The following is a 61,447-nucleotide window of genomic DNA, read 5'->3' as shown; positions in this document are numbered from 1 at the left end:
AGGACTGCAAGTGCCACTCTAATTAGGTAGATATAGAATGGAAATGCTTGTAAACAGTCTTCTGGTTTAAAAAAAAAAAACAACTGATTAAAAGATCTTAACCATCCACATATTAATTTGAAATGTATACAAAGCAAAAGGAAGGTGAAAGTAATTTACTTACTTCGACTGAGAATATTTTCTTTACTCTATGCAATAGTCTCAAACTGTATATCATAATTTACTGCTGTATACACCCTATGCTGTTAGTTATAATTAAGCTCATTTTAAAAACTCAAGTCATTTAAAGACGAGAATATGCAACCAGGGGAAAGCACTCCTGCCACACCTGATATTCTTAACATCAGAAACTATATAGAAGAAAGGCATTGTCTTCTATACATTCTACAAAAGACATTAAAAAAAATAAAATTAAAGCCTACTGGCAGAAATTATTTATAGTAAGTCACTTTGAGAGACAATAGTTGAAGTGATCTTCTATCTTGTCTAGCACCATAAAGAAAAGCTGCTGGTGAAGTGAAATAGAATGGTACTCTTCTGTTTACCTAGCACAGAATGCAGTCACTGGTTATGCAGGGTGGGCAGGGAACCAATACACGATAGACCAAAAAATGTCATTTGCTCCCACTGTCACTGGTTTCAAAGCTGGTATGTCATTTCTCTGCAAGCACAGATTTGATTGGAAAGTGAACTCTATCCTAGCCATCCCCAGTTTTGTAGGTGCTTCAGTAGGAACAGATATAAACTCCCAAGTGAGAAACATCTGTCAAGATTAGCCCCTGCCCGTCATAACTGAGATAATGTACTCCTTAAGACTATGTTCATCAAACTCGTCAAACTTCAGTCTTACTTTTGGCAGTCACTCTGGAATTGCAGTTTTATCTTCCTAGAAGGCCCTAGGACTTCCAGGATTATCTAAGGAAAAGAAGAAAATGCACTGAAAACTGCATGTCAAATAGCTTGTCAGGGAAGTGATTCTATCCCAGTTTTGCAGTGTATTTATCTAATTTCATAATTAGAGCTGCTATTGTAACTTGCTGTCTGGATACAGCAAGATGGACTGAAGAAAGGAAGCATTTTGTATTTTTTTCCGACTTGGCAAGACCCCATGTAGTCTTGTAAAAATACACGTACAGTTTACTTAAAAAGCATGGGATTCATCATCTGTGAAGTAAACTGACAGTCAATATGGAGGCTGTCATCCAATTCTCAGTTTGCACGGCCACCTTATGATAATGTTTACAGACAGCCTGGCACCAGCTTATATTATTTAATGCTCAAAACCAAAAAGCTAGTTAATTGTGGGTTGTAAGGTTTTGAGAGTACAGTTTGTCTATACACTAAGCACAACCAGACTCCCTTTGTGACTGGCATCTCTGGACTCCAAATTGATAAGGAAAACAAGAGCATTGTATTTGCTATTATGAAAAATATTTTAGAAGTCATAAAATCCGAGCAGAAGACCTATTAATTATATTTATATAATTACTATAGAATTACTTTGTAGATCCCTAAAGCGTTCTCTCTGATTGCCCTATATTTTGATTGCAGAGAAAACAGTTGCTTGGTTTGTTCAGTGACTCCTGATCATGTCCCACCACTCAACTGGATAGGGTTGGAGTAGGTTTGGATTGCTTTTGCCTAAATTTGAGCCCCTTTTCTAATGAAGTGTAAAGTTTCCAATTGCCATAATTTGTGAGTGGAAATCTTACCAGGGAACCACTGTAATGTCTGCATAATTTGTTTTGAAGATCTTGCTACGTCTTCAGGTTAAATTGTTTCTTTTATAAATGCAATTAAAAACCCCACATATTTTTAATGTGGTTTTGTGGTCCAACTATCTCTTAACCATTATCATACAAATTGTTTTTTGTAGTATGAAGGAGGCGTTTACTAGTGCAACTTACTGACCAACTTGGATCAGATTTGCTATGCATCTAGTTAAGACTCCTTTGTTAGTCTTGACCAAACATCAAATACTTCTGACAAAATATAAGAAAAATCATTAAGAAGGTTTCCTTTAGTAATTAAAACCCCTCCTAGCTCTGAAGCAAGAGCAATACAGTCTTTCCTAGTCTTTTTTTATTGAAAACTACTAGGTACAATAATATCTAGACTCTTAAAAAACCAAATAACTAGGTGTAGGAAAGCTACTAAACTTTCTTATATGGAAGATATATCAGAGAGTGTCTCTGATGACCTCTAGAAGAAATGTTAGGAACTAGGGGAGCTTTTCACCCTTCCTCCATTTTAAGAGGTTAACTTTATTACAGTCCTGGTGCAAGTTCTTTTTGTGACTTGTGAGCTGTCTAATTCTTGAAGATACTAAAAAGCTTAAAACATTAATCATCAATAGTTCTGAACACCTCAGACACCAAAAAAAAAAAAAAAGCTGATAAACTGGCTGTTCTTAGAATTGTTTTTTCTTGTCATAGTCTTTCATACTGCCCACCGCTGTAGTACTCAAGTGTCATTTCCTTCCCTCGTCCCCAAAAGAAATAACCACAACAGACCCCTCAGAGTTTGGCATTTCTGACCCAGTGAAGAAATGGTTGGCACAAGCTTACTGAGTGGGGAGCCAGGGAAGATTTACTTCCTGGTTCTAGTCCTTAGTCAGGAGCACTTTCCAGTTGCCAATCTTCTCCAGCAGCACCAGATCCAGACTTGAAGCAGGAGAATGCATATACCATTCCAGAACATAACTGCACATTATTACATCCACAATTTAAAGCCAGAGAGAACCAAGAGAGAATTGAGCCTAAGTATCCAGGCACATAATGTCAATCGAGTGAGCTGAGCCTCCAACCTCCAACAATATAGTAAGGCTAGGCTGGCTACCTGCATTGGTATTTACGACCTTATCTCAGTTTTAGTCACATAGTATGTTACCTTTGCTTTTCAATACATGTATGTGTGGGTGGGAAGATGAAGAAAGGGGAGGCACCTCCATCATCCAGCTAGTTCTCAGCCCATCTTTCAGTATGCAAAGAACAGCCATTAAGCTCTTAAGCTTGTACTCAGTAACGATGAAGCTCTAAGAACATTGCATAGGCAGAATTTTTTTAATTAAGTGGGCATCTCCTTACAGTATCTTTCTAGGTAAACAGTCTTGGCAACATCTGCTTGGTTGACAGTTCCATTCATGTTCCATCACTGTGTAACAGCTACATACCAGGATCAGACAGTTCCTGTCACTTTTAAAAAATAATTGCCTCTGTGACCCTTATTAGAAGAGTCTCTCATGGAATCTACATGATATAAACACTCCAACCAAACTGAAATAAATATAAACAAATGAGTACATAGTAAACATCATTATAGGGCTGATCCACCTTCTCAGCCATACAGGGGCTAGCTGTAGAAATCCATCTAAATACTTCCTTATTGTTCTTAGCTTCCTCTCAATAATTGAAAAGAGCAGCCCCAGGCTGATCAGGAAGCTAAAGCAGGCTTAACACTGTTTTAATTGCATATGTGAGAATTACCCCAATAGGTAAGCTATTTCCCCTGGGATAAACAATAATGCTCCCAAGTGCCTGGTACTGGTGATTTTTTTTATAGCAAAATACAATGCTATGCATACCTCCCTCAGGTGTACAAAGCAGCACAACTGCTTTATATGGTCTATTTTATCTAAGTGCAACAAGCAGGTTAGAATCCTTGCATAACCCTTTTGGCAAAACTTGAAGATGGATGTTACTGAGAAATATTCCAAACTGTGTACCCTGCCTTCACTTCATGAAGAGTAAGGGGGGTGCGGGGGGAGAGAATCAATCTATTCACTTATTTGAAGGATCTTGGAATACTCAGTGGTCATCCTAAAAGAAGGAAAAGTATTTTCTCTGAAAAGACTCATCATTAGATATTCCCGGGAGACAGATATGTAAGTTATCTTTGTCCACGCTTCTTACAACAGTTGATGAGATAAAAGATCACACTTCAAAGATAATGATCAGGAATCATTTTTATGAGGCAGGTTTAGTAAAGGATGTTGGTGGGACAAGAAGCCACTGCCAACACAGTGTGCACTGAGAACAACCCTGCTGAAAATAAGTGTGTGTACACAGTAGGTGTAAGCACGCCAGATTGTTGTCAGAAGGATGGCATTTAGTATGACTGTTCTAGGCATCTTCTGTCTACTAATCACACTGAAAGTAGTCACTAAGACTGGTACAAACTTTTTTAGGTATGCCCAAGAGTTCAAGGGGAAGGTTAAGTTTTCAGGCTCCAAAGTATAAGGAGACAGACCAAGAAGTGGAATAATACCAGCATTTTGCTAGTTCCATGCACATTTTCTTCCTCAGCCATGAACAGACAGAAGATGTGAGGAAATGAGTAGGCCTTTTTGCACACTGTAAGGTGCTTAGTTAACATTCAAGACACAGCAGATTTGGCAGCACTGGTCACTGAGATCTAAAACGCTGCACTTGCTGTGCAGCTGCTTCTAGAAGGGCCAGGGGGAAGTGCACCATAAAGGAACACACAACATCTGGAGAAGGATCAGAAGAAACTAATAAGGTGTTAGGGGAAGTCAGTGAATCAATTAGATGGTCAAGGTTATCTCTGAAGCTCTAACAGAAGTGTGGCAGGCATTAGCCTCTTAAAACCAGTCCTGCAGAAACAGAAGTAGGAGAGAAGGCTAAGGAGTTCAGTTATAACCTGCACACAGGCCATAGCTAAAAGACACAGCAGCTGGAGCGTGCCTTCTAGGATACAGACTTGGGGGGACAGAGGTGACAACTTTTACCCTTAAACTTGAATTGACCAATCCAGTTCATACACCAGCTTCACAAAGATCGTAAATTAAAAGAAGATCCTGTATTTCTCGACAGGGACCAGAATGGGCAGTTGGGGAAGAACAAGCATTCCTAAACTACTGTTTTGCACTGTCTCATCAAACTATATCCTAGTTGGACAAGTGGAGAAAAGACATGCTGATTCAGGGCTCTAACCGTCATTCGTCCATTGTTTTTCATAAAGTCTGGGAAAACATCATATTGCAGGATTCTCTTTATGCCAAATTTGACTGAAAGTGGCCAGGCAGAGTCAATGGTTATGACAGAGGAGTGACATATGCAGTTATATAAGCCTGATTTTGGGAGGGAAGGAAGGAGGGAGGGAAGGAAATCAGTTTTGCCCTGATTAAACCAAATTAACATTTTACCAAAATAGTTACATACTTTGTTTTGGTAGTTTCTACTTCTAGGTATAACAATTCAATTCCTTTGTTTAACAAAACACTGGAGAATGCGGGCATCGATCCCGCTACCTCTCGCATGCTAAGCGAGCGCTCTACCATTTGAGCTAATTCCCCCTCCTCTTATTGTTAATAGGGATCACAAAACTCTGATCTTCAAGGTGGATTTAAAACCTGCAGTTCCATACATGTAATACAGTTTTCTCTCTTGCACTGGTCTATCTACTCACAAATGAAAACACATTCAACTGCGATTCCAAAACAGGTGTCAAATAATAAATTTGTAATATTTCATTTAGCATTTCCAAATGAAGTAGTAAGAAACAAAACAAACCAGAAAAGGTATGTTTTCTAGGTGTATAAAATTTAAAAAAAAAGTTTATTACTTGCAATTCCTGAGAGGAAGTACTTTCCAGCATTTGGTTTTCTCCCCAGAAAAGTCAGTTTCTATGTATTTTTATTTTAATTTATTCTAGTCAAAGGTATGGCAGCACTTAAGAAATGAACTATATACATCTAAAAAATAAGAACTTATTTCACTTCAAAATTCCAGTTCAGTACATGAAAACATCTTTCGCAGTTAGCTGTTTTTTCTCCCACCACAAAAAACCTGACAGTGGAGAATGCGGGCATCGATCCCGCTACCTCTCGCATGCTAAGCGAGCGCTCTACCATTTGAGCTAATTCCCCCCACAATACTCAGTTTTTTCCTGTAACCATAGATTTCAATAACCACAAATGCAAACTGCCTTCCAGGTACTGACTCTGCTCCTTTACCATGGGTAGTAACCCCAGGGCAGCTGTTCAGAACACTTACTAGCATTTGACCTTGAGCTTGTCTATTTTTTTGCCCAAGATGACAAACTCCCTGAGTAATGTGATAAGGCACTTCATGCTAACTTAAATGACAAACTCACAACCTGCAGCCTTTTAGTGCCACCGAACTCGCACTAGATTTATCCTTCTTTGAAGAGGGCAGCTGTTTCTTCTGTGTTGAAGGAAGTCACATCCAGACAACGAGTGGAGCAGCTTGAAGATAATACAAAAACTCGCATTTGCCCTGACATCCCCTAAGACCATCTCAGAAAGCAAAAGTCAAACCTGATTAAATTAGCTTATATCAGTTTACATTAGTGTTGCCAAAGAGATGCATCAAAGTGATCTGTGTTAAATGCAAGGATGTGGATGCAAAGCCTTCACAGCTGAAATACCCTAGACAAATGAAAAAATGCAATTAAGAAGGTCAGGTTATTTTCAGCTATGTAGGTAAGGAAGTTCTCCCAATCAAGTGGAGAAATTAGAAGGTTTTACTCACTATCTTACATTAAAACTTAGCAATCACAACCAATTCAAGATCACAAAATAATGGGCTGCCAATTATATGAAATACACATTTTAATCACTGAAAACAGTACTATTGCTGAGGTCTTTCCTCACCTTTATCTGACTTTAGCATCAAATCAACTGTTTTTCTGTGAGCTGAACTGTCCAAGCTTTAGGCCTTTTCAGTAGCAGCAGAGTGAGATTTGGGGGTGAAAAACAGGGAGAGGTAATCACCATTTTCATACTGACTCAGACTGCACAGGGTAAATAAAGAAAACTGTACATAGAGCTGAACCTTGTGAAATACAATATGGGAAAGACCCCAGCTGCAGACATGCAGTGGGCCATCACTGAGCCTAAGATGTGTGCCTGTGAGAAGGACTGAAGTCACTTTTGCTTATTTGTTTTTCCCCTCCAGTTTACTCCAGTGAGGTAGATAAAGTCAGTTACAGTATACTGCAAGAAATAGTAAGGACAAATCTTTATTTAATGTTGTGCAGAGACTGAGGTAAGGCAGGAGAAATACTTAAATTCTAGGAGAATATTTGCAGCGATACTGCAGTTTTAGTTTCACATCTTGGCCTGAATCTGGATTGTGCTAGATTTGAAGTACTACCTTATTTTAGACAAGTTGTAACTAGCTGATGCTTAATTTTGTAATCTGTTTTCTTTTGACTAGATGCTCTAATCCAGTGAAATCCATTAGAGAAAACCACTAGCACGTGTCTTTTTGGATTACTGCACATGTTTTACCTTACTAGCAGAACTTACTTTTCTGCATTTAAAAAACAAGTGAGAAATCTTTCATTATATCATTTTCATTGCCTTTGTGTTTCATAGTGTATCAGTGCAACCATTCTCACTGTAAACTACATTTTTGTTCTTTAAATCCAGAAAGCATTCCTTGATTTAATAACCTGCAAATAGAACTTTGCCAATGTGCTTCTCACTGCAAAGTTAGTTAGTATGACTACACTTGAATTTCTATATTTCTGAAATGTTTTTAGTAACCCCATATATTTCCGATGCAATACTATTTTAACTGAATCAACAAAGTCAATACAAAAAGGTAGACGTACCTAGAATATAACTTAGGAAGATATACATGAATACTTTATGTACATACAGATAATTAGAAAAGAAAGTTGGAAAAGAAAATAAAAAGACTTGAAAAATAAGGCAAAGAAAAATCTCATTGCCCTTCAGTGACTTCGAACAGTATATTTTCTAGGTTTACAAGTCTTTTGGTATCTGCCTTGTAAGAGAGGTAAAAAAATAGTTCTTCTTCCTTTCTGAATAAACACTAGAGGAGGCTTTGTTCAGGAAAGTAAGTATTGTTTTATCAAAGGAACATAGCAGAAAATGCATCAGTACTACTGCTTCTCATGTCAGGTGAGTATTCTGACTTTCCGCTAACAGGCCTTCCACATAAATACAGTGATGATTCAGTGTTATTAAATAAGCAGACTGACTCAACAAAGTTGTTATAAATACAGCAGCCAAGCTATGATTCAGCAGAAGTAAATCTGCCCTTCATGTTATCAAGCAAGGGGAATTAGCTCAAATGGTAGAGCGCTCGCTTAGCATGCGAGAGGTAGCGGGATCGATGCCCGCATTCTCCAGTGTTTTGAGAGACTGAGTATCGATGGTAGCATAAGATTTTCTTCCATAAATTGTTCAGGTTTGTGAAAGAAAATATATAGCTAGTAATATATGCCATTTCCTACAGCAAATAAAACAGGAAAAAAAATATCAATTAGCAGACTACACTTGTGAACTCTCTGAAAAATTATTTCTTCACAAAAGCATCTAATACTAATGTTGTTATTCTGTAATACAGGAAATAAAACTCACTTCTGTCCCTTACAAGTGCACTGAATTTTAATGTGAGCATTTTTGTTTGTTTGTTTTTATATGAAAAGTTAGTGAAACTGTCTATAAGAAGATGTAAAAGTATGTAGTTGTTCCAAATGTTCCTAACCTGAGCTTCAACTGCCATTCAGTCTCTCACAATTTCACTCAGTTTCTTCCTCAACCCAATGTAAGAAAATAATTTGCACTTTTAAAAAAATGCTCATCTTTGATCAACATTAACAACTTAAATCATTCATATTGTGCATGTGCTTCTTAAAATTGATTAATTTTAATCCTTACAGGACTGCTACAGAAAAACGCATCTAAATTTTAAAAAGCAACATAAGGTAGTATATACAGGGCACTAAAACCATATCACAGACAAAAATCAGAAGAAATAGTGGTATCTGTCAGTGTGCTTTTGCTTCATTCTTTAAAACCCATCAACAGGAATTTCCTTCTTTTTTGTGCAGGCAGTTACCCTGATTTTAGACAAAACAGAAGTTTACAAGCTGTTCTTTTCCAAAACAGCAAAAAAATTACAACTGATAACTGAAAAAATGAAGTTGCGATAAAAGTTCACAGTGGCAATAAAAGGCAACACTTGTAAGTAGCAAATGGAGAATGCGGGCATCGATCCCGCTACCTCTCGCATGCTAAGCGAGCGCTCTACCATTTGAGCTAATTCCCCCTGTGAAATAAACTCTCTGTTTACTGTCCCTTCCTACTTTTGCGTTTCTCACTGACAGAACAGCTTTCTACAAATTATATTGAAATTTGATCTGCTGTTTCAAGCACAAACAAAACTTTCTACCAAAAATCAAATTGTTTTTCTACCCAAGTATCACAGTGGTAGCTGGGCAGTCAGAGCAAACTGCTTGTGTTCTAATCCCCTACCGAAGTTTCTGGTAGGCAGTAACAGAACACAACTTTCCAGTGAAATACAGAAACAATTACGTCTTTCTTAAAGTACACTGCTTTTGACAACCTTAGTGGGAATTTTGCTTAACATGAAATCTGGACTCCTTGATGTAACAACATGTTTTATTCAGCTGACTTGCATCTGGATAACAGAAGGTCTGTGCTTCCAAGCAACTGTAGATTTATGTTCACACCAAACAATTATGACTGTTTAGAGAAATCTGGATATATTTAAAGATTATGTTTTTCTAAAACAGATTTTTCCTATTTATAATCCCTAGGTGGAAAAGCATCAGCTAAATGTCTTTACCCATTTCCACATTTTACAATGTAATAGATGTGACTGAATAGACAGACTTCTTCCAGTTCTTTCTCTTGTGGCAATGGAGTTCTGGGCCCAAGTTATACAAAGGGGAAAAAAAAAAAAGGCACCCAGGCGAATGGAACAATGGGAAATAAAGTAATAGTTCACATTATCTATCAATATATCTCAGGAATTTTTAAGGTGTGACTATGTCACCAGATAGACACACATACTCATACATACATATAAAAATCAAGAATACATAATTAAAATATAAAAAAAAATCATGGCTATGATGAAATTGCAATATGTACTAGTCTTCTCCCTTTCAAAGTGGCATTTAGAGAAAAAAAAAGTAACTCTACGATTTCACACTATCATAAAATACAAACAAAGCAAGCAAAAGAGATCTACTTTGCTAGAACTAGAACATGCAGATTTGTTGACCTAATGTGACTGACATATCACAATAAACAAGTATCAACACGCTTCATATGTTTCAGTTTCTTACTTCCTCAATCTCTACATATTGTCGTTTAACTTGGAGGATCGAGGCCATACCCAGCCATAGTTAGATTTGTGCAAATAGCTGCTGATTCAAAGTGCTGGAAACAATCATAGTTTGTGTGTGTTATTAATCAGTGGTCAACTAACTGTTAATTAGTCAGAAAATAATGCTGAAATGGATAAAAAGAAGAAATGGGAGGCAGTAATGGAAAGACATGCAACTGACTTTGTTAAAACCCTAAGAAAAGGAACCATGGGGAATCGTTTCTTTTCCCTGTAAAAAGAGAAAGGGGAATTTGAGTGAACCCTTCAGAAATCTTGTAATAGTCTGGGACTTTCTTTTGCTTTGATTCTGAAAAAAAAAAAAAAGGCAAGAGAGAATTGTGAACTTTTATTTAATATTGTAAATGTACTACCTCTTTGCCTTTCTGGAAAAAGAATATCTGAAATTAAATTTATTAAATAACTTTAAAAACAACTCTCTTGCAGTTTCTTCCTTGATTTGCCCGAGATCCTTTAAGACACACGAATCACACTGACATATAAAGATCTTTCAATTCTCTCCTCTCCAAGGACTCAGTGATTTCAGGAAGTACCATAACCAAATTCCAGTCTTTGCAGGACATCTAGGTTAATATCTGAATAATAGATATGTGATTTTTTATAACTGGGATCATATTTGTGTCCATGAAATAAACCAGAGTATCAAATTTTAGAAGATTTTGCTGAGACAGATATTAAAAAAATACATCCGAAGTAATCCTCTGTATACAGTTTTTGCCGTGCCATATATAATTCAACAAGGACGCCTGTGGAAGTCCTCTGCAGTCAACAACTCAGTACTTAGCCATAACCAAAAGTTACAGATTCAGAGACAGTGGAGGTTTAGTACACAGTACCAAATCCCTTGAAGTCAATCTGTATGTAATCATGCTTTAAAAATACTTGACCATCCTAACTTTAACACAGAAACAACTATTTGTATGGCATTTCCTCCAGACTTTCTGACCTGTTCAACCCTGAGAATTAAGCTTCTTGCTGTTCTGCTCTTCCAACTTAGATCTGACTTTCAAATGCATTACTGAAACTTTTTTTTTTTTTGGCTCTGGAAGATCCCAGAGAGCATGGTACTGTGGCATTAGGACTAGCAGAATCTCCAAAAGGGAGGAAAAAAGGTGTTAGCAGAAAAACATTTAAAGCAGAACATCTCAAGTTTACATTTGTACACGTATGAATGGTGTACATGAATGGTTTACTACTGTAGAAAGTTCTAACTGTAGAAAGGATGGGGATACTCTGTGAAGATACTTCTGGCTTTCTAATGCAACACCACTCTCATTACTTTTCTTGCAAGTTCCATTCACAGCATAAGACAATTTCTGAACTTGTGTTTTTTTCTGAACCTTTGGCTTGCTTGTCTAAGCAACCTACATCATCCTTTAGCAATACATGTCCCTTCCTTCTTCTTTTTCCTTTGCCCATCATGGTATCTGTAATTTCTGAACACCATGTGCACAGAACTCTTAAACATTGACAACAGAGTTCATGAACCTCACAGCACGATGTGGCTCAGAATATGCAGTGCTTCAAAAGACAGCACAGAAAGCCCCTAAACAGCTTAACTAAGGGAAGCCCAACTAGGACTGCAGTTGCAAATTCACTTTTAAGATAAAACAACAGCAGCAGTTTTAAGACAAATCCATTTTTTAAAATCCAAAGGTACTCTGGGAATGTTATTATTTTAGGAAGAGTAAAACAATTATCATAACAAAAGGAACAGAGAACAGAATCTTCCAGAGATGGTAGGAGAACCAAAGAGGTGAAGGAGAAGAAGTAAGATGCTAATTCTCATTGACCAGAGAAAGAAGAGATACAATTCACAAGCTAGCAATCCCATTAGTTATAAATCACTAAGGCTAACTGCACTTTCTGAAATTGTCAAATGCTGCTGCAGCACCCAAGATGCCAATTCCCTCACTACTTGATGAGGACCACTGGTCTAATCCCAAATTCCCATACCAAAAGTGCTGTACACACTCTCCCATTAACAAACTCCAGTACCTTGTTACCTGCTCCCTCACTCTGAAACAGCTGGCTTTGGGAAAAAATGTTTCTCCCTCTCGTATTAAAACCTAGTCAATGTGGAAAGAAGCATCTGAAATTAATTTGCAGAAGATAATTAAGTTCTTACAGCAGGAATTATTCTGCAGATACCATAGACATTTCAGCAACTCGCTGACTGAAAGCCCCACTAGTCAATATGTCTGGCAAAGTAAGCCAGCTTGCTACTACTCCTACTCTGTGATGTCTTCACATGACCAGTTGGATTTTTGCACCAAGATCTTTGAAACATCCAGAAGTTCATTTGCTTAGTCATACAGTAACTAGAAACACAGCACTTAGTTATGATGAAAACATTCCAGAGCACCAGAGTGACTAAATCCCACTTTCAAAAGTGACTCAGAGTTATGCTACAGTTACGGCACTATACATTTCAGTACACTACAGAAACAAACTAGCTTTAAATGACTTGGCTTGATTACTAAAAATTCCACTCAATATTTTACCTTGTTTTAGTCAGAATGCCTTCTGCTCTCTGTACGATTGACAAAAATAGGTGATCTAAAATCACTCACAGACAAAAAGCATGATTTTCCTCCAAACAGGAATACGTAACTCCAAGCTTTGTCTTTCAAAGCAATTTAAAAAACAAAAAAAACGAAACCAACTATAGATTTTCATTTGTGGTTGGTTGGTTGTTGTTTTTTTCCTAGTAATTCTTGCAGAATAAAATACACCTAAGTCTTAAAAACACCTACGTTGTAAAACAAACAAACAGAACCCTTCTAATTGTGTTTGCGTTAGGCTTGTATGAACACAGCCCAGACGGGAACCGGGTTTCATCATGCCAGGTTTTGAATGGTAAAGCACATCTACAGGGCTTAATTAAGGGAAGCCCCAAGCAGGCTTACAACTGCACACAAACTCGCAAGTACTGTTGCCTATGAAACTTTTTAATTTGTTGCTAAGTGCTGGTAGTCTTAAGGCTTTAACACAGCGAATAGGGGAAAATGTACTTAAAATCAAACAAAACCCAGAACTAACTATAAATTAAGCAGTGACAAAATAACCTAAGGACAGCTACAGTATGTTCAATTCATTCTTTTAAATAGCCTAACCTTCAAGCCGATAGATTTAACATTAAAATTAAACAAATAAACATGTCTCCAGTTCTGTATCCAGATCTGTATTTAAAGCATTGAAGGAAATGTGTTCTGGACCTCAGAAATAATTTCATGGAAAATCAGTATCAAATTGGGCAACAAAATCAACAACCTCCTTTGGGCAAAACAAAACAAAATAAAACAAAAAACCAGTACTGTAAATCACACAAAGAGCCACACAGCAGGTCTGTCATGAGTCAGAAGAAAACCTCCTCCCACAACTATTTCTGTTCTTAATGGCCACAACAAGAGTAAAACTTTATTTGTTAATGAAGCTTTTATTGATTGCTCACAAAATTTTGCCTCCATTTTACCACCATTCATCATTTTGTACTCAAACCACAAGACAAAAACATGCTAAAAAAACCCCAAACAACTAATGAACCAAAAAAACCCAACAAAAAAAAACCTAGAAAGATTTGCTGCTTTTAGTAATATTTGCCACTGCTATTATCTTGTTTAAGGAAAATCAATAGAGTCCATCTGGGAGGTAACGTATCAGTACAAAATGCTGTAATATTGATCAGAGAATCAATGTTGGAAACAGCTTAGCCAGGCAACCTAAGTAACTTCAGTTAGCATTAGCAGCCATAACAGAAGCTTGCAAGGGCCCGAATAATTTATATTAAATATACTGCTTTTGTAAGAAGTACAAAACCTAATATTTTTTGTGTGTATTTACCAGATTGGCATTTAAGTTAATGTAGTGCTAAGGAGGCAGTGAGCTCAGATTTCAGCTCAGAAGGAGATCAGACTACTCTTTTACGCTACTCTTTGGGATGTCTACCTGGACCACACAAAAACCACCACCATGATTTGAACCCGTAACATGCCAAACTTGAGAGGAAAGTTGAAGTACTGAGGAAGACATCTGAGTTATTCTCTTTCTCTAAAAGCATCAATGGGTTTTAAATTTCTGTCCAGATAATCATAAGGCTTCCAGATTGGCAAAGATTTCATTCTCTTTCCAGATGGGGAAACAGTAAGTCATATATTAAGACGAATATGCATTTTTGTTTATTTTTTAGGAAAATGGCCATATTCACATCACAACTTCCTTCTCTGATTTTTTTTGGAAGACGTGACATCTCTACCAACTTCATGAAGGTTTCAAAAAAGTTTCAACATCATAGGGCTCGTGCACAATGCCCTCCTTGAACTAACTAAGATGGCAATATAGAAAAACTGTACTATTCATTTTACATACTATCTAGCTTCAGATACACCTTCCAAACAAACTGTTTAATAATAGTCAAAAAAAGGTTGTTACAAAAGCAGTGAGAATGACTATTCCTGAATCCAAATGGATTTGCAACCTTTGTCTTCTAAATCACCACTGTAACAATCCAAATTTTCTCCACATTCCCTGTAACTCCAGAAAGGAGAGAATGTGTGCTGGTTACGCTCTGAGCTCTGTGCAGGCCAGCTGGCTAATCAGCTATCACTAAACAGCACATACCGTATTTTCCTCATGTTCCTTTAGAGGCTCTGCAGAGCCATCGATTCCCACAAAACACTGGGCCATTTATTTATCTTTCAGATTTTTATCCATCTTTCACTTTTGGTGACGAATATTTCCCTAGTTTAGAAGAAGACTGAAGAAGATTAAGATTCCTACATCGTGTGGATTTTACTAAGGAAGAGAACTATCTACTCACTAAATGAGAATTTCTCCAGAATAATACAGTAGTTTTAAGAACAATAATCTCATCCAAATAAACAAAACAGAAAAAGACCTGAGGAACTGCTTATATAGAATGATCTGAAAAATATGTTTGGCCGCAATGTTCAAAAATTAGCGGTTTAAGGTACACAGAACTCACTGAAATTCAGTGTATGTTTAGCACCTGATTACTTAGGTCCGTATGAAAATCTGAGCACTTGTCTTTTTTTAATTCATACACCACCATAGCAAACAGTCATTTTAGAATTAGAACAGGGAAACCAGACCTATCAGTAGAAGAGCTGCATTCACTGATGAAGCTACCTGCTTACAAGCGTACTCAAAGCACAGGTATAGCACAAAGGCATCACAACCAAGCTGAATTAAAAACACAGAAAGTTTAAGTTAGCACCCACTTCAACAAGTTCTTCAACGCATGTTATCCTCCGATTTGATTCTTCCACTTCCTTCTTGGTCTCAATGATACACTCGGAGTGAACTCTGGCTTAACAGCATCAGAAGAGAAAGAAAACAACACCTATTACATTTTTACTAATACAATGTAAGATTGGTGTTGTAGCAGGTATTGAGAGTGATCGAAGGAAAGCTAGAGCCTGAATCATGGTAGCACAGTACAGTAGTAGGAAGTGCCCCAGAAGAACCCACAAAACCACTCCCTCTCCTGAGGAACAGCACCACCCGCTGCACCTCCTCCTTCAAGCAAGCACCCCCATGACCTCAAAACTTGATTTCGTGAGACCCACTAAGACCACCATCACGACCAGAAAACCCCTGACTAAAAGACTGCAAACAAACCTCCTCCGCCAGCTTTGTCTTTCGATGCTCTCAGCCCGGACTCGCTCAGGTTGACAGCAACCTCCACACAGTTGCCCCCGGCCCGCAGGTTCCCGCCTTCCCGCCCCCTCAGGCCTGGCCTTCACTCTGCGCTTCCCGGGCGCGGCACCGCCCCGCTCCCCGCCCAGTGCTAGAACCTTCTGCGGCGGCGTGTGCTTCCACCTCCCCCCCCGCCTTTTTTTTCTTCAAATATAGGTGGCGCGGTAAAGAGACTGGCTTGGGCGGTTTTCTGTTGTGTGAGTATGGAAATGTTGTAGCTCGGTCCCCTCCTAGTTCTTGAGGCTGTCATTGGGATGGCAGGTAAGTCTTCAAAAGAAAAGCCTGTGCGGTGAGCCTGCCTGGTGGCCAGCTCTGGTGTTCCCTCCTGAGCCACCCGGTGCTAAAATTAGCTTCTGTATCATTGAGGGGAGAAGGCAAGGTTGAAAGAGTGGATTTTGTCCTAGGTTTCCCAGATGCAGTGGCTGTAAGTTGCAGGAATAACAGCTGAGTGTGTATGCCTTTAAATGAACCTAAATGGTTTTTTTTTTCAGGATGTGGATTAATAATTAGGTTTATGCTCATGCATTTTCCTAGGTATTGCTTTGAGGGTGGAGGTTGGAAAAAGTAATTAAAAATGTGTATATTGATCTGTGTTTAAGGAGGACAGAATTCTTACCTTGCAACCACATTCTTGGTATCTTCTAGTACTTCAGAGTATGACTCTTAACTTGAATATACAATATATCCTAATCTGTTATTTTCTTTTTTCTTAAAAACTTCAGACTGGTTTGCAACTGTAAAAGCTTCTCCTGTTGTACAAAAAAAATCTTGGACTTTGAACCTTCAACACCAAACATCAGGTTAACTGCTAGCAAGAAAAGATAGTTTCACTAGAGGATGAGAAAACCCACTTTTAATCTGTCCTGCTGGCAGGTTTGGTGAAGTTGTGTAGGATCAGCTGCTCCAGCTTGCTCCCTTCTTTGTCAGTACCTTGGAGTCTCTGAATGCTTTGGGGATAGCTCATTTCCTGTACATCAGTAAGTTTGTTATCTTTACATATTGCTAAATATTTTTCCTGAAAAAAGTAAAAAATGAAAAACAGGAATTCAAAAATCTCTTTCAGCAAGAGCTGAGCTGATTTTCTCATGATAAAGCTAATGCCTTTCTGTAGCTCATGATTGCTCCTTTTGCTAAGTGTTGCTAGTAAAATTACAGCTACTGCAACACTTCTCAACTGAATAAAAGGTTAAGAAAAGATGTTAATGGCATTAACCTGAAACAAGATCAGTGCAGACTTTGAATTGTTTACCAGTCATTTAAGATTATTGTAGCATTTGAATTGATAGTAGCCATCTCTAGACAACTTTATGTGAGGAAACCTTTATCTTTTCTGAAGATAAAGACAAATATAAGGTGACTTTTAAAATCCCTTTATTTTAGAATAACAGTACCCAACCAGGAAGTTACTCAGGAATGCCTGGTCTAAATATGCTCTTTGTCATTGCTGCTAAAAGTGATTGACCTTTACCATGGAATACTTAGTGTTTGTTGGCTACCTTACTCCAAATTCCTACAGATGATCAAGGAAGCAGGTGCTGTTAGGCCCAAATGAGAGTCCAAAGGTGGTTGATACTGCATAAACAAGACCACATGAAAAACACATGTACCTTACTTCAGTTGGATTTTGTATCACAGTTTCTGCTACAAATGGAATGCTTGAGATAAAGCTTCCCCAAGTGAGAAATATGGTTGAAGCTTTTGTAGCTTTCCTTGTAACTATCCAAAGATTTCACTTCTGGGTTTAATTTTTTTAATGTAAGTCTGATTTGAGAGTTACATGCAGCTGACACCACCTTTCAAAGGTCTCCTTAAGTTTTGTGTTACCAGTAGTTGTTCAGTTGTTTCAGTTAACTTTTTCTGAAGGAGTTTTTGAGATACAGAAAGCTGTAATGTTCTCCATGATGTTTTCGACATGGAAAACATGCTGAATATTCTGTGTATGTTCTGGTAGCTGCCATAGAAATTGATGCATTTGTAACACTTAAGTGAGGAAAGATCTTTGCCGTATAAAAAAATTCAATTTCATGCTGGTTTTAATCTTTAAAATATTCTACAAACATTAGGAAACAGTATACAATAATTCACTCCCCCTAAAAACAATTTATTTATTTTAACTGGCAGGACTAGCTTTAGTATAAAAAAAAAGCAACTAACATGGCTTAAACTTAGAGATGGCCATAAATCCACAGCAGCTTTATTTCTGATTACTACTCTTACTTGTCCTGGTCATGCTTTTAGAGAGCAGACAACTAACTATGTTTGTTTCTGAATACCATTATTCTTTCTTCCGCTGCCTTCCTACTTTCTTGTGGCTGGCATGGTCAGGAAATCTGTAGCAAATCAACATGCATGTCAAGCAGTGGGTGAATACTGCCTTGCAGAGTAAAGACAGTGGGTTACTTTCAGTTACTCCTACTTTGTGTTGCCACCTGCCAAAGCAGCCAGCTCCAGGAAAAACTGAATGTCTACGTACAGTAGCTCCAAGCCATCCATTACATGTCAGGGCTGATGTACATAAACCAGCAGATTCAGTGTCACCAGAAGCCAGTAAGATGATGTGAAAACAAGCCAGGCCAGTTAGAAACCAGTCAGGTGGCAATCTTACCTCCACTCACACTCTGGTTTGATTTCCCCTTGGCCTGATGTGGGCTTGATGGATGAGTAACACCTCCTGTTCTGCTGTGGAATGAGAAATGTGGCTTAACTTAGGAAAGAGTCAGTCTGGTGTAGTGCTGACACAGCACAAGAACAAACTACTACTACGAGTGCACACTGCAGTGTCAAATCAGAGTTTGTAAACTTCTCACCCTGCAGAGAACCAGAGTCCCAATTCTCTTGCTGGGCATATCACTTCATACATGGTAGCAAGTTTATGTTTCAAAGAGATACCTGAGAGACTTATATTGTTAAAATAATAAGTAGGGGGAAGTTGTAAAGTGGAACTCAGCCTGGGTTTGGTTGAGCCTGAAAAACCTACATGCATGTGCAAGTTGTTACGAACTCCTTCATGTCATGGTTGAGCTAAAGTTTGAGGCTGTCTGCTGAGAGCATTCCAATTCCTCCCCTGACTCCTGATCACACTTCTCTCATCTGTGCTTCAGGTTGTGTGCTCATCAGGGGAAGAAGCAGCAGCAAGGAGGCTCGGGGAAGGAGGGGACGGAAGACAGGGGTGGATGGCAGGGAGATTTGGGAATACGGAGGGCGAGGGTTTGTGGAGGAGGAGGGGGCTGTTGGAGGAACTGGGGAAGCAGGCAGAGCGCGGCGGAAGACGAGGCCCGGGGACGGGTCCGTGAGGGAGCCCAGCTGCGGGACTGGGGCGGGGAGGCCGCCTCCCGGCCGAGCCCCGCTGCTCCCCGGGCCGGCGGTGGGCGGGACGGCCTCGCCCTCGCCGCCCCCTGGCGGCAGCGGCCGGCCTGGCCGCGGCGGGGCAGCGCCGCTTCCCGGGGCGAGCGCGCTGCGCATGCGCCAGCCCTCCTGCTCGTAGCGGCGGGAGACGGCCGGTGGGGGGGGGGGGGGGGCGGGCCGGGGCCCTGCTGGTTCTGTTGGTGTAATTTTTCCAACTTTCTGACAGATACCGGAAGGAGAACTTGTGCGATAGGAAGCTCTTTACAAATATACCAATTGAGCTAGTAGTAGTAATAGATAACCATCTCTCTAGATCTGCATTTTGAGTTGAATACTTGTTGTAGGCAAGTGCAGGTGAAAATTAAAATGTTAAAAGATGCCTTATTACCATACGTTATTATGTTCCTTGTCTATGATGTAGGTTTTATGCTCTGTGTCAAGTCATGCAAGCATTTGTCATGCTTCTATGTGTTCATTTTCCAAGAAGTCAATGTTTTAAGGCTGTTAAAAGTAGCGTATTAATTATAGGGAAGTGCATTTGGTGAGGTAGTCAATAAGGAAAAATAAGGTCATAAATAAGGAAAATACAGATGTTTTCATTTTGCTTGACTCTGTCACCCCAGAGAAGTCAGACACCTTCCAAAAGGATGTGTGTGTGTATATATACACACATATATATGTACAAGCTTTGACTATAAAACTCTCTTTCAGTCAGGCATATAATATTTTTCACTCATTAAACATTTCCTGGACCAGGTTCTTCATGTGTGTGCCTTGAAAATGGGGAAGAACATGGGTTTCCTTGTTGAATTTGGAACAATTGTTCAATAAAAGTTGGGGGTTTTTTTCAGTAACACATTTGATTTCTTGTAAATAACTTGATCTTTTGGAGAGCTTCTTGTATGAAAACAGCTAAATAATAGACTTGTGTTGCAAAAGAGATGAATAAGGGTATTCTGGTAGTGTACATGCTGAAAGATGTATCGCATGATTCCAGCTGTTAGTCAGTTATTGGCGAGTGGAAGGAATGACTCGGCAAGAAACAATGAATTTATAATCAAAAGTGATTGTGTTGTAGTACTCAGTAAGTCTAGAGTGTGTAACTCTAAGTTTCACTTTTTTTTTTTCAGGTGGGGAATTAGCTCAAATGGTAGAGCGCTCGCTTAGCATGCGAGAGGTAGCGGGATCGATGCCCGCATTCTCCAGTGTATGTTTTCAACATTTATTTCATTATAAACTGAACAGCGTAATTTAAAAATATTTCCTATTTATACACTTAATTTTTCTTGTATAATGGTGTAAAGAAACCTGAAAGAATTGTAATCTAAAAAAAGTTAACACATTGTTTTAAACATTTCATTTTTTCTTTTCAGAATCATATGTTTGTTCTTTTGCATACAGGGAGAAAGAATATAATCTTTGCATGAAATAAAAAAAACTTAGTGACGTTTTAATACAACAATAAACAACATGAACAACTTACAGAGAAAAATGAGGGATTTTTTTAATGTGCCCTTAAATCTTTGGTTTATGATTTCATTAATTAGTTAAATTTATATTTGATATTATAGTTTAGTGTATAACGAACAAAATTTTGTATTTCTGCTGTGAGTAATACTCATTATTTTTGTTCTGTTTTGGTTGTGTAGGCTATTTATGAGAAACAATAGAATATTGGCTGGAATATTCTTTAACTCTCTTACTCCTGGTAACAAGATTATGTCCTTTGCGTGTGAATTCTCACAGATGTGAAAAATCATGGAAATATTCTCTGTAAATCTATGCTTGCATGTTTTAAGTCTTCATGAGATTTTTTTTTTTAATTATTCTGATTTGATTTTCTTACTAGCTCATTCAGGTATTTAGCTGCTTGTACTTCCAGGTTGAGGCAGCATGAGGAAACAAGCAAAATGTACTTCCTATACACACAGTGAATTTGTGCAATCAGGATCTTGGGAGTACACATATTAAAACAAACTGAAATCAGAAAACAAAAATTATGAATTGGGTTTCAAGTTAAGGAAGGAGGAGATACTGTGCTGCATGGATCTGCAAGTAGCACCTGTGGAGAAAATAAGGGAGCTTGGAGATCCTCCCATGACATGACAAGAAAGGAGCTAACCTCTGGATGGATGGGATAGAAATTGAATTTGCTTATTTCTCTTGTGTTTTCCACATACTGGAGAGAGAAGAAGTATTGTACCTTTAAGACTGCTAGATGCTTGTTGTTAAAATGAAGCCTATTGGGAGACAAAAGTGTTATGGTCTTCAGGAGTCCTCTCTGGGCTCAGGTAATGATTTAACTGTCCATTTTCTTGGAATGAGACTCTATAGTAGTTTTCTATGTGATTATCATTGCTTCTGTGTTTTCTGTGTTTCTGTTATTACTTAATACCTGTAATTTTCTGTGCTTTTAAAGAGGATGAGTAATGTTGCTCTTCTCGGCTAATCAGATGCCAGTTGGGCACTGCTGAAATGAGATAATTCAGTGGGGCTCTGTACAGGTGCAGACTGCAATCACTTGCAGAACTATGGCTTCTGACTGTAAGCTCTCTAGACTAATGACTGTTGGTTACCTTTATGCCCAGCTTCCTATAATGGGGCTCTTCTGTCTGTTAGGGCTTGTAAACACACCATGATATAAATAGAAGTAAGAGCTTTCTCTCATCCCATGTGGTGCTTTGTCTCTGCTGTTTAGGTAGACTATCTTGTGAAGAATTTACTGGATTGAGAGAGGCAAGGGTCCTAGCCCCCAGAAGCACTACTTGTGGGAGGAAATTACCTGATGATGGGTAATTAGTTTCCAGAGCCCCATGTCAAAGGGAGTGACTACTCTGGGTCTGTCTGTGCTTTCTGAGTCAGAAGTTGCATAGAGATATCCTGTGTAAAGAACCATGAGGGAATTCAGCTTTGATTGACTTTTATTATTATTGCCATTCACACAGACTTACGCCCTCTGTAGTATCATGCTTAAATGAGTTACACAAGTCAGTTATTCCTTCTGTGAAAAATAATTTCTTTGTACTAAACTTGCTGGAAGATGTTGTTACCCTATGTCTGTGTTTGTTGTAGTCTGAGAAAGGGGAATAATTATTCCTTACTTGTCTTTTATCAATACTTTGTTCCAAATATTACTTAGGGTGAGATGGAGCTTGGGAACCATCATTCTGGCAACTCTGGAGACAGCGTTTTACAGCAAGAGGGCCGTCTGTAGAATCTGCGCTCAAAAATCTCAACTCTGTGAAATGCTTCTTTTAAATAAATTTATTCCACAATGTGATTATAGTACATTGATTTTCTGAGCTGAGCACACTGCAATTCTAAGTTTTCTCATAAGGGATGCTGTGTAATGTTTGACAATAAAGTTTATAAAAGGTTTTCATTGTAATGATTACTATTACCTTATTTTGACCAAATTGTAGAGCAGAAGTTGTATTTCAAAGAACTATTTTCTTTTTGAAGAGTGAGAGTTGATTTCATTACCATGTGTAAAGTCTTGATAGCTTGGAAGAAAAGGAACTCACACCTTTGAATTTGTTCAGCTTCTAGTTGTCAGGTATTTTTTTGCAAAAAAAATACATCTTATCCCAGTAAATTTCCCACAACATCAGAAGAATGAAACAAAATAGCTGTTAGTCATTCAGCACAAGGTTCCTCACCTAGGCCAGTGACCTTATGCTTTTTTTTCCCTTTTGGCCCATTTTATTTTTATTTCCTGTGGTTGCAATTAATATTGTAATAATTTGTTGCTGCTAACCATGAGATGGGACCTACATCTAGTGGGCGGGTGTAGACACAGATGGAGTCCGCTGTGTGCTTTCAGAGACTCACAGAATACAAGTTGGCTTTGGGTTGGTAAGCCTACAGCTGTATTTGTATTGTGTCTCAGGAGATAGGCAGGTGTGCTATTCATCGTTAGCATAGGATCACCCAAAAAAGACAGATGAATCCTTCTGAAAAAGTAAGCGCACAGGCATTGGGTGGCCGTAGTGCTCCTTGCTGGCTCTTGGTCACAAAGAATAGGAAAAAGGGGGCAACTCAGGGCATTTCCTTCTGTTTGAGTCTGCAATATTTTCTCCAGTGATGTGATGTTAGTTAGAGGAGAAGAATCTTTAGATACTGTGACTTTTTTTTTTCAGTATCTTTACTGTTTCCACTAAAAGAAATACAGAGGAGAATCCCTATGATCAACTTGTTGCGACAACAGAAAGCTCCACAGATTATTGAAATGCAGGTTAAGAAATGGTTTTACTGTACTTGAAAAGCTTGCTTCTAATTCTGTTGGTGTTAATATTGAAACTCCTGTTTATTCCTGTTACAGAAATCTGGTCAAAACTAGTAACTTCAAAAAAGGAAATAGAAATCAATGGAAGAACTAAAAGCTATGGTAGATTTATCATTTTTGTGTATGCGCAGATGGCAACTGCAGTGCTTGCTCTGTAATGAGCTAACCCAGGAGAAATGAAGGGAGGCAGGCTGTTGCACCTGCAAGGATGGTAGCAACTCCTCGTCAGTGAAGGCGTGTCAGCTTAGCTGGAGGAAAAATGTGCATCCTTGCTTTTTGATCTCTACCAGAAGGATCTGTACATGACCGTCATACTCTCTCTTTACAAACTGTAAAGCAAAGACTTAAGCATATTTCTAAAATAGGATAGGATGTTAAGAAGGGCATAGGGGTGTTGTCACTTGTTAGCGAGGTACGCGCGGGACAGTCATGTTTGTGAGAAATGGCTGCTCGCAGCGGCTCAGCGAGGTTCCATGAGATCCTTCCACGCGATCCTGTGCTCGGGCTGCGCCGGGACCCCGAGCCCGCGCCGGGACCCCGAGCCGTCGCCGGAACGATCTCACGGAACCTGCAGCGGCGGCCCCTGCCCGCGCCTGTAACCCCGGCGCAGCTTTCAAAGCGTGTCCTGGCTGAGGTGCGTTCGCCCTCCGCGCGTCTTCTGGTAGCTTTGGGGCCAGCGTTGCCCTCGCATCCGTGTGAAGGCTGACAGGGCGCCCCTCACGGGCCTCGCTCCGCCGGCTTTCTGCAAGGGAAGCTGCCTTCTCGTATCCGCCGACAAGACCCAGACGCGCTGCCGGCCTGCGGTTGCGGTTCCCGGGCAGGAGGCGCAAGGTGCTACCGGCAGCGGACGCCTTCGGCAGAGCTCAGCCTTGGCTCCCGGGGGCGGCGGGGCCGGCCCGGGCAGACCCAGGCTCGGCGGTGCCCGCGAACGGGGCCCGCTCGGGCTCGGACCCCGCCCCCTCCCCTCTGCCCCGCCCCCGCCGCTCGCTCGCGCGCGCCCCCGCCCCGTGCCTTTCCCGCGCGCGCTTCCGCGCTCCGGCGCTGCCGTTGCCCTGTGGGAAGTGACGCGCTGCGTCAAGCGGAAGTGACGCGCATCGCGTGCAAGCCCGGACCGGTGGGGGGGGTTTGGACAAGATGGCTGGATCCACAGGTCTGTGAGGGGGCTCGGTGGGCCTGGGGCTGGTGCGGGAGAGCGGGCGTTGGGCTCGTGCTCGGGAGGCGCCCCCGCACGGGCCGGAGGGGTCTCCTTCCTCGGGGAGCGGGGGGGTGGGGGCGAGCCGCCTCTGACGGGAGCGACCGGAGTGGGGAGGAGGTGTCTTCTGACAGGGGAGAGGGAGGCCACAGGGGCGCCGGGCCAGGTTATGCTCCAGGCTCGATGCCTCCCCTCTGTAGGGCAGCGACAATCCTGTGAGAGCCTGGCCTAGGGCGTGAGTGGTGGGAGAAAGGGCTCCGGTTTCTGTAATGAACGTAGTGGGATGCTGGAGAAGACTTTGTCTGCTGAGAGGCAGGAATGAATAGATGTGTGTGCGTATAGGGAAGGGAGGAGATGTCGCTAGCCTGGTAAAAATGCTGGAGGAAAAAGATTTGTACTAAAGGTTTGTACCAGTGTATCATCTGGTGAGTACAGAAGTCGTGGTATAGTAGTATCTAAAGTAAAGCATTGGCTCTTTCCCCTCTTGATGCAGGAGAAAAGGGGTCAGGCCTGTGTTGTGGTTTGGGGCAAAGGTACTTAAGTTTGGTTGTGACTACAGCATGGTAGGGAAAAGGAGTGAAGCATCTTGCTGTCTTTCACTAGACAGCCATTGGAGCCAAAGGGTCTCTCTTATAGACAAATGGAAGGGCAGAGAGCTGCAAGTCATCCCAGGAATCCCATATCAGTAACCAGTATAGCATGTGTTGAGCATTTGCATGGCAGAATATTGTGGAAGCTGGTGGCAAAGAAAGGGACAAGAATATTGCTTCAAGTACTAAATGCAGAAGTTTAAGAAGCACAATCATACTGTCTCAGTTTCATTTCATGAGACGCTTGAAATATAAAAAGACCTTTCCCCAGTACAAAAAGCTGAAGTCTTCAGGGCCTCATTTCCCCTTCTCTCACCCCTGAGACTTTATAAGTGGGATTGACAGAGCTTAGGACAGAGGGATTAATTGACCTCAGTGGTCAGTCCAGGCTGAACGTTGGCCACTAATTTATTTCTGTTACCAATCCACTGGATCATGGAGGGATTGAGATTATAACAAAACAGAAGAAACTTCTGTGTGTTGAAACTGGTCTTGGTACCTTACTGTTGATTCTGTGAGGAGAGCTCGGGCAGATTTTTTGGGGGAGGAGAGTCCTCTCCACTTGGTAGTGTGACTTTGGGGATGTGGGATTTAAGGAGTGGAATTCGGAGAGGTTACAACAAATTGGGGCATAGAGCAGCTCTTGCAACTCTGTGAAAGAGCAGTCCAAAAAGATACATTATTGCCTATGATAAACTGAGCTAGTTTAAAAAAAGCGGAGTTGTAGAAAACTATTTATACATGTATCTGCTCCAGTCAATGTAAAGTGCTAGTAGTGCATTGTTGAAGATGTGAAATCGTTTTAGTAAAATGAAGCGAGCAGACTGAATCATTAACAGAACTGCTGTAAAAATTAGTCAGGACTTCTAAAGCAAAATACTTATTCCTGTGGAGAAAATACTGTTGGCTTTTTATTGGTATATGCATGGATTTGGGGGGGGCAGGGAGAGTGAATGTTTATTTTGTTCTTTCTGCGTAGTAAGCAGAAATTTAGATTTTTTAAGACTTCACCCAAAAGAACTGCTCTTGCCAGGAAGCTGTGTTATACTTATTTGTGGAGGAGTGAAGGGGATGATGTGCTATAGACATAAGATTTAACTGTGCCTAGCTCTGTGAATTTAATCTGCTCTTGCTATAAACTTCAACGTAATGCTTATTTATTTCAGAAAAAATGAATGTTTTGGTTGCATGAAGTCCAGGAATTAAATTCTAGCCCCGAGGAAGTTAACAGCAAAACTTTTACTCAGGTCAACTGTCTTAGTTTTATCCCAGAAATTCCTTTCCTGGGCTCATTAGTTCTTTGAAGAATCACCTAAAAAATTACATGCCTTTAACAACAGATAATTTAGTTTGAAAATAGCTGTTCTTTAACGTGTGCTAAAGAAACTGTGTTTGTCAGCTGTTGAATTGTATCTTATATTGCTGTTGAATAAGTATCTTACCTGCTTTCTAAAATCACCTATATTGACTAATTTTACATGTAGATATTGGATGTCCTAGAAATGGACATTCATAAGCTGCAGTTTGATTAATCTGGCGATACTGCAACTCCTGCTTGAAGCTGGACCCAGGTTGTTTGTGTGAGTATTGCTGGAGGTCTGGGGAAAAACAAGTCAATTTTTTAAAGAAGAGACAGCTGCTGTTGATATAATCAGCCAATTTCATATTGGTTAGCTGGAGATTCATTCTGTTAATCTCTTCAGAAATACAGAGCAGAAGATGTAATTAAACATAGTTTGAGGTTAAAAGAAATAATTTACCAAAGCATACCATTTAAAATCTCTTATGTAACTTGAGAAAAAGAAACCAATCAATAACATCATTAAAAGGAGTTAATTCAGGAGTTAATTTCTGCATTTCCATAATCTGGGTTTTACTTAAGATTGCCTTACGTGTATAGGGTATAGATATATCTATCTAAAACGTGAATGTTTCCTAAAAGCAGTGATCATGTCTCTAAGTGGTTAGAAACTTATATGTGAAAAGGTAAGAATTAAGGCAGCAGTGTCTAATGCTGTATTCTAACTATGGGCTGTTAAAGGCTTTTGTCTCCTTCCTCTTCAACCGAGGGCTTCAGTAGCTTGGGGGAGGGTGCATAGGGCTGTTAATGAAAATTCCCCTTGGTTTGCTGAAACTGCACTGTTTCACAAAACAGTTTCAAAAAATCAACTGATCTACAGTCAGCAATTATATGTGAGATTCCAGATTTACTTCTAGTATGTAGTCAAAACAACCTTTTTTGAAAGTGTGCTTAATTTCTTTGAAGGAGCACAGCAAGATCCCAAACAAGTATTTTTTTCTGTAAAATCCATACTTCTCATTTCCAGATATTCTAATCTTCAAGGATGAATTGGCTTCTTTGTGTGACTTATGTTGCCCATGCAAAAATATCTTTCCTTTGAATTTATATATGATTAATTCTTTGAATAGAAATGGCACAATGCTCAATGTCAGTGCCTTGTTTTCTTACCTTTGGTTTTTACTTCTATTAGCAAACATCTAGTGGTGGTGAAAGCAGTTCTAAGTGTGCATGACTGCAGCTGTAAGGAAGCTGATATTAAAAATGAAGGGCTGGAACTGGTCATGAGTGCATTCAGTCTAACTCCATGAGCTGTGAAGCAAGGACTGACTGTATCTTTCCTGGTGACTGGGGTTTTTGTTGTTGTTTTTGTTTTGGTTTTAAAGCTTTTTTTTTTTCTCCTAAAATCCTCCATTGAAAAAGATTCCATAATGTGAGATAGGGTTTTGTAATACCTTCCCTTAAATCCTTGCAACTCTTCTCCATTCCAAATCAAGCTGATGTCTGTCTGTTCTGTGCTTAGTGGAATAGAGATTGATGGATCACCATACCTTGTGTAGAGACTCCTAGATATTAAGAGCCATTCAGAGGAGTAATAAAGGAATTTATTCCTAAGTGGGATGTAGAAGTAATGTTTTAAAGACTATATTTTCCATATAGGAGATGGTATAATTTAAGCTTTGTATCTAGAAAACTTGTGTGTAAACTTGGCACGGGTAGGCTTCTCTTTTCCTCTGACCTATTGGATGTCCATTTCCTCCCTCTTTTTTTCCTTGTGGAGGAAATAGTTGTCTATTTTTTATCTAGTGTGTTTTACCTTCAAGGATGTATTACCCCCTCCCCTCCCCTTTTCTCTATTATGCCTCCATCACATTGTTCACTTGTCCAGAACCTGTCCAAGAAGTCAGTTTAAAAGCTGTTTAGAATTTTACAGTCCTCGAAGTTTGTTCTGTGTATTTAGAATGTTAGCTCTGTAAGCACAGACTTCTTGAAGCTGCAAGTAATCAGACAAAACAAAAGAACTAAAATACTGTATTCTGTGATGCAGCAAGCACTCTGTGTTGGGGCATTTTTCCATCCCATCCTATGCACAAGGAATTGCAACTGTGATTGTTCTGCCTGCTTAAAAACATCTTGGCAAGCCACAAATAATTTAGATGTGCTTCAGCTGGGTTGAGAACAATCTAGCTTACAAATGACTTTTAAACTATATATAGACCATCAGTTCTTTCCAATTTTGTGGCATATATAGGCAAGATACTCTGTTTCTTCTCGGAGCTTTGCCTGTACCATTTTCCTGTCTTTGTTGCTGGTATGTTACAACTCTGTCTTTAAATACAAGCCCCAACCTATGTCTTTCTGCCACAATAGCTCTGTAAGAGTATGCTCCCAGGCTAAACACCTTACTTCTGAGATAAAAAAAGTGGCCTACTTTGTAGCCTTCTATTTGTTTAAGAGTCTATTTGAAATTCAAGGATGTTATCAGACATAGTATTAAAGCCCGTTATCTAAACTTTTCTGTACAATCCTGAAAAATTTTAGCCTGGATGAAGATACAACATACACAGTGTCAGGAAGATACGCCTTTCAGCAGTTGGAGGCAGATGGTCCATACTATAAAGCTAAGCACGGATGAGAAGGCTTCTCATGTGTGAGAATTAGATTTCCAAGTCTTATGAGTAGTTGGTGGAGTTGAATTACATACAGATTTGTTAGTGTTTGTGTTTTGCCTTATGGAAGATTTTTGCAAAGGCAGTGCTAAGTACATGCTGTGAAACTCTTCAGCCTCATTTTGTTGACAGACCCTTCAGTCTCTCTCTCCCTACTATTACATGTTTTTTCCTAGTCTATAGCTTGTACTTCATCCTGACCAAACTTTATGTAAAGTACTAGATCAGCTTCAGCTGCTCATGTCACTTAGGTTTTGTTGCCTTGCTGTCTCAACTAGCCTGTGGGAACCTCAGCGCGGATTGTGGGAAGACAAGAAGGTGCTATTGGGAAAGCGTTCAAAATAGTCTTTATTTAAGCTGTACTCAGAAGGGTTTTGCTGTATGCTGTCCTGCCCACAAGAGTGTTTTTTGTTGTATTTGTCATTTGGAAGACACTAATGAGATACAATTCAAACAGTATTTTGAATAAAATCTGTACATCAGTGCAAAAACTTATGATTGTGAAGCTGTCAGACTGGTTCTGAATAACACGAGCTTCTGTTTTACGGCCTTTTCAAAAATGTGTGGTGCTTTAAGTACGTGACTCTAAATCATTTCTAGTTAGCATTTTGAAACAAATGGAACCTTCAACACTTAGAACTTCAGAGCTCTAAATTAATCCTTTATTTCAGAAGGATCAGACGCTTCAACTAGATTAAAAAAAATTGTCAGAAAAATTATTTCTAACATCTAGATGGACTCAGTATCGCCTTTTTAAAAAATTGTTGTATTAGACATATTTAAACTGTACAAAGAAAATCACTTCCTTTCATTGCGTTTGTGACTATTCATAACTGGATAGTTAAGTACATTTGAAATTCGCTTAAGTAAATCAAAAACATTTTTCCCAATACAGGTAAAAATAGTGTCCTTTACTCAAGATACCAATACAGTCTTAGTAAAGTGTCCCATTTTATTCATATAACTTAAAACTTTTTTAAGGAAGAAATTGTAAGCCTGCTTTCTTCTCACTGAAGTGGAATATATGATCATGTAAATATTAAGTAATTTGAACTTTTGAGACACGGCATCTATAAAATCGCAGGCTGAAATATGACTGTCACAAAAACAATGTAGGAAAACAATTTAATGGCAGTTCTTGTTACTAAATAGGTGGTGATTGGTACATTTGCTGATTATATCCCTAAGTGTATGCTTATGTGTATAACTGAAAGAATAGCAATGGACGACATTATTTGTTGTACATCGATAAAGGATCTTTATGTTTTGGACTGTGGGTGGGTGCTGAGTCATGTTGGAAAGGACCTTCATGCAAGTCTTAGAACAACTGTTTGCTAATCAATGACTTGTAACCCGTTTTAGACAGCTTTACAGCTTTGCTAAACTAAATCCTCGATGCTACTCTTGTTATCTGGGTCACACATTGTATTCTCACTATTAAAGCAGACCCTGTGAAAGCCATTTCGTGACAAGAGGAGTTGGCCTTTGCTGGGTTCCTCTAGTCTCCCACTTTTCCTGTCCCTTTATCTGAAAGATTTTTTTTTTTTAATGTCATCATACTTTAAAAGATAGCTTTAAAAGTATGTATTCAAAATCCTTTTTCCTCTCTGCCAACACAATCTCAGGTTAAAAATGAAACTTTCAGAGATTGAGCCTATTTGCCATTATACCTTTCCTTTAGCCTCTCATGCCTTTATATAGCTTTGTTTTTAATAGTGAGCTTAATTTGTACTAAACAAGGGGGGTTTTTTTAGCTTCTGAGGAGAGAAATTGGGAAGATTTATTTGTCTGATAAAATCTTGGTTCTTTAGAAAATTAAATCACAATTAATATTGCTGGTGGTTTTCGAAGTGACTTTTCTAAACTCTCTTTACTGGCTTCCTGCCTTACATTGTTTTGTACAAGATTGAAATAGTAATAAAATTCTGAATCTGATAAGCATCACGATGTGTCATTTTTTATAATCTATCACTTCATATACTAAAACATATGGGAAGATAGTCGAACCTTTTAATATCTTATCTGTGTTTCATTCAGTGGTTGCCTATAAAGAGTTAACTTTTAAACCGTAGTCAGCCTATGCCTTTCCACCCTTCACCAGAACAACTTGGATGTCAATTGATGAGCTATTTAGTGACTTAACTGTTTAATTCCTGTATGATTTTTTTTTTACTGTTAGGCACAACTGGACATGCAGTGTCTGACGTAACTAAACTCTGAGTTAACAATGGTTTTGTTTATAACAAAAAGCTTGCACTTAGATATAATGTAAACTGATAAATTTATGCCATTAATATTGATGCAAATTTGTAAAATTAGTTTTAAGCATATACACCAATTTTCTGTTAGGACTGCAACCTAGTTTAGTGGGTTTTATACTGTAGTTTTCTATTGGTGTGATAACTATTTTTTGAGGTTTTTTTGGATGAGCTGTTTTAATTATTTAAAACTTGTATGAGAGCTTTTCAAGGTTTTTGAGTTTTTTTTACGAAGAGCTTGCTTGTGCCTTTGTTGTTTTGTAGTCTAACAATGTTTGTATCTGTAGTGGAGCAAGCTTCTTCATTAGTGCAATTTATATGAGCACCATTAGTAATTCTATGCCAGCAACTGTACTCAAGATGATTGTATTTGCATGAAAATGCAAAGGTAGACTGAAACAAACTGTAACTGTTGTTGCATCCTTGCTAACAAAGTTGAGTCCAATTGGAGTTTCTCCCAGATCTGGACTATATTCTCTGTGTGCATGTATCCAGTCTTACCTACTCTGTATGCTTCTGCTCACTGACATACATATGATGGCTCTTATGCTTCTTTACTGTTGTACCTTGTACAACTTTAGGACGTTTAGGGTATTGTTGCTACAAAAAAAATCAGGAGAGTGAAGAGGGCATTTGGAAGTTGGCTGCAGGGCATGGGGAATGGAGGTTTTCAGTGAGCCATGAACGTTGGTAAGGAGAGATGGTGCAGAATGGAAAGAACTTGCTGGGATTTGTGAGAAATGGCTTCTCCATGGATGCTGGTCAGAGGGTGGAGCAGCTTTGATGAATCAGATCGTTAATGGCAGCCACATCACCCTGTCTGCTGCTCTTCTGAGAAAGGTGAGTAAGGGGAGAGGGGTGACAGTGGGGAGTGGGGAAAGAGGGGAGAGAGGAGTGGCCGTGAGCATGGTTAGAAGTGAATAAAAACTAAACAGATATATTTTCCTGGAGGATGTTGACCATTACAGGAAGAGTCCTGTCCACAAGGCTGCCTTCAGTAAATAATCTGATGAATTATGCAACAGAATTGGTGGAACTCAGAATTACTGGGAGCAGTTAGCTCACTTCCTTCTGGTTACCTAAGAGGCAGGATAAGAGAAAAGAAGGGAGAACTTCTTAGGTGAAGATGCCTTGATAATGGAGCTATTTGTTCTGCTAGTAATTTCTCACACTTAAAAACATAATTAATAAAGCCTAAAATTGTACAGACTTTTTTCTGTGAAGTTATATGTTTGGAATGCTCACTCTGCTGGAAAAGTCAAGTTCGAGGTCTCGTCATTCTTACTGTGAAACCAACAGCAACTGAAACACATTGAATAAACTGATGTTGCTTTTGCAGTTTTGATATGCTGAGATCTCTTACTCCAGCATCAAGATTTGTGGTTTAAGCCATTTTAACATGTGTTTGTAAATCGGATATGTGTTTATGACGTCCCAACTACTAATACCTAGATCTATAGAAATTAATTTCTTCCCTTCCCACCCCCCAAACTGAATAAACTTTAATATTGTTCATATATTGAAAGATTTATTATGAATTTCTGGTGTCTAAATACACTTTTTAAAAAAAAATTAAATGTAAGCTGGGGTGTTGTAAGGCAAACTGGTATTACCACCTCTCCTTCCTTGTGAGGCTGTCCATCGCTATATACTACGTTCTCTATTTTGTGAATGCGGCTGGTAAAATGTATATGAAAGGTAAATGAGAGAATTGGGTACCACCAAATGCTTCTGAGGTGGGCTCAGCCTTGAAAGTGGGAGCTGACAGGCAGTGGACCGTACTTGTGCTTATGGCCTTTCCTTTCCGAGTTAGTAGTCTGCCTGCCCCTAAATGTGCAAGTATAAAGTAAGTTCTGTTTTCCTTTGAAGACCTGTTGTACTGTATTTGGCAGCTGAACCCAAAGTATGAGATAGAGCAGCTTAAGTTGTATTAAATGCAAATTTTAACACAGTGCAACTAGAACTACTACTGAAAAACCAGGTCAACATGCAAATATTCTGTTTAGAATTTATAATTTTCAATTATTATTGCTAGTAGGTAACTGACAGTGTCTTAATGTTATGAATATGCATAATGGAATTGAAAGTAAGGGGAAAAAAGTCTGCTTCTGTAAATCTGTGTTCTGTCTTCAGTGCAATTACTGTTTTTTTTTAAACAGTAGTGTTTGTGCCCTACCCTATAGATAGAAATACCGCTATGCCCCTCCAGACCTTTTCCCCTCAGCCAAAATGTGTATGCTGGGTTGCAGTAAATGATCAAGGCTTCTCCTGTATTAATACAGTTTCTCATTAGCTGCCTTCTTAACATAATCTATAGACAGAATGTTTATGTCTGTGGCTAGACTCAAATATAAAGGAAATTCCTATGGAAGTTGTTTTCATGCAGCCTGAAAGCATTCCTGGCAATTCTGAACTGTGTCTGTTAAGATACCAAGAAATGTAAGATTTCACTTAAGTGAAAAAAATAGAAATTATCACCAATGTAATTCTAAAAAGGAATATTACTTTAGTTAGCTTTAACCAAAAGGTAGGTTTTAAGATGAAGGTTCATAACTTTTACACTGCTGTGACTGTTTCTTGCTTGTGCTTGGAAATGTTCCTTGGCAAGTGATGTATCTTCATAAGAAAAAAAAACCCCAAAACCTGATGAAACGCATACTTAACTTCAACGTAGTTCCTAGAATTGCACCTCTTCCTTGAAGTCTTCCAAGCTGGGTGCTTTCAAATTTTTTTAAAATTTTTAAATATTGTAAAAGGCAAAAGAATTTAACCAGTTACAGAGCTCCTACATGGTCAAATATATCATGTTTTAAATTATATATATATATATATATTTATATTAGTCCTGCAAAGAAGTGGAATAGCCCATTCAGTTCTTACCAGCTCTGTTGAGTACAGGCGATTTCTTTAATTCTTGCGAGATAGCAATTTTCTAATGTTTAGAATTGTAGCAAAATTGGCTCTAAATTATGATAAATATTGAACACATTGAATAAATGCCCATTTGCTCTATGCGTTCGTTGATGTACATTTCTTTACTTGAGCTGTGACAACTTACCTGGTATTCATATCTTTTCTTATTAATTCCTAAAGTTAGTAATTTTGTTTGTTTGTTTCTTTTGGGACGAATAATTTCATTTTACATGGAAATGGATTTTTTCCTGATTATGTCAGACTTATTTTTCTTCTTGAACTTCTATTCCTAGAAATTTTCCACAGGTAAGCTTAGTTAGGTTAGTCTTTGTGCGTCTGCAGATCTAAACTGCTGTTGCTTACAGCTTTGCCAGTTGCAGGCAGTAATGACACGACACTGTTCAATTGATGTGGCACAATGCATACTTTAGACACTAGCAAAATGGAGAAGAAAGCATTCAAGATCGCTGTTGTTTTTGAGGGGTTCCCCATGATTAATTTTGGAAGCACGGAGTGCTCTGGGGTCTCTCTTATCTGTTGTCTTTTTATGTCATCTATCTGTACTGAGTGGCTTTAATAAAGTCATTCTGTATTCTGTTATCATTGATAGAAATACATCTATTTGGTTTTATGTGACAAAATCAGTGATGACTGGAATGTTCCTGTGGAAAATACTATACTTGCATTATATGGATGTTTCACCCATACGTGCTTGAATTGCTTAGTACCTTATTCACCATCCTGATCAATGTGTACAGGCCACATATTGCTGCTAAATACCTTCATTCCACTATTTAAGTTAACATAGTACTTTCCCAATTTAAACTCAAAACTGTTAACGCAGAATATTCTGTGGCCCAAATTTCATTGCTTTGGGACATACTTGCTGAAGGAAAATAGAGAAAAATAGTGTATAGTAAATGTAGCTTTATGAATACTACTGATATACAGAATTATGAATTTGAATTTTACTGAAGTATATCAAAACTTGGTTGGAAAGCAGTTCAGAAAAGTGGGATGTACCCGTAATTCTAAGAAAGCAGAAGTTTAAATTAACAGAAATAGATGTATCAAAGCCATTTAATGAAAGTACAGTTTCCTCAGTGCAGGCTCACTGTACTTTTGCTAGCGCATGGTTGGGTTGATTCACAGATTGAGTTCCGCAGCAGCAACTGCATGCTTTTGTACTTACTGGAAAAAAAAGTATTGCTTTTCACTGAAAATGTTTATGTGCCTTGAACAAGAATCATGTTGTTTTCTTGGGCATTGGAAACAGTGCTTTTACTATGTGTGTAGTAACATTCTTGATTTAAAACAAAAAAAAAATACTCACTATTGAACTGCTGCATTCCACTACCAACAGTAGTGATGGAGTTCTTTTGTAGACAAAACTCCCATGTCCAACTTCGTTAATAGGCAAGTTACTAGAAATACTTTCCATTTTTGGAGCCAAGTTACTGTGATCAACCTCAGATAATTACAATGTAATACAGTAAACCTAGTAATACTTCTTGATAGTAGGTTCCTGATAGTAAGTCAGCCATGTTTTTTGTGTGTATTCACAGAATATTTTACTAGGCAAAAGAGTATGTGATGTGAGCAGGGTAACTGGCAAACAAAAATATAGATCATGTTTTTTTAAAAATATTTTTTTTCGGAGCACAGTGTCTTCCAAAAATTTAATTCCACAGGAATATTTTTTGCAGCCAGAGTAGAATATGTTAGCATTTCACATGCCCTAGCCCTCTTTCCTCTCTTTTTTGTGTATTGCCTATTTCAGGGCCTATTTAAGGCTTTGGTTGTTTTATGTTCTTTTTGTGGGTATCTGGTATGGTGGTGGTGTTAGTACAATATTTCAGTTTCTTGCTTTATTTTGTCCAGAGCAAGATGACTTCTGAATTGTTCAGGCTGAAAGGAACCTGTTGTTTTCTATGTGTTTCTCTCTGGAATTTTTTATTTCTTCCCCTCCCTGCCCCAGGAGAAATTGTATTATGGCTTAGAATTTGCAAAGCTGATGTCCCTCCCCCCTTCCTTGTCATTGAAAAATACTTATTTTTCTGCCAGCCTGAAGCTGTTAAATGGGGTTTGAGAGTTTTTCTTTTTGTTACCAAGCTATACATATTTTTTCAGTTTCCGTTAGCTGGGAGTCAATGGGCAAAAGATAACTCATACATTCAAAATTGTTTATACTACAGACTTTTCCTGACGTAGCTATCTCAATCAGGAAGAATAGCATCCCTGACAGTATCCTAGCTGTGTTAATATATAATTTACTGATATAACTTGTTCTTGGGTCCATATTAAGATTTGTTTTTGTAGCTGTGTTGGGAAGTATGTTGGCAGTATAGGGCGTGCTGGTATAACTATGCTAAAAGTCTCCTGGTATGGATGTAACTTCCAGGAGTGACTGAAGCCAAGAGCTAGGGAAGATTTTAGGAGAAACTGAATGTTGATATGGATATTGTAATAGACAATTATTATAAAAAATAGTTTTGGATATAACAGAAAACCTCACACTTTAGGCTCTGAGCCAATCTATGAAAAATTAGGGTTATGGCTCCCTTTTGTAAGTGGCAGGGAGAAGAGTAGAGTGTAGGTTTTCCCACTCTTGCCTGTTACACGGCAAAGAACCATTTGATGTGCAGGGAGCTTGGACTCCCAACTGTATTTGAAGGAGTGTGTCCATGTGAATTGTTTAAAAATGTGATTTAGTGTAGCCACTGTGCTCTGTCAAATTTGACATGAGTGCAATTGTGTGTTCTGTCTTGATGCTGATTAAATCTCTGTACCAGTGGGTGATCTGGCATTACCAACTGTGGAACTATGTCTTGACATACTAGCAGTAGCAGGTCCATCCAGCCAATTCCCCTTTATTGCTCCAGTGAAAGTTGTTAGTCCTTCTAAAGGATACTGAAGGTTCCTTTTTTCTTTTTCCTGATGTTTTTTCAGGTTATGCAGATCCTGAATAAAAGCATAGCTGTGACTTCTTTTCTAACTTGTCCTGTGGGATAGTGTACTTCTTGCTTCTATTAATCTGGTGGTTTAGAACGGGATGTCTGAAGTAGCTCCACATCTATGAAAGTAGACCCTCCTGCTTAATTGCAGTCTTTATTTACTGATTCTGCTTTTATTTTTTTCTCATTGTTCCAAGGTATTAAATTCATTGTTAATTTCACAGATTTCTAATAGGTACCATTTTCTGTAGTCCAGTTTCATGATTAAACTTCTAAATTAAAAACTTGGGATATGTAAGCATGAGTAGGTGTTGGGATTTTTGTTTGTTTGGTTGGTTTTTGTTTGTTTTGTTTTTAAGTGAAATACATTTACTTCAACTCTTTGTGAAAACTTGGTAAATACTGTTTGACAGTTCCTGTGTACAGTTTTGGGGGGTCAGGAGGTATTCGTCAGTAAAATCCATAGTGAGATAAGCTTATAAACAAAAGATAAGCAGATAAACAAAAAAAGGGGGGGGGTTGCTTTTGTTTTTTAATCTTGATGAACCCAGCTATATTTTCACATGGAGAGCCTTAGTCCATCATTGCAAATAGCTGTGCTGGGTGCAGTGCTGTACCTAGCCATTAATCACAGCCTAGTGAGTGGACCTTACCACTTCTACAGCTCTGCCAGTGATGAAATGGCATGACTGCTTTAATCCCTTTCACTTGGAAGTGAGAGGTTTTAGCTGAGGGATGCCTGTTACAGGGAGTAAAAAGAACCTGTCTGCACTTGTCTGAAGCTGGTTAGTGGTCCCATCAGCAAGTGGAACTGGGGAGAATATTTGGCAGGCCCATGGTGGTGAAAGGCTAGGGGCATTTCTCTTCAATTGCCACTACTTGTTCCAGAAGGTACACCTGAGGTCTGGTAGTCAGCTGAAGAATGGGGGTGGCTTCTGTAATTTCCTGTTGCTGATGAGCTGCAAACTAGAACAGAAGGATGTTGTTTCACTGTCCAAATTCTGTAAATGAAATACTGATTCTTATTCAAATTCCGTCAAGGAATATTTCAAAGTTTTTAGCAAATATTTGATGAATTTTATTGTCTGGATTAGAGACAAAACTGCAAGTTGTGTATGCATTATTAATACACAATTTAGATTGTGCCCTGTGGAATACTTGAAATATTGAGAACAAGAAGATTGTTTTGCTTTATACTAGGAGAAAACTTAATTTCCAAAAGATCCAGACCATCACTACCTGATCTTCTAGATGGAAGTTCTTGCTGTTGTTTTTCTGGAAAGAAGGCGCAATCTTGTACACGTATTCTGTTCTTCAAGCTAGGTGGATTTGTATTATGTAAAGGTTATAGCATGACCAAAGCAAACATGTAGAGTGCAATAGTGTGCGTGAGCGCATGAGTGGACGCTCAGGACAGCATTAGCATTTAATTCCAGTTAATTTGCTGGTAGTTTCTAAGACTGTAATTATAATGGTAAGGGTGTTTTGTGTGTGTTTTTTATCCACTGTTTTAATTTTTAAATTGTTCCATGTCACTTGTCAGAAATCTGTCAACAATGGTTTTCTAATAAAACATTCAGTAGTGACTTCAATTGAAGTTTGAAATATTGAGGGTAAAACATTAATTATATATGTCAGACATAGAAGCAGTTTAGTGGGGTTTTCTTTTTGTTGTTGTTTGTTTGTTTGGGTTTTTTTTTTTGCAAGCTACGAAATAGTGACCTGGTTAATCTTTTGTTGCAAAAAGCTGTAATAGACATTCATAATTAAGATGTGCACAGCTTGTTGCTCTGCCCCTCTGATGTCAGTGGCAAATCAGAGTATCTCTTTGGAAATAAGGTGGGAGAGATTGTTGTCCAAATCTTAAATATAGGATTGCATAAAAAGAAAGATCTTGTGCATTTCCTATGAACTCAAAAATAAAGGAATGGAATATGTTTGCGGAAGTGAACTAAGTACCTTAAATATAGAAGTGCTCTTATGAAAGTGTTTTTTTTCTTAATTTATACAATAATTTCTGGTGACCCCAACCCAAATGTTGTAGGACTGTGTAACTTTCTGAAAGAGAACCTGTTTGAACATATCTTTGGTCCAGTTTTAGTTGAGAACAAACTTTTTTTTTTTTCCTGGGAGTTTTTTAGTGGGTTGGAATCTCAGTAGGGTGGTGTGGGGTTTTGTTTGTTTGTTTTTTAAACACTAGGTGTTTCGACTCTTATTTTTAACTTCAGAGCAGTGTTTTGCTACCTAGTTCTAGCACTGATAGGAATGTTAGTGTGGGGAGCCTGGCACTTGCTGTCAGATGTTTTTTTCTCTCTTCAGAGCAGATCTAAATTATTTTCTGGAGATGTTCTGGAGGTTTCCCAAGTCCTTCACTGCTCCCCTTGGGCAGTTAGGGGAACTAGTGAGCACAGACAACGTAGTGGAAAAAATGTGATGAACGCAGGACAGTTAGTCATAAGGGGTTGTTATTTTCCAGTAACTGTCATCTCCTACAGTTTTGTGTGGTGAGTACAATTTTATGATACAACTGAGCCAGTCCAATGACTTTTTGCCACAAAAAGCTTCCTCATCCCCACACTCATTATTTTGCAAAGGAAGGCACTGAAAGACACAGCAGTCAGCTCTGGCATTTGTTAATCTTTCTTCCTGAGTCAATTCAGTTGATTAACTAGTTGAATTTGATTTTTGCCTAAAGGAAAAACAGCTTTTTGTGAAATTAGCGTGCCACTTTGGCTAACAGAGGAGCCTGGTTAGTACAAGAGGAACAGAGTTTTGGGAGAAAGCATGGAACCTCTTCTGGCAATGAGCAGTTGGGTCATCTGAGCCACACTGAAAGGTGATAGCAGGTGATCAGAAATAAACTTAACACCTGCTTGCTACTGTCTTTTATGTGCTTTTTGAAGAGGTAAACTATAAATCTGAAGTTCTGCAGTCAGAGCAAGAATTCTGAGAAATGGTGGATTTAAGCCACTGGAGGAGTCTACGATAATGATTGGATGCTAAAGTACATGGGGTTTGGGGATGGGGGTTGTTATGGTTTTTTTTCGTTTGAGGCTTCATGTACCAATCAACCTATTCAGTCATGTGATGCAAAACAAGAATTTTAGTAGAAGTTTATCCTGCTGGTTTAATTTTTTTTTTTTTTTAAAGGGTAGTGTTAACCTTTTACTGGCAGACTCCATTCCAGAGCATGTATGAGTCTGGAGCAAAAGTAAAAACCTTGTGCTCTATAATTTGATAGAAGCATGATTATCAGTTCTCATCCCTAGTCTGAATTAGGTATGTAAATGTACAGATCTAATGTTAATAACGAGTCAGGATGGGACCAGAGGAACGGGCACATGAATTTCAATGACGCTTTTTAAAAGAATTTATGCTAAAGTATTGAGAAATGATCTGCTCCTTGATGTACCATGCTAGTACTTTCAGGTAGTTGTATGTGAACTCTTTTCTGTGAAAATAACCTTCCAGAGTAGTTTAACTCCATTAAAACATGTTTTTACATCGAGGTTATCTGAATTTTTGCTGCCGTGGATGCATTTTCATGCTGGTACTTGTCAGACCTCTCTGCGAGCTGGGCTGGTTTGTTAAGATGTCAGGAGACTAGCCAAAATGTATAATTTTCTGCTCAGTTAGCAAGCTGAAGTAGCTGCTTATGGGCTCAGATGAGTGGTAATACCAAAGTAGGAAGGAAGGTGAGGCCATACACAAGTGATTTAATTTCCTTCCACTCTCCTGATACTATACTTTTAATGCTTTTTCCTGGGAATCTGGAGAACTTGGAGACAATCGTTTCTGCAATTTTTAGGAGCCTCTCCCTAGTCTGTGTTATTTAAAAAAAAAAAAAATATTGTTTTAAACACAGTTTAAGAGAAACCATAGTTATGCATGATAAGCTATTTGAATAGTTGCTGAAGGGTATGTTTATCTATACTGGTCCATATGCATGCATATTGACTAAATAATCATATTGTATACTCTTGGTCTTAATATTTGCATAGAGACCGCATGGAATACAGACTAGGGTAATGAAAAACCTGAAATCCCAGTGACTAATCTGATATGAAAAACAGTTTTCTTTGACCCCCATCTCTTTCAAATTTGCATAGTATGTATTCCTTGCTAACAACGTTGTATGCATCGAGTCTTAGAGTTTTAGTTTTACAGAGTATCTGGATTCTTCCAGTAAAAGAAAGGATCTCTAGTAAAAATAATGGAAAACACTATAGCTGGAACTAGCTATAAGAAAAAATATATAGCTATAAGCAGCTATAAGGAAATTGAAGTTTTATTGTATTTTAATATTGCTACTACTTTATTGTGCGTATTTTATTTGACAATAAAAGCATACCATGATTGCATGTACAGGTGTTAATTAGCTTTCTTCCCTACATCAATGCTGAAATACCATTTTAGCTTCTGCGATGTAAAATAATTAAACATCCACTTGTTTAACACATCAATATCTGTCTGTTTTCATGTGTAATAATCAAAATCCAGTAATTATAGTTCAGTAAGTGAATATTACTTGGCTCTCTTTAGAGGCAGTACATCTTCATATTCTGTTGTGAATATGTCATTATCTCTCTTTAACAACTTAATCAGTGTTTTTGTGCTGCTTTTTTTTTTCCTCTGTTAAGTGGGAATAATAATGACTAGATTAAAAAAGACTTGATTTTTAATTTGTTTTCAGATATTGAAGTGTTGAGGTTTTTTAAAAATCAAATGAAATCAAGTGAAAATGTTTCAATCTTTTTCTTACAGTTGACATTTATTAAGATAATTTGTGTTAAATGTTGCATTCTTTAATTATTTTTGGAGTGAATTTGCCATATCAATTTTATGTGGATTCTAGTTGAGTAGAATTTGACAGACAGTGAATTGATTTTGAAATGTACTGGCTCTAAACAGTACTGTGCTTGGGAAAGAGAACCTGAATTAAGTCATCCCAAACTAGAGAGAAGTCTCTTACTTTCTCTTTTATGGTTTGTATTGCTATCACTTGGTATTAACTAGCTTCTAGTGAAGTGGTTAGTTGCTTCAAAACAATTTGAGTGCTAAATAAATTCACGCAGGAAATACTTGTTTAGCTTTGAAAGTATATTCAGCAGTTGCTAGTGCATAACATATAAAAGCAATGAAATTGTTTACCTTTTCCTTAACGTGGGCAGTATTAATGACATTCTTCCCTTTTCTCTAGTTAAAGTACCTCGTAATTTTCGTTTGTTGGAAGAACTTGAAGAAGGGCAGAAAGGAGTAGGTGATGGTACAGTAAGCTGGGGCCTTGAAGATGATGAAGATATGACGCTCACCAGATGGACAGGAATGATTATTGGGCCACCAAGGGTAAGTGTGATGAATTAGAACATTTTTCTTAAGTTTGTAGGCAATACAAAATGCAAAAAAAGGTTACTTGGCTACAGTGTAAGGGAATTAGTTAAAATTGAATGTATGAAGTTGTAGAAACACTGTATATTCGTGTTAGAATTCATCACTTCCTGGCATGTTGGTAAGTGTTTTCAGTCTAGCCTCCCCTAGTACATGTTTCTGCAGCTGTCTGTATAAGCCAGTTGTGATACTGAGTTAGGAATATGCTCAGTCTGTATTTCCATCATTACTGCACATAAGTGTACAGTGATAGTACAGTAAACAGGGTAACTGTCTTGCTACAGTTTATCATATGTGCCTAGTAATTTCAATTCCGTAGCAAACTGACAATTTATTTTCAACTTTCACAGCTTTTATCAAAGTCTTTCAGTATAGTGGTTTATGAAATTCAGTTGAATCATGCCTAAAAACCAAGCAGGTTTTAATTACCTATAATAAGATAAAATATATACACAAAGTTCAAATCCTTCTGACCTTTTAAGTTCTGTAGAATGTCATAGACTGATAAAACCTGCAAGAGAAGTAATCATCTCTAGTGTCTGAGAATCAGCCTCATGAGATATGAGTGGACACATCTTTACTTAACGTGTAACTTTTGTGCACACTTTCTCATGAGTTACAATATGATACAAAAGATCACTGTGTAAATGAGAACTTTAAATTAGTATACTTCAAGTAGCTCTAAGTTAGCCTATGTCTTTCACTGCTAACATGAGGTTACTATCTTGTGTGTCCTTCAGTGCTACAGGGCTTATTGGAAGAACTATCTAAGAGAAGAACTGAGATCAGAAATTGGCCTCGGTGAAGATAATGTCTTCCAGAGTAACAGAGTTCCAGAGTTAGATTCAGTGTAATTCAAGCTCCTTTTGGAAGTCTGAGTTAGTTGTACCTTGCAGCAGACTGTTTTGAATATCTGAATAACTGTGCTGAGCTCCTAAGATTTGGATGCATTTGAGAGAGAACCAATTTAAAATATAAGCGTAATGATGGTATGCTTGGATACTAGCTTCTGTGGAATCACAGTGTTTGAATACATTTTGAAGAAAGTTTGTAGTCTTATGGGTTTTGAAAAGAACTTGCAAATTGGAGGTAACCAAAGTAGTGTCTCCCTGACTCTCCAAACAGCCTCCAGAACTGCCTGTGACTGGTTTCTGGTTCAACCTAAGGTAGACTCCTAAGACATCTTTGAAGGGAGTGATTATTATGTGGGAGCCCATATGTTTTAAAAAATAAAAACAACAACCTGGGATGTACTTTTAATTCTGGTCAATTTAAGTTGCTGTCATTTTATTTCCTTTATGAAAGAGTGCTTGCAAGTAATATTTTAGGCCATTTCAGGGACACGCGGTCTTGCTGGTAGAATGACTTGCAGTACATGGTGACTGTAGAAAGTGAAAGCCATCAGCTCCCAAGCCAGTGGTGGTACTTTGAGAAGAATTGCATATCCAGTTCCAGAGTTTGTAGATGATGAGTGTTTTTGGAATTGGTTGAGTTACATAGACAGTGTGCAGTTAGGCAGAACACAGAGAAAGTTGCTAATACTGTCCACATCATGAATTTCTTCACATATATGGTTTCTCTAGAGCCGTGCAAAAATTGCTTATCAGGTTTTTTTCTTGCTTCATTTGAAGGGTGAACCAACATGGAGGGGGGAGGGGAAGATTTGTTTGGATTAAAGGAAAAATTTTCTGACCCCGAAAAAAATGGGTTTGTTTTTAAGGCTTTTTGGGGAGCTAGCCAGGGATGCTTGGCTTGCAGTAAAACAGTGGCTTGAAAAACTGAGCAAAATTGAGAAGCCACCTGGATAGGAATAAGGGAATGAGAATGAGTGCCGTTCTTAGGATTCTTCGGAGTTCTGAGCAATGTATATACATTTTGGCCTATTTCCACTATAACAGACAATATCCCTCTCTGGGGAAGTAAATTGTTTTACCTAAGTGAATAATGAGAATTTTTGTTACTGTGTTTTCTTGCTGTGGTAGCAGCTATGTTACCTGTAGCAGGACAAGATTACTTTTATTGGGCCTTTAGCTTGTAATGGGAAAGAATAATAGAAAACCTTTTTTCTAACAAAGGGTGTCCTGCTTCGCCTTGTTTCTTTCTGACCCACTTGCTGCTCAGTCTCTGTGGCTTCTCGAAATTATAGGACACAGTCAGGGTGCTTCAGTAGTGCGATTTCCACTCTGCCTTTTAATTGACCACAGAGTGGACTGTCATTGATAACTTGACTGCATGGTTGATACTTCCACTTGGAGAGAGTGACAGCTGGCTGATGCAGAACAGCTTAAGATGGTAGCTCTGGAAAGTTCAGAAGCATGTTACTGCTTAGGGTTCGTGTTAGCTGTATCTGTTGTGCCAATGGAAAGACAGGTGTAGAAACTGGGTTTATCTTCATTTTGGAGCACAGAGGCATGTGCATCAGTAACCAGCAGAGCCACTGACACTTTTTATTATGCATGACCTACTTGGCAAGATTAAAAAAAAAGATAGAACCATATTCATTTCTAATTGGACTTTCTCAAAATACATTTGCACTTAGAATGATCTGTTCCATGGTCACTTTGGAGTGGTCTTCTGCAAACTAGCTGTCACTTTACTGTCCAAAGCTTATAAATCCTCTAGTAAACCAAGCAATCCTCAGCTATGGAAGTCTTAGATACCTTCTGGAGTGTTAATTACTTCTAGAATATGTTTTTTGCAAATACTGTTTTCATCTTGTTTCTGGTTGTGTCTTAACTGTTGGCTTATTGGCATCTTTGTCTTTCCCCATTTCCAATCGTTTTGTAGTGTTAGTGTTTTTTTTTTTACAGGGGAAAGCGGTAATTTTCCTAAAGATTATTGATTTTCTCTCAGCCCCCTACTGTGCCAAACTTGTTTTGGGAATGCAGGTCGGTAGGAGGGATAAGAGTAAATGTGAATTATAAAAAGAATTGTATTCTTTTAAAACTTTTGTATGGTACACTCAATAAGTAGTGTAACTTATACATATTCATCAAGTAATCAATATAACCAAAACAGTGGAATATCAACCAGTAATCCAAGACCATCAACTGGTACTTAATATTAACAGATTTATAATTATTTCATATTTCTTCATCTTTATTTCTCTTGCCTTTGCTTTGTTTTTTTTATTAATATTCAGCTTTCTGTAAGATGCATTAGTCTGTCTTTTTGCTTTCTAGACAAACTATGAAAACAGAATATACAGTCTGAAAGTAGAGTGTGGACCTAAATATCCAGAAGCACCTCCTACAGTTAGATTTGTAACTAAAATTAATATGAATGGAATAAATAATTCCAATGGAATGGTAAGTTGAAATGGTAAGATCAACCATGTTGTTAATCTGTACTATAAATTATTTCTGTGAGAAACCCAGGTGAGGAATATGCATGTTGGACATAGCTTTCACATTTACATTTTACAGTATAAGTACCTGGTTTAAATCAAATTTTGGTTGCCTACTACTTCAAATCTTTAGGTATTTACAATATGTTAGTAGTTCTTAGTGGCTTATCACTGAGATGAGCATTATTTATAGTATTGAAACAGTTGTTTCTTTTAAATGAAGCTGACGATTTTAGTTTTGAACAGAAAAAAATAAGTGTTTAAGCCATGTTTAGGTATTTCCCTTGTAGTACTCTTATAAAAGGGGATTAGATTCATACTGTAACAGGAGTACTGCAAACTTTATCTGATGTTTTCATTAATTAAAAATGGAGGTTTTTCCTGATGAGTCTCACTCTGGATGTTGTAACTCACCTATAATGAACCAATGTATTTAAACTCTTATTTTCTTTATAATGGTTTATTCAAATCCAAGGTGATTCTGATCTTCAGTCTTAAGTTCTTTTGATATAGATGGTAATCACTTTCATTTTAAAGATCAATTTGCAATAAGTTACTTTCACTGATGCCACACTTAGGGTGGGATGAGTTCACGTACGTGAGAAATGGCAGCAGCTCAAGCAAGTTCGTTATTCCATTATTCACTAGGTACTTTAGTCCTGTGAATAACTCTGAGATACCCCATTGCTCAGTGAAAAGAGATGTGAGCTGTCTTGCATTTACAGTGGTATATGTGTATAGCAGTAAATACAATAATATATCACCTTTGTCTGTGTGTACGTTTGTCTCTAGTGAATGCAAAGTAATTGGGTTAAGGTAATGCTTAGAGGTGAGTCAGAGAGCATCTTTGGATTTTAAATAATTTGCAAGATTTAAAAGAAAGATGGACTCACATTTGTGTAATTAACTACTGAAATGTGAAGCTTAAGTTTCTCAAGGACTGTAGAGGGAAAGGTTCTTAGGGGGTTGTTTGAGCTGTTGTAGGTGATAGGATAGTGTACTGTTTGGTCATCCAAAGCCAGTGCACTAACATTTCAGAAGTAATCTAAAATTAATTTGTAAGTACTTCTTGCATAGCCAACAGCTTTACTCCGCCTGAAGATTTTATTAAAATTGCTATCTACAAACCAGCTGTTGCCCTTCATCACAACTGTGGCTTGTGGCCTAAGTATATATGTTTATTAAAAGGTTGTGACTAGCAACAGCTGTCAATCTGGAATGCAGCAGAGGTTTTGGTATGTTTATAATATTCTTTTCATACCTCTCCCTAGTAACATGTATTATTCTGAATCAGTAAAGAAGTATGCCCTTGTTGCTTCATCTGTGCATGCCTGAGAGTATAGGTGTTGGTTTCCGGAAGCAGAACCTCAGACCTGCAGAGCCTGAAGGCTCATGTTTACCCAGTCAGTTGGCTTGCGCTTTTGTTTGGAGAAGTCTACACTCCCTCAGCTTGCTGAGGAATGGGGTGAATACTGTGACAGGAAATCCGCCTGATGGTTTTAAAAGCACTGTTAAAATCCAGTCATCATTGCAGGAAAATTTGATTTTAATAAGTTTATAAGCTTATACAAAACCTTAATTCAGTTTTTCCCCAACAGTTCTATAAACTAGTGTATCTTATGAAGGATTTGCTATGCACACACGTAACTTATTTTTTTAATGGATTTAAATAGGACTAGATAGTATTTTTAATGAAAACAGTTTTCATAACTAATTAATTTAAAACTCATTTATTATGAAATTTTTAATGTGTCCATTGTGCCAGTATCTTGCATTTTAGCTTATTTTGCCATTCGGCTCACTCGAGTTGTGCCAGATGTGTCAGATAAGCTGGAGGCACCTTCAGCATCCCTGGAACAGTTCAAGTTGCTGCTTCCTATTTTAGTTCCTTCATGTTTCTTCCAAGCTGCTCTCTCACTTTCTGATCGTGTTTCATATAATAGATCATAAGCAGTTTGCTGCATTCTTTGAATGAATGACAGGGTTTCATCTTCAGACAAGCTCTACTACTATATGTGCTTCTGCACCCTGTTTTTTGACATGTGGACAGCTTTTGATCACATTTGCTTAAAGCTGAAAAAGTTGGTGACTTGCAGAAAAGAGATCTGAGGTAAACAGCAACTGAAATTGTATGTTGTAGCAGTATTATCATACTACTCAAAACACTTATAATGTTGTTAAGGAACGCTTTACAGGAGGTGTGTGCCAGTTAACACCTGAGGAAAAGTAGAGCCCCCAGCATGAGTTTAGAGGGTGATAAATTTTCTGTTGAGTTGGAGTGTGAATGGTGGAAGGGGGAGATGGCTGTGTGTTAGTGTTAATGGTGGTCCAAAGAAGCTAGTCTCAAACTGCCTTGTTGGCAGTGGTTCTCGACTTTCTTGACTTACAAGTCCCTTTATGCTTTGCATGAAAAGTGCACATGTGTAATAATTCATCCATACTGACAGTTACAAGTTTATTGACTATTTGATTGTTCTGAGAGAGGAGTTTTGCTTGTAAGTAACTTTTCCATCAGCAACGTATCTTCAGGGATCCCAGAGATTGCTGTTCAATAAATTTAATGCAGGAAAGGAGGAGGTTACTTCAGGAGTATTTTATCTCAAAAGACTAAACTTAAGCACTCTAAGTCACCCTGTTAAATTGCCTTCCTTTTCTTATCTGCAAGTTAGTTTTTGTGGTTTTCTGCTTTTCAATTTGCCTGTGGAGCTACTGTGTTTGTATACAGAATTAGGGTATTAAGTTCAGAAAAGCTAGTCCAAGTACTTATGAAGGGCTGGACAAAATGCTTTTATGTGCTAATGGTATCACTGTTGTAAAATTGTTTTTCAATTATAATTCTTAATGCTGCGGGGTCTTTTCTCTTGGAGACTTGTGTATCCTGTATTGATAAAACACAGGTTACATTCTGATGTGCTATTTATTTTCCCATGGTCTTTTGAGGATGTCTGATTTTTGCATCTCTGAGAGTGCTCTTTGGCAGTCTGTCTTGCAGGATTTGCAATCACTTCTGTTCATTTAAATACCATTCACAGCTGGAAATATTTGTTTCCTTTAAACTCACTTGGGACTCTGTCAGCTATAAATCTGTAAACTGTTGTCCAGTTATTGCTTTGAGTATGTTTATTGTAGACTAAGCAGTTTGCTACTTCTTAAAGTTAAGATATTGTGAGCATTATAAACACAGAATACTTTGCAACATTGTGTAAAATTATTTGTCTTAATTTCAATTGTTTAGAAAAAATTAGGCATTTTACATATTGCTTCTCTTGCTATTGTTTAAAGATTTACAATGGTATGCCCCCAGAATAAAATAGACTTCAGATGGCTGTTTTCAGCTTTATTAGCTTTTTTTGTGACCTTTAAATTTCTCCCTCTGTGCCCCAGGATGTGTACTTGAATATTACCTTATGCTTTTGTGTGATTTGAACATAGTTTGTGTCATTCTTCCAAATATCTTATCATTGTTTTTCATAAAGTGAATTTATTGTGCACTAACTTGGAAATAAATTCTGCAACACAGAAAACAGAACCTGAGCCAAAATCTTTACGGCTGCAAGATGTCATGAAAAAAGTTGGTGACTTGCAGAAAAGAGACTTGAGATAAACAGCAACAAAAATGTCATGTTTAGCGGTCTTTACTCAGAAAACATTCATAACACAGTTAAAATGGACTTTACAGTCTGTGAGTTTGTTGCCACAAATTCCCAGCCAAGAAAGAAGAGCTGGAGGAGCTTACTTCTAAGTGATCAGGTCTCATATTCCAGTACAGCCAGTGTATGTAGAATTGCATTGTTTGAACAGCACTGGTGACTGACTGCTATGTGCTGTAATTGAGGCAGATCTCCAGACTTGAGAGAGCCTACAAAGGCACAGTTGAAGAGAAGCAAGGAAAAGGAAGATGGTATGAAAGCAGAATTGCCAGGCTGAAGGCATTCATTTGGGGAGTCCCAGAGCAACTGCCTTGCTAGCCATTTTTTGCTAACCCAGTCTTTATCTGAACAGATAATTATATTAGTTTTCTTTCTCAAACCTAGCAACGCCTAAACCTACCTTTATCTTCTTATGCATGTTGGTTTACAAGTCGTCTTCTAAAACAGTTCATTATCACATGGGCTTCCACCCCCAAGTGCACGTCTTTCCTGGCTGGGAATCTTCTGTTATAACCATTACCTGGTCCTTGATAGTTGTTTACTGTGGCTTCTTTTCCCCCTATTTTTCTCAGGGAGATTATTGATTTTTTTTTTTTTTTGGCAAGTCAGTGACACATAATGTGATCTCTCCTCAGCTACTTTAGTAGAAAGTATTGTGATTCAGACTAACATGGACATTTTTTAAACTACTGGTCTGCCAAAGGACTTATACCAAAGCATTCAGGGAGTACTCTCACATTTTGTTCTGTTTTGCTAAGTTGAAGAGGATGTCAGGTTAGCTGCAGAGAAGTATTAACAAATGTTAATAAGTGTGTCTGTGTGTGAGGGGAGAAATAAGCTCTGAAACATCTGCAGCTATATGCTAAGAGAACATAAGATCTGAGCCCTTGTTTCTTCTGTTACCATGATACTTAACCACCATGAAGTTTTTCTCCTTTCTCTAGGACCCTATGAGGAAAACTGGTAGTCTCATGCATTTCTCATGGCTTTTTCTATATGGAGAACAGTTTTGAGTAGTGTGATATTTGCTATTCTAACTTTTGAAATTAATTCATATTGTTCCTAGTTTGCTGGGTCCAGCTCATTGGATAGAAACTCTGGAGTGTCCTTCTTTAATCTTGTCTAGAAGGACTGGAGAGGAAGAGACCTGTAAGAGCTTGGTACCTCAGAACAAAGATACAGGCTAAATGATGCCTTACTTAAGCTGCTACTTGATAGCACAGGTGATCTCTTATCCAAATTTCCCTTTTACTCACTGGTGGTTTTATCTAATAGTCTGCTTTTTAAGAAAAGAGAACCTCTTTTCCAGTTGCAAAGATTATTCTGCTCTGATAGTAGTGCTTTTATCTACCATGTTAAACCAAATACCCCTTTAAAAAAGTAGTAGTAGTAGTCCAGGAATTACAGTGATGATCTGACCAGTGTAACTTTCAAAACATTTCTGTATCAGCTCGTATACTCATGTGTATTTTAAACTGGCATGATCTTGCTGCATAATGGATCTTTCCTTTTGATGCTCTTTTTCTTCCTAATTTATTAATGTTTGCAGTAATTATTAAGTAATTTGACTGCCTTCTGTACTGTGGTTTGATGATATGCTGTCTTTGGCAGCTCTACTGACTTCAAGGGGTTCCTGACTGAGCAGAGCATTATTTGTGTGAAGAGAAATGCTTACAGTGCTGAGCTGTGAATTGGATCAAGGATCCTGCTTAGGCACTTCTTTACGAGGTGTTTTTTTAAACTGGGTGGATTCTATCAGTTCAGGTCAGAAAGTAGCTCCACATACATTTCATGGTTCATCTGAGCGGATAGGCAGTAGCACTGTTAAAGGAACAAGTGCCTAGTGAGAGGGAGCAGAAGTTTCTTGGGTTAGTATTGCTGCCCAAGCCAGCATGTTGTTAAACCTTGGCCTCTGTTTCCTCCTGCAAAAAGGCTTAGTCTCATCTGGTGTTCTGAAAAGAGACAGCTTCACTTTGAACATTCTAGAAATAAAACATCTGTGTTAACATTCCTATTTCTGATTCCACTGTTGTTTTTTCTTTCAGTTTGCCCTAATTAAGATGGGATAAGAAACTTCTTGATGTTTTATGCTGCATAAATCATAAAGCAGTGGTTTCTAGCACTTTTATAGCCATGTGGGCTGCCTGTGCTGCTCTCCCAATGGAATTCAGTAGCATGCAATAGCCCTATTCCTGCCCATGGGCCTGCTTTGCAATTACACAGCTGTAGGCCACTTTGTTGTCTTAAGTTTCTCCTTGCAGGGGCTGGGTGGCCAGGACTTACCTGCTGCCAAAACAATTCCCAAGCTGACTTTCAATTGCTGACTTTCCTATGGAAACCTCCCTGTTATAATATAATTGTGTAAATTGTCCCACAGGTTTTATAAACGCATAGGAGAAGTCCCATGTCCTTTCCTTTCAGTTCATATTCAGATTGGTAAGTGATGTACAGTAATCTTCACGGCTCCATAAGATGACTTACTGTAAGAAGGATGCAAAGAACTAAGAGATGTCCAAACATTATGAATCAGTTATTTCAATATTTCAAGCCATTTCTTAGTATATGTAGTGACTCTTGATGTATCAGAAGCATCATGTAATATTGATGTGAAATAAATCACTAATGATACTTGTAGCAAGGGAAAAACAAGGGAAACTTTCCTTCAGAAAGGTATTCTATGGACTCTTGTGTGGCAGGTTCTTTTGAAAAACTGGGGAAACCCCGGGTGTATATATTGGCATAATGAACGTGATTACTTTTTTCTTTTTTGGGGGTAATTCGAAACAAATTGATAAATTTTACAAGATACGGCTCCAGTTTTGCAGTGAACGGTTTGCTTGTCTCCTTCCCCCCCCCCCCCTTTCCTTCTCACTAATATTAGTATCAGCACAGATGGAAGGGTCCACCTGCATGGATTTTATTGCAGAATCTGTATCCGTGTGTAAGTATATGATTGTTTTCCTTAAAATATTTTATGAACACAGGGATTTTATGCCACAGAGAAAGTGTCAGGGAATGCTTAGACTCTTTCTTAGAACAATTAGGTCAATAGCAGTTATTTATGTAGAGATACAGTATTTCATCATAACTTATAACTCCCTCTTCTTTTTCCAGGTGGATGCACGGAGCATACCAGTGTTAGCAAAATGGCAAAATTCTTATAGCATTAAAGTTGTACTTCAAGAGCTAAGACGTCTAATGATGTCCAAAGAAAATATGAAGCTTCCACAACCTCCAGAGGGACAAACTTACAACAATTAATTTTAGCTGATTCTCAAACTTCTGTCTTAAAACAACAACCTTCTACTCATGTTAATGTCTTGATTAAGTCTCACAATGCAAACACCCACACATTAAAAGAATTTCAGCTGGTATACATGACCTGGACATTTGTAAGAATATATATATTATATGTATGCCCAATATGTTTTCAGGCACTATGGGAGAAAAAGGCAGCACAATTATTTTTTTCTCTTATCAAGGCACTGTCATTTAAGCATAAGCCTGAAATAGCCTAAAATTGGAATTCAGGTTTTACAAGATGAAAGCATGACAGAAAGTGTCAGATTGCTGTGGAATAATATATGTTTCTGACAATAATCTCTTGAGAAGGCAAAATATAAATGGCATGCTTTATCCATCTTGCTTAGTAAAAGAGCTGCAGTTAAATTTGTTTTAAAGTAGCAGGTACAGTGAATACCGTTGCTCATCTTGTTTAATTTTGCAAGGGTGTGGGTGCCGACTACTAGTAGTGTCACAAAGTATGTTCAGGATTGTTTTGATACCTGTATTTATAAAATGGGGGGATTAATTTCTGTTAAGCAGCTCCTGTGTGTTACATGTATCGGACATGGCAAATATTTGTTTACAGTCTTTGTTCTAATAAACCATGCATTTAAGTTTTAGTGAAACAAAGGAAATGTATGGATATGTGATTGAGATTAAAGTTAGTCTTAAAATGTAAATAAAATGTGGAAAGTGTCTGAGGCTGTGCCATTTCTATAATAGTGATGTAATATATGTACAGTAACTTGCAGAAGTAGTGGAAAGCCAAACAATATTGCTGCTGGTTTTACATGCACCTTTTATTCTTACCACTTTTGTATGCTTAGTTTACTTGAGAGGTCAAGGTATTCCGTTTGTTGCAGAGCAGTAAGTTCTGTCATCTGCAGTACCACTTCTTTAGCCAAGCTTGCGCTGTGTGTGTGTACATATACATTTAAAAAAAACCCAAACAAACCCCCAAACCAACACCAAAATAAAAACAAAAAAAACTTGCCTACCCACTTCCCCTTCACCTCCCCTCCAGATTCTTTTGAGAAATGAGCATAACTTTCATTTTGCTTATTGACCTCTGAGTGGTTTTCAGACCACATTGCTGAAGTCTGTCCTACTTTTCAGTCCTTTGTCTTGCTTTTGCAGTTGCTGCCTTGATTCTTACTTTCTTGTATCTTTTTCTCTTTTATGTTTCTTGCCTCTTTTTTCTTGTCTGTTCCACTTTTGCCTTTTCTGAAACACACAAAAAATAAACTTCAGGAAGCTTTAATAAAAATTACACCTGTAATACAGTTGATCATGTTTCCATCTGCATTCCATGTGTCATATGCCATGACACCACTGTCTTCGTAGCTAGAGTGCTTTCTGCCTCTCCTGCAATTTTTGTTCTGTTTTTTTTCAATGTATTCTGTCTGGTGGGAACACTGGTTTTAGTTCTGTTACTGATTTCTCATAAGAAAGTAGTTAATGCTATCCTTTTGGAAATTATACCTTCTCCCCCCCCTTGGAAAATGCAAGCCTTTGTTCATTTTGGTGAGAACATGTAACATTGGGAGCAAGTCAGCTATTTGCATTCAAAATTTTATTTAGTGGTTCTTTTGAAAAAGTAAATATAATCAAAAGCCATCAACAGCCAGGTAACTTCCTTTGATATGCCTTTGCCTATTTCTGATGTAAAGAATGAACCTTTAAAAGCAATAAACTAGGTGTTGGTTTTTTTTTTTATGGAAAGGTTTAATTAGTATTTTACAGTTGATGCTTTTTAGACAAATTCGGCACTTCCAGAATTGGTGGATTTGTAGCTGCCAGCTACCTCGTGTCTGTATTTATATAACATATCATTTGTGATGGTTTCGCTGAAGTGCATTGCGACATTTTCTTAGTTGATTTAATTTGAATGATTTTGATGCCATTAAATCTTTTTTCTTACACTGACACTGCTAATCTATATTTAATCAATTAAAATAATGGAACTGTACAGTTCTGAGATGTGAATTTTTGTGGCAATTTCAGCATAGACTGTTGAGAGAATGAGAAACACTCGTAGACTATGATATGGTTGGTAACATAATTTAAGACACTGTCTTATTCACAGAGCATGAAAAAGGGCCGGTTGTTCACTTGGATGTGGTGCAAGTTGATCCCACAACAGCTATTCTTCCTTCCTGTACTCTAACCATTTGTATCTGTGAAAATCTGCATATCCAGCTGTAAGCAGATACATTTTGCAGAAGAAAAAAAAAGTGGTGGAGGGACCTGATCTTTGACACAGGGTATGTAATATAAAGGATGACTGTAAAAATATTCCTGCAGTGATTTTAAGTGTGTTGGTTTTCCATTTTGCTCACACTGGAAGAAGTCTAAGTGTAATTAATTATGAAATTTTAAAATGTCTTTGACTACTGCCTGAAGTCGAGAGCCTCCCCAAAACTCTTTTATTACCTGAAGAAGATTTTGAAGCACTGCTGCTTACTCACCTCCAGAAAGGTTAAATTGTTTTACATGTATCCATGTCTGATCAGTGTTTAATTAGCAATTCATTTTCTCATGTTCTTGTGGTTTCTCTTAGACCTTTTCTTAGACCTACTTAGAGGTCAGAATTTTAATTTTCCTCTTATAAGTATTTAATTTATGTTATGTTCTTTTGGCAAGATTTGAATTTGCTATTGTTAGCAAATGTATATATTTTTTTTCTTCTCAAAACTGTATTTGTGCATCTTGCAAAGTAGAGCACCATTTTAAGCCAGTTGTGTGAGGTGGAAAGTGCAAAAATTCTAAATAGAATGTTTTTTCAGATTGCATTTGAAAATTCATATCATGTTGGTGGCCATCAACTGGGATTTAAACTAGCTTTGTGCTCTGAAGCATTGCCAAAGTTCTTGTGTTTTGATTGTTCAAGGGAGGGATAAGTTTACTATGAAGCAAAGAAAAAAAAAAACCCAAAGGTGGTATGATTCATGCTTCGTAAACCTTAAGATATAATGAGCAAGCCTATGGAAATATCCACATTACAAATAATGTGCCTTACTCATTTATAATAAAGTACATAAAATGTTGCAAAGTGTGCACTTACCAACTGCCTTGATTGCGCTCATCTTCCTGAAAGCAAGTTGAGAATACTTGACACCCGGCAAGACGGTCGGGAATGAATCCCTCAACTATTATGAAATAAATGCATAATCTACGCTCCTCCTAAATGTTTGTTATTGTGTAGGGGATACCTAAAGGAAATTTTAGTGCATCCTGTGACAATTGGTCAGCTATAATAATAAACTGTGTAATTTAGACAAGTATTTGTGTTTTACATGATTACTTATATGGTGAGTTGTGGAAATGTATTTCCTATTTAGTAGCTTTCGGGACAAGAGTTCAGTAATAAATAAAAATATTTATTACACTTCTCTTACACTATCTTTTGATGCAGAGGGCTCATTTAGCAGGCCACCTGGTAATCGTCCTATGACAGAGGCAAGATGTCTGACTATTACTTGGTTTTGTTCTGACCTCTAGTTTTTGAAAACGGCCAGATTGCCCCTGGTGTGGCTAGTCTCAACTGCTAGAGAAGGAGGAATAAACTGGTATTAAGCAAGTCTGAATATGTGTTACTGTAACAAAAAAAGGTGACTTAAAACCACTGTTGGTTTTTTTCTTTTATACAAGTAAAATTCCAGGTGGAAGTGAAGCAGTGGGACAAAATATGTTTCTCATAAATTTTTGTAAATAATGTGTTCAGAACTCTTTTGTGAAGCCTAGGAAGACTTCTGAGGTGGGGAGGTATTGGGGGAACATGATGAATGCCTGTGGTCTTTCTTCAATAATAATTAAAAAAAGCTTTAAAACTTGTTAATGTGTCTGTGTTAACTCTACATAATGAAATAATTGTGGGAGAGGGTTTTCTTCTTTTGCCTGTTCTGGTGATCGCGATGTTCCCTGAAACGGTGTATTATACTTCTGTTGCAGACCCAACTGATCGTGGGCTAAAATGATATGAAGGACGTATTGCCTGTAATGCTGGAAGTATGACAATAACTTACTTGTGCTGCTTTTAAAAAAATATGAAAACACATTTCACTAGCTGATCTCAACTTCCACAGGAATGAGTACTCCATTCAATGGTTAAAATATCAGCTTTCTACATTACCTTAGTGTTAATGCAGTTTGTAGTGGTTTTGTTTTGTTTGGTTGGGGGTTTTTTTGCTAAATGGATGTATAACTTCATCTCAATTGATAAACAGTTGTAAATGAATGTACAGTGAATTCCATTCTATAAAATACGTGTCATATACCGACGCTCAAGCAGCATTCCCGTATTCAAACAGTTCCGTGAAGTTTTCCAGTCTTTACCATTTTAAAATAGCGATAAATATAGAAAGCCCTTTATGATTTATACTAGTGCCAAACTATATAAATGGATAACTTAATGGATGATGTTGAGAAAATGCACAAATAACCAGGGCATGGGTTCTCTTGATATAACACGTTTTCTATATTAATTTATGACTTTTCACCATTTCTTAATGGAAACATCCCAACCTTCTGCTTTTAATATATGCAGTATAGATAAAATGTAAACATGGTTTTATAATGTATTAACTATGCAGTTTGGGTTAAAAAAATATATACTGTATATTTGTTAACTCAGAAATACTGAAGGAACGGCTATGCAGACATAAACAAGGAAGGTTTTTATCAGCTGCTTTGTGCTCATTCCCACTCTGCTCCCTGGTGATTATTATAGGTGTGTAGGTATGCTGCATTAACACATTGGCTGTTTTCATTTTTAATTACTACTATTATTATGTTACTATTGTTATATTTTTAGGCATGCAGGAGTGAGAAAGGGAGGGGGCAAGGGATTGATTTCCCTCTGCAATTTCTACTGATTAAAAATTATCAAGAAAAGAAGAAGCCTGGTAAACACATCTGTTACTGACTTGACTTCAGAATAGACCATGAAAAATTGGCTATTTTTTTCCAATTGTCACAGGAATAAAAGCTGTTACAATTAGGATGAGAGCAGCTCAAACAGTAGAGCGGTGAAGTTATCATGAAGATGTGGAAGACAGTGTTTCTAGCAGATCTTTCCAGTGTCATGAAAATTGGGTTAATATATGGTTGAGAGGGTTGAGCCTCACAGAATGACTTTGGGAGATGAACTAGCACTTGGAACTCCTTCAGTTCAGCCTGACAGGAGTTAACCCAGTTCTATTCATCTCTTTCACTTTTTTTGAGAGAGAATACTCCTGCATTTAAAATTGTTAAACATTGTGGTTAAGTACAGCGGGTGGAGATGACTCCGTTTCTTTCAGGTTTTGATACGCAAAACTTGCCACCATGAGGAGCTGTGTAAACCAAAAGCATGGAAGTGCGTGATGCTGGTGGCTGGCTCTTTAGTTCCTAGGTTAATATAAGTGATTGGTGATTGGCAGTTTTAAGTTTAAATGTATGTGTGTGGTTAATAGAGTCAATACTATTAATGAGAAAAGTCTACGCTAAAAGCTCTTTGCTTTTGTCACGGTATCAGGCGAATTGCCAGCAACCCTGACCCCTGCCTTTTCTGGCCGACAGTTCCTTCCAGTGTTTGTTGTTTGCTGGGCTGCAGTTTCAGGAGAGAGCGTTATTTCTCATCTCTGGGTGGTGTGTCGCGCTTTGAACTATGGGACCATCTGCTTCTGAGAAATCTCTAAAATAACTCCTTGCCACAACATCACAGTTTCAGGATTCATGGAGACAGTCATAGTCATCTTGGTTTGTGTTTTCTGACACTGTTTCCTGTCGTATGTACATTTTTTTTCTGTATGAAGACTCACAGATTAAACTTACGGTCTTGTAAGGTACTGCTAACCTGTAACAATGTACTAGATTTGTTACAGCCTTATCAGAAAATGTTTCAAACATCTATGTCCTTGCAGTCGGCATCAAATGTACAAGTCATTGCATTTATAGCAAAATTCTCATGCTAAGGTAGTACTATACTTTTATTCCTTTAATGCTGTAACGTTGAAGTACTAAAATAATGTGAAACGAAAATTTGTAGCCATGTTTCTATTTAGCAATGGTTTTATATTGCTATTCAATCACTATGGTAATTATTTGCTTCCTTGAGCTGTCATTCAGTTGGCGCATTAAACACTCATTATTTAAAATCTTTGAGTGTCACCTCAATTATTAGTGTAATGGTTTTGATCTTCAGAGTAGGATGCTGTGAAGAGAGTACTGCTTCGGAAGCTCTTCCTTCCACCGCCCTGCTTTCAATCTGTTAAAAAAAAAAAAAAAATCTGAACTGCTCATGTTTGTTAGAGTAGTAACTAGAGTAGTAACTAGAGTAGTAACTATTTCTTCTGGTATTTCAAATACTCTTCACTTTTACCTTCAGATTTGTTTGGAATTGTTGTGTTTTTCATTCAGTGTAACAATGTTAACTCTCAGTCTCTAATGCCTTATTGTATTTTTGTGATTTTATGATTCTATAATATCTGTATGATAATTAGTATTAAACCAGAAGCCAACAAAAATGGTGCACTGCTTCACTTGCTTGACAGATGCACAAATTGCATATGCTGCACTAACAAGCCTGTAGCCGAAGACAAGGGGGCAGTGGGGAGGGAAGGAATTCATATAATTTAAGTATATGCAACTCCTGACACCATTCAAAAAATACGCTGTTCTCTGGCTACATAAAACTGGGTGCCAACTGAATATTTGCTTGGTTTTTACATGCTTGCTACTGCACAGCGAAATTACATTATACAGCCATCTAGATACACGGGTGACTGGTAATTTGTGCCCCGGTAGGAGTGGTTTAGTACAACCATAGCGAGAATTAGAGTTCTGCCGTAGGTGCTTTTCTGTGTAATAGCTGGAATCTGATTTATGTCTGTACTGTTTAAAGACAAGTGGCAAAATGTTTTGGTATTAAACTCATGCTGTATCGCCAATGTTGTTTGGTGGATAGTTCTTATTTGCTGTGGCTTGTAATTTAGCAATACTTATTTTGAATTTTCACAGGTTGGGATTATTCCACCCTGGTTTTCTAAAGGATAAAGAACACATGCGTGTGCACGCATGCACATACTCTCACACTGACAAAACATTTAGGCAAATAAAATTGTGTTGCTCCTTCTCCCCAGTTACTTGGGAGAGGAGTTAGATGGGGTAGCTCAAAACTTTGTGTTGGAGTGGCCAGCTAGTGATAATTGTGTGGTAGCTGCATTTCTTCTGTTCACCACACCTCACCTATAATCCAGATCACCAAGTAGCAATGATCCAATCCTTTGCTGATCTTTCTGATTTCAAGGGAGCTGCTTTCCAGGTCCTGGAGGCTGCCTAGCTCAGCCTGCTTATGCTTACCAAGGAGGAAAGCACTGTGCTGGTGTCTGCCCACTCTCCTTACTCTGCCCTTGCCCTTGTGCAAGGGGTCCCGTGGTCTGCATGGAAGCTGCTTGGGAGTGGAACAAGGAGCTCTGTGGCTCCCAAACGGGGTCTTGGCAGCTTGAAAGCACGCTTTTTTCCCACATTGATATTTCATGACTCTTCCCCCAACTAAGTAAAATTCAATTTATGACTCGAATCCTTAAAGCATTTACTCAAAGAAGTGTGTAGCTACTAGCTTTCATCACTGTGGTGATGAACACAAAATATAGACGACTCCTTTTCCTTCTTGTCTCCAAAGCAGCAGTTCCCATTTAGGTTGTGATCCCTCTGAGCTAAGAACAACTGTAAGTAAGGTAGCAAGCCTTGCAGAAGCAGTTATTGAAGTCAGAAGTGAGTGGAAAACCTGGGAACCGGTCACAGCCTGGATTCTCTGCTCTCCTCGGGGTGGGGGGGGGGATTTTATCTTCCAGTATTGAGAAGGTATTATTTCATCATTGCCTCTGGTTACCTTTATCCATGGCAAAATTTGAGTTATGGAAGCTCTTGAATAAGCAGAGAGATCCTTGTGTGATGTTTGGAGATGAAAACTTATTGCAGGAAGCAGGACAATCCTTACAGAGACTTTACAAGACTAATAATACACCCTCCAAAATACTTTGTAGAAGATGAAAACTCATGCTCAGCATTGGGAGGTGTGTATGTATGTGTGTGTGGGAGCATATTTAACAATAACAGCCAAAATGCGTAGGTTTTGGGTCAAATTCTGACAGGGCAATTAAGCAGTATGTATTTCTAGCAGAGGAATTTCTGGTACAGAATGCTTTTCCAACCCTAATCTGCATTTATTTTCATCTAAGTGTTCTGAAAACAACTTTTTCTGTTAGGAAGGGAAACTGTTTTCAGGTTTCATTGTAAAATAATGAACAAATGCCGTGCGTGTGTGTACGTATTTCGTAAGGACTTGTCTGTCCTCTGAAGAGTTGTCTCAACTCCTGCATCTCTGGGATGCAGCTGTGCCCC

General features: G+C 38.1%; 1 protein-coding gene and 5 non-coding genes across 9 annotated transcripts; 3 read left to right on the top strand and 3 right to left on the bottom strand.

The window, feature by feature from the left end:
• Positions 1-5,241: 5,241 nt before the first annotated feature.
• Positions 5,242-5,314, bottom strand: TRNAA-AGC (transfer RNA alanine (anticodon AGC)). Its single transcript has one exon. It is a non-coding gene; the product is annotated as a tRNA-Ala (tRNA).
• Positions 5,315-5,814: 500 nt separating this feature from the next.
• TRNAA-AGC (transfer RNA alanine (anticodon AGC)) lies at positions 5,815-5,887 on the bottom strand. Its single transcript has one exon. It is a non-coding gene; the product is annotated as a tRNA-Ala (tRNA).
• Positions 5,888-8,069: 2,182 nt separating this feature from the next.
• Positions 8,070-8,142, top strand: TRNAA-AGC (transfer RNA alanine (anticodon AGC)). Its single transcript has one exon. It is a non-coding gene; the product is annotated as a tRNA-Ala (tRNA).
• An 850-nt stretch (positions 8,143-8,992) lies between these two features.
• TRNAA-AGC (transfer RNA alanine (anticodon AGC)) lies at positions 8,993-9,065 on the bottom strand. The gene has a single exon. It is a non-coding gene; the product is annotated as a tRNA-Ala (tRNA).
• Positions 9,066-20,364: 11,299 nt separating this feature from the next.
• TRNAA-AGC (transfer RNA alanine (anticodon AGC)) lies at positions 20,365-20,437 on the top strand. Its single transcript has one exon. It is a non-coding gene; the product is annotated as a tRNA-Ala (tRNA).
• Positions 20,438-24,509: 4,072 nt separating this feature from the next.
• UBE2V2 (ubiquitin conjugating enzyme E2 V2) lies at positions 24,510-53,758 on the top strand. Of its 4 annotated transcripts, XM_072852517.1 has the most exons (5): positions 24,619-24,667; positions 26,784-26,879; positions 42,594-42,739; positions 45,964-46,089; positions 52,892-53,758. In XM_072852517.1, exons 3-5 carry the CDS (start codon positions 42,695-42,697, stop codon positions 53,036-53,038), a joined length of 318 nt encoding a protein of 105 aa, XP_072708618.1. In that variant the 5' UTR covers positions 24,619-24,667; positions 26,784-26,879; positions 42,594-42,694; the 3' UTR covers positions 53,039-53,758. The 4 variants fall into 4 exon arrangements, with proteins under 4 accessions (XP_072708617.1, XP_072708620.1, XP_072708618.1 ...); XM_072852516.1 differs by lacking the exon at positions 26,784-26,879 and having other exon boundaries at positions 24,510-24,667; XM_072852518.1 differs by lacking the exons at positions 24,619-24,667; positions 26,784-26,879 and adding an exon at positions 40,219-40,239.
• Positions 53,759-61,447: the final 7,689 nt, after the last annotated feature.

Source organism: Ciconia boyciana, chromosome 2, assembly GCF_034638445.1.
Source record: "Ciconia boyciana chromosome 2, ASM3463844v1, whole genome shotgun sequence".
Taxonomy (NCBI): domain Eukaryota; kingdom Metazoa; phylum Chordata; class Aves; order Ciconiiformes; family Ciconiidae; genus Ciconia; species Ciconia boyciana.
Note: the sequence above shows the minus strand (reverse complement) of the source record. Positions and strands in the feature narration are given on the sequence as shown.

Coding starts and splice junctions, on each gene's coding strand:
- UBE2V2 (XM_072852516.1), top strand. Junction 42,740..45,963: donor TGATTATTGGGCCACCAAGG/GTAAGTGTGATG, acceptor TTTGCTTTCTAG/ACAAACTATGAAAACAGAAT. Junction 46,090..52,891: donor TAAATAATTCCAATGGAATG/GTAAGTTGAAAT, acceptor TTCTTTTTCCAG/GTGGATGCACGGAGCATACC.